Source organism: Diadema antillarum, unplaced genomic scaffold (genome assembly GCF_040938485.1).
Source record: "Diadema antillarum isolate AM-2024a unplaced genomic scaffold, OU_Dant_1.0 seq00002280_RagTag, whole genome shotgun sequence".
Lineage (NCBI taxonomy): Eukaryota > Metazoa > Echinodermata > Echinoidea > Diadematoida > Diadematidae > Diadema > Diadema antillarum.
Window position 1 is genome coordinate 1 of NW_027272904.1, and position 72,089 is coordinate 72,089.

Here is a 72,089-nt window from a genome sequence, read left to right on the forward strand (position 1 = left end):
ATGACGTGTTATCTCTATGGGAGGGATTTTTTTTAATGTGAAAATTGACATGGTTGTCTTTATCCAGCACTAGCTCACTTACCCTTCGGTGAATTTCTCCCAGATTTTAATATGTTGTAGCTGAGACTTTGCGTTATCGTTCAAGTTGCCCTTCGTTTTTTCATACGATGTCGAATCACGATGAAAAAACTTGGTTGAAATTAAAGCTTATCTTCTATGTATTGAGATATTTCTTTTTTCTGCAACTTTCTTTGCAATAACTCAAGAAAAACACGCCCTATCACCCCCATATTTTGCACATGTTTAGTCATGTCACGTACATTATTTCATAAAATAACAACTACTAGATCGGACAACATCTTGGGTATGCAAATTAGGGTCAAAGGTCATTTATGTTTCATCCTGTATCTTGGTGAATACATGTCCTATCTTTCTCATATTTTGCACACGTAAAGACCATGTTACAAGGATCACTTCATAAAATAATCACTTTTTGCTCAGATGCCATCTTGTCTGTGCAAAGTGGGGTCAAAGGTCATATGTACTTGTTTCTGTATCTTCGTTATGACGTGTTATCTCTATGGGAGAGAATTTTTCTAGATGTGAAAATTGACATGATTGTCTTTATCGAACACTAGCTCACTTACCCTTCAGTGAATTTCCCCCAGATTTGAATATGTTGTAGCTGAGACTTTGGGCTATCGATAATGCTCGCTCTGTTTTTTCATACGACGTCGTCATCACGTCAAAAAACTTGGTTGAAATTAATGCTTATCTTCGATGTATTGAGATATTTCTTTCTTTCTGCAACTTTCTTTGCAATAACTCAAGAAAAAACAGCCCCAGGTGTCAAAGGTCACATGTACTTCTTTGTGTGTCTTCGTTATGACGTGTTATCTCATGGGAGGGAATATTTCTAGATGTGAAAATTGACATGATTGTCTTTATCGAGCACTAGCTCACTTATGCTTCCGTGAATTTCTCCCAGATTTTAATATGTTATAGCTGAGACTTTGGGCTATCGTAATGTGCCCTTTGTTTTTTTATGCGATGTCAGGATCACGTCAAAATACTTGGTTGAAAATAAAGCTTATCTTAGACGTTTTGAGATATTTCTTTTTTTCTGCAACTTTCTTTGCAATAACTCAAGAAAAACAGCTCCTATCATCCCCATATTTTGCACATATTTAGTTCATGTCACGTACATTATTTCATAAAATAACAACTACTTGATCAGACACCATCTTGGGCATGTAAATTGGGTCAAAGGTCATCAATGTTTCATCCTGTGTCTTGGTGAATACTAGACAGAAAGATCCGTCTGTCCGGAGGACTCTTTTATGTTTTGCCATTAACGCTGTCGGAGGGGATCCGTGAAGCCAGACGCAGTCTCCGCGGAACATTCCCCGACGGACAGATACAGACCGATCTTTCGGTCAAGGTGAATACATGTCCTACCTCTTCCATATTTTGCACACGCAAAGACCATGTTACAGGGATCACTTCACAAAATAATCACTTTTTGCTTAGATGCCATCTTGTCTGTGCGAAGTGGGGTCAAAGGTCATATGTACTTCTTTGTGTATCTTCGTTGTGCCGTGTTATTTCTGTGGGAGGGAATTTTTCTAGATGTGAAAATTGACATGATTGTCTTAAATATCGAGCACTAGCTCACTTACCATTCGGAGATTTTCTCCTTGATTTTAATATGTTGTAATCGTATGTGTTCCCTTTGGTTTGTCATACGATGTCGGGATCACGTTAAAAAATTTGGCTGAAATTAAAGCTTATCTTCGATGTTTTGAGTTATTTCTTTCTTTCTGCAACTTTCTTTGCAATGACTCAAAACACCCTCATATTTTGCACATGTTTAATTCATGTCACGTACATCATTTCATAAAATAACAGCTATTTGATCGGACATCATCTTGGATATGCAAATTAGGGTCAAAGGTCATAAATGTTTCATCCTGTATCTTGGTGAATACCGGTCCTATCTTTCCCATATTTTGCACACGTATAGACGATGTCGCAAGAATCATTTCACAAAACAACCACTTTTTGCTCAGATGCCATCTAGGGAGTATGAAGGTGGGTCAAAGGTCATATGTGCTTGTTGCTGTATCTTCGTTATAGTGTATGCAGAATTTGGCACCAAAGATGACAGATATGACTCCATTTTTCTAAATGAGAATCCAAACATCACACGGCCAATGTCTCTAAACACAGATGAAGTCTGTATGGTCATGCCTATTACGATCAAGACTCGAATCACTGATTTGTTTTAAAAAAAAAAAAATGTTTTAATACTGTAGAAGAATTTTGCTCCACAAGCTAAGGTTCTGGACAATTGTGATTACCAAAGCAACATCTTTTGTGACAAACACACATACACACAGACACAGACACACACACAGACACACACACACACAGACACACACGTTTGAAAAAACCCCAAAAGCAACTTGCCTTGCATATCTACGCCTCTGAATAGCTTAGGAAGAAAGTAGATTCTTATCATATTTTGATTGTTGTGATATGTTTCTTTATTGCATTCTTAAAAGATTCACCAAGGGTCAGCTACTCTGGTTACTCTCATGGTCATGGTCATGGTTAATTCCATCTGCGTACACATAGGTGAACAACAGAAATATTCATATTCCATAAATAATGTTGCTTTCGTGTTACACAGTTTCTGTTGTGTGCATATTCTTTTAACACTTGCCTGTTAAACAATGTATAGCTCATACAACTGTACTTTGCTATTGCATATACAGTGTATTCCTTTTTATCCACCCACATACCTGTAGTTAGCACAATCACCATTGTGTGCTTAATGCATGCTCTTATGAATGATATTGAACCGGCTACTCTTATCATCTGAAAATTATCTTACTATTCCTATTTGATACACCAGATATTTGTTGTCACATGAAAAAAGCATAGTTTACTTTGTAACCACACATTCAACCTCTTATGTGCATACGTGTGTAAGCTTTTTTGCTCTTACTCTTGATGAATGCATGCTCTGACTCATTAAAATGATTGTGCAATAAAGTTTTATTCGAGACCTAATTTCAGGCTTTCTAACATTTTTTTTTTGGTAAGATAATGAGAAACCTTTTATGAAATATGAAAGAACATGTAAATCCATGAAAAATTCAAGTTTCAGTCATTCCAAACCTGATTTTCTTCAATTAAACTTTGAATTCCTCTTCAAATGGTATGCTACATACTACTTCATAAGTTACTAGGTATCCTGCGAAAAGTTAAAAGCACGATCCTCATCTCCACCAATACTGTGCCATCCCTTTACACTGTCACATACAATGGTTGGGGATTAACAGCCAATGCACTTTTTGTATGTATTGCTGTATCTCTACGTCAAAGTGGCACATGTACAGGTATATTTTACTCCGCTGTTATATCACTACCTGCCTTGCATGCAATGAACAAAATGAACTAATCAAGTATTTGATCTCAAGACTTAAAATATTGGTTACAGCTCGTTATTGTGTAGGTTCGTTATTTCGAAGGCTCTTTAGTCAAAAGATTTGGTATTTCGAAGGTTCATTGTTCCGAATTTCATTTCGGATTAATGAATCTTTGGAATAACAAACCTTAGGAATAACGCCACAAATGTTCGGATAATGAACCCTTTTTCATTTTCGGATTAACGAACCTTTCGGTGCAGGAAATTTCTGTGTTTCGGATTAACGACCCTTCAGAATAGCGAACCTTGGGAATAATTTTAACAAACAAGCACCCAAAATATCAACACTAAATACATAATTTATGCACTGTGTCTGTTCTCAAATCATGAAACTAATCCAATTTTTATTGAAATAAGGCTGCAAGTACACAATTACACTGTACGGTAGCTGCAACTTTTGCATACATGTGCCGGTATTAATAATTTTACCACATTCTGAAGTGCATGTCAGCTTCAAACTGATTCATAGTTTGTGTGTTACAGTTCCGTTGACATAACACCTTCAGTCTTGCTCCAAGGGAAATATCTATCCATAATTTTCACCACTGTATGAATAAGCGTAGAACTCTGAAATCTGAACTAAACTGACACAATACAGCTGCATCAACTACAACAGAGCTTTAAATTGATTTCTGCAATTATTCTCAACTCTCATCAACTCATTCATTATTTATGGCTGCATCACAGGAAGTCTCATTTTTTCCATTTCCATGTCTACAAAACATGCAATGTTCATGCCCTAATTTCTGTGCCATGTGACTTAACTTTCTTTCATGTCAGTTGCAAACTTGGTCAATTTGCTTCAACCCAACTTTGACATTTATGTTTACATGTGCAATTTCCAGCAATTATGGGTTTATACATGAGTCTTTATACCCTGTATGTAACATGAAATTGTACTTTAAATTGCAATTGCATGGCCAAATAAATAAATGAATAAATAAATAAGTAAATGAATGAAACAAATAAATATAACAAAAATAGTAACAATAACAATAATAATACCTGTGCAATTACAGTCTAAGCACATTCACTGACAGACATTTTTAGAATGGCATGTTTTGCTCACACAACATTCCATTGTTGCATACCTCATAATTCGCATCTGTGCAATTCTACATGTAACATTTACATACCAATATCAAACAAAAGACCCTTGATTTATCACTTCCATTTGCATATTTGGGGGATTTCCTTCTGTGACATGAACTTTCAACTGACACACATCCATCATACTCATCTGTTGAGAATGAGAAGGGCATTAAGTTGTCTTGAACATTATAGATTCAGTGGCACCTTAAAGCCCTTATCATTCTCAACTGACAATATGTGGCAGATTCCTGTAAAAAAAGGCTGAAAAAAAAAAATCAGCTTTCCCAGACAACAACACTCGATGTTTTCCAATGAGGTATACAATTTTGCCCAATTAACATTAACCTCTGTTGTATCTTTCAATATAAAGTGAAAAACACAGCAAATAGTAACAAGAAAATTATGACACCCTTCCAGTTTTGCTCAGCCAAGAAGCCTCAATTTCATGATGTATCCCTATTTCCATAAAGATTGCTTCAAAACTGTAAGAATTCTCTACGCAACATTTGCAACAGACAGTCCAACTGGTCACACACTGATTTCTACTGTATAATACCCTGTTAATACACTTCATGTGATCTTCTCATTACCAAAATAACTGTACGTGAAAATACTAGCTTAAATACGGATGTAGAGCTAGGCAAATTTGACTTTGACAAAAATGGTGACCATTATGAAAATGGCTATATATCTTTATTAGCAAGTTTTTGATATTAGAGATTAAATACATTGTTGGGTGCAAATGTTTTCCTGTGGTATTTTCAGTCAAACATCAGTAATTTTACTGTGTGCATAACATCTCAGATTTGACCTGTGACAAAAATAGCTACCTTTCAAGATGCTTGCCAGCACCCTTTTTTTTTTTGTGGGTTTGAAACTCAGGCCAATTCCCCCTGCACAAAAAAAAAAAAAAAAAAAAAATCAAAACAAAACAAAACAAAACAAAACAAACAACAAAACACAACAACAACAACAACAACAACAAATAAGGAGCTGCACACTGCAAAGTCACATTCTGGCATTGTCAACTTTAACACTCTGCATCTATTCTTTTCTTTCAGCGACACTCCAACAAACTACAAATTGCTCCATTGAGCTGCATCTACTCCTCAATAGTATGTAAGTCTGCATAGCATAGAAGGCGCTGAATACGGTTGTGATTTGTTCATAGGTAGTCCAGGTACCCACGCAATCTTTCTGCCTTGTTACAAAAACAAGACGCTAAGCCACAGCCACTAAAAACATGAAACATTGGCATGGCAACACATCAGCCAAGTTTTGGTGATCCCATAAAGAAGCTATGAACCTGAAGTTCTTCCCAGCTCCAAAGGCAATCCACTGTTCATGGATATTCCGGTGATGGCTGCTGCTAGGACAAGCTCAAAGGGTGCAACACTTGTATGAACAGTGCATATTGGCACGTTGCTAATCTGCGAATGTACGGCATCCTATAGGTGCACAAGTATATGATGTACCAGTGTCTGCCTCCTCACACGTGCACGGTGCTATCATCTGACATGTCCGGACAATCGCAGCAAAGAATGTCACTACCTTGTGTGGTGATGAGATCTTTGTTGGTGCTAATGTCTCTTCCATTAGAGACCAAGAAGTACAGCAGAGTCGTCTGGTTTTAATTATGTTATGCAAAAAATGTTGCCATTTTAGTAACCACAGTTGATAGCTCAAATTGTCTCCTGCTCAGTTTGCTCTCATGCTGCAAGAATCTGTCTGCAACCTATCTGCTTCTTCTTCTTCTTCTTCTCGAGTCACCACACAAGTCCTGCCCAGTGCAGAGTGCAGGATCCGGCTTTGGTGTTGAAAGTCTCCAGATCATTGACAGTGCATGGCTCTGGTAGGAGGGGGCAGACCAAAAGATGTTGCATTGTCTGATCCTGCCCACAGTTGCAAGCAGTTTCTCCATCCCTATTGTAGTCCCATTTCTGCATGAGGACTTTGCATCGTCCTGTTCTTGTCCGTAGGCGATTCAGGCATGACCAGGTGGGCCATGCCTCACTTGAACCCGGAGGGAGTGATTCACTTGGTCCATAGGAGAGCTTATTCGTCACAGACTGGAGGTGGTTGGACCATAGGGTAATCCTTCGACCGTGGGCGGTGCCATCAAGGGATTCGGTTGAATGGAGAAAACTGCGTCTGGATTTGAGTCTCTTTTTAGCAAGTTCGCGATTGTAGAGTGGGTGGCGAGGGTTAACTTCTTGCTTGGTTTTCTCCATCTGTGCTGAGACCTCTCGCCTGATGTGTGGTGGGGCAATACCACACAGTTAATAAAGGTCATCTACTCTTGTTGGTCGCAGACATCCAGAGATAGCTCTGCAAACTGCATTCAGGACTGGGTTGATCCTATCTGCTGCAATGTGTGTTTAGATCTGACACAATGTGATATGAGTCAGGATATCCTCAAAACGCATCGTCAACCAAAAATCACTATTGAATAATCCCTGGAATATAACTTCTAGGGCTGCTCCATTGGACCCCCTTTGCCATAGTGTAGAGTGCTTGATTACATGTAAGGACTGGAATCTGACCGGGGTTCAGGACATCAACTACAGTCTTCATGATGTCCATTACTTGGCGCATCATGGCTTTAAAAATTGACTTGTCACAATATTGACTCAATTATTTGCCACTTTAACTAAAACATGGACAATGAAATTCCTGATTTATACACACACACACACACACACACACACACACTCACACATACAAATAGTTCCAATCCTTAAATTGATTTGACAATGTCAAAGAATTTCAAATAAACAATGGCAATCATTATGACAATGGCAGCCTTTTTTGACACTAACCAATGCTCAGCTGAATATAAAAACAGTAGAAACTGCTGATCTGTGATTTATAATACAAAAGAGAAACATTTCTTCCCTTCAACTTTAAACCTTTATAAACAATATCAAAAAACATCAATTAACAATGGCCGCTTTCTTGAAGAAAGCAAGCAGCTACAAAAATGGCACCACTTTTGTCACAGGTCATATCTGATATGTAGGCAATAAATATCTATTAAAACATATAACTAAAACATCAATACTGCTGGAATTGATTACACTTACAATGAAACAAAATATTGAATAAGCAATGAGAGCTACTTTCAACATGGCCATCATTTTCTTTCAAGTCACATTGACAATATGTTATATGGACACTAAATTTCCTAATGCACAATTTATAACACAAAAGATTTTTCCATCATTTGATTCAATTCAAATGACAATATTCAACAATTCTAAATATGACAAAGCAACCTCTTCAAATATATTTTTCCCCAGAAAAATGCAGCATCTAGAATTACCACTGAAACATATTCTACACACAAATTCCATTCTTGTTTCATGAAAACCCTCAAATGGTTTAAAATTTTACTTTATCTGCACTTGGTGAATGTAAGGTATTATGGGTCAATTTTTGTTTTTCGCATGATGCATCAGAAATAACTGAGTGTCTTGCAGAAATTTGTGTCATGCCATTGCAATTAATCCTCTGGAAAAATTCGAGGTAGCTACATGTAGTGCTTACTTGCTACTCCCACACAGAGAAGCAGTGTAAGTTTTGAAACTCTCTTTAAAAAACATGTTTTTGTTTTTTGTTTTGTTTTTTACTATCCAACATAAATCAAATGGACTTCTTTTTTTTAGTTTCATATCTCAGAAGTATTTAAAAGTATGAAGTGATTACACGCATTATATTTAGTAAAATGTGCTAGACTTTATGGCATAAATTTATGAAGATGGTAAAATTGAAATCATGGACTATTTGAATAGAGCCTTAAATATTGCATGGCCTATTTCATTACAAAATCAGTCACTTTGTAATGTTTCAAAATGTTGAATGAAATGAACATTTTTTAAAGAAATGGTCATTACGTTGACAAATGACTAATTTCCTAACAAAATAGGCCACACCACGCCTAGTGCTCCATACAAATTGTCCATGGTCTCAACTATGTTTTCAATTGTACCATGGACATGAATGCAGGTCTTTAGGGCAAGTTGAGCCATAGCTCAATTTGCCACATAGACCCTGTTTACGATGCGAGGCTTGGCCGCAGTTCAACGATAGCCCAGCCAACCTCCATTTCAGTGTAAACGTGCAAAAGGCCAAATGCAAGGCCAAAGTTGGCCTTGCATTTGGCCTCGCTCTGGAGGTGGCTAAGCCGCGGCTGAGCCTGGCCTTTTTCTCTGTGTAAACGCAAATGGGGCCAAATGCGCTGCCAATTTTATTCTGGTTTCCAAACCCCGTACTTGTACTATTTCACTATTCAGGATATTAACCCCCTCAACATCGAAAACTAGCATAGTTTAATGTGATCTTGTCCTGCAAAGGATCTTTCCCTTCAGAAAAGGCCTTTGCCCGAACGGTGATTTCGTTGCCATGAAATTCAGTTGGCAAAGGGTCTGAAAACCAGACAACACCGAATTGTGTTTGTTTACAAGTAGAGCGCCACTATGACAAAATATTAAAAGGTTTGAAATAAAAGCGCGGCCGAGCCCAGTAGTGTAAAGGAACAAAATTGCGGGGCTTGGCCTCGCAATTGAGGTTATGCTCAACCACGGCTTGGCCGCAGCATGGTGCAGCCCCACACTGTAAACAGGGTCATAGAGTCTTCCTCAACTAACCCCACACCTAGAGCATTACTGAAGGTTTACATATATGTGCATACACAAAATATATGCATCAATTACAGACCAAGTCTCTCATTATGGTGAGACTCATGCATTTAGGGTCTGTCTCACGATTTCACACATAGTACCCATTTTTCTCAGACATCAAGTGAAATTGCAACTTGAACCAAAAATGAGGAGTGTAGCTAAAAGGATTGAAGTGATGCTTGCAATTGAAGGTGTATTTCCCTTCATCATGCCAAATTAGCAAACAATAGTCACTTAATTATGCACCAGATCCTTTATTAACAGCTACAAATTTAAAAAAGGCTCCTTACTGTGGGAGGGGGAATACCCTTCTCGTTTGCGCGAGCGCAAAGACACTAAGTCATGAAAATCTTGTTGTTAATTTTTTTTAAACTTTGCATCTTTGCAATTATTCAAAGGATAAAACAGAAAAAAAGACCCACACTTGCTTCTCACAATCATCATCTAATATCTAAGTCATAGCTTTGATCCATAATGGAAAAATGTAAAAATACTGCACATTTGCATTTCACATACTTCTACTTTTATGGTCTACATTTTGGTTTTGCCCTTAATCAAAGACGTTTCTGTGTCAATCACGAAAACAATATGGTGGTGTAAATGATTATGCTATGGGTCATTAACACGTTACCACTTGAGTGTCTCCAGGGACGGTGGCTTAACATGCCACTATGGCTAACTTACCGTACCTTCCAATACTACACATGATCTGATTACCACCACATAAACATAAAATTAATAATTATTGAGGTATTTTATGTTGCGTAAATCATTCCACAATACTTCAATTACATTTATACCCTTTGCTTTAGCATTTATCATGCATACTGTTCACTGTGCTTAGAATTATTGTAGATGGAAGAGAGTGGAAGTCCTGAGAAACTATTACGTTGCTCATCTGTTATCATCTGATATGAAGTGCTTGCATGTCAACCAAGTTTGATCCAAGATTGACAGCTGTCCACACAGTTGAAATAGATGCGATCCACACCTGGTCCAATTGACTGGTTTTGAGCCTTTAACCAGTAGAGTTCTACTCCCTGTGCTACACCAACGCTGCAAAGCAAAGCTGGTGTGTTCTCTCTGTTGGTCAAGACCCTGCTTTAAAATACATAAACAACATACTGTTACAAATGAAGTACACTGCTTATCTTTTAACATCGATAAAATGAAAGAACTGAAATATGTGTTGTTAGAATGGGAGAACATAAATATCATTATCACAAATGTTACGAAGAAAGTTACATTATGTTTTACATATTTTAGACAGATACAACCAATTTCTTGTAGTCATAACTTGCGAACACAACTGTACTGAAACATTCACAACTTCACATAACATCACATCACCTTTTATGTTAACCTTTCTTTTCATGAATACATACACCTATTTCTCTTACAGGAGTACAGCATATACATCATAGTTCTCTGGATGTATATCATGTTTAGCTACGATGTAAATTGGACAGAACAAAACTACACTTGTACAGTCACATTTATAAGAATAAGGAATATGTGAATAACATTTCATAAATGTAATATGGAATTAACAAACTGTTTCAGATCACAGACTTTAGATGATAGAACATATATTACAAACATTTCAGGGGAAAAAAAAATAATTCTGAAGAAACACCTGTGTATGCATAATTCTACAGGTTATGCTAATACAGCTTAAGAACACACCTGGAGAGATTATTGTGAGAATTTAATTTGAACACTGAGTATGATTGAGCCTGATTTTGTCAAAAAGTTGTGTGAAAAGTTAAATGCACACAAATCTGACAAAAAGTAGGGGGAAAAAAAAGCAAAAAAGAAATAAAACTCACCGGTGGAAACACTTGGGTACAAGGCTGGACATGATTGCGGCACAAGCACAGACCAGTTCATCATTCACCAGGCAAATGTAAAGACATAAAGATGTTAGCCATAAACACCTAGATGAAATACACCTAATTGATGCTTTTTTCATTTTGGCCAGTGCTTTATTCTCACTACCATGGGTGCTAAAGAGAAACAATGACATCAATCAATGAAAGCAAATGTTTGAGAAACAGGGGTTTGAAAACTCAAAACATTTTTCATAAATTTGCATGAAATCAATCAAAACTTGTGCTATGTAGCTCATAATGTTTACGTAATAAATACAATTCTTGCACCACATACATGATCACTCATGGATTTCACTCTATCTTCTCTGGTGAAATATTCATTTCTATCAATTACAACATATGCCTATTGATCAGGTTTTGCACATATAAATGCAACTCCTACTTTTTCCATTTATTTCAAAGCACTTTCATCAGCATTTACAATTTGATTTTCCTCAGCTCTAAACGCTCATCAAATAGTAACACAAACTTATCATTATCAGCATTTAATTCTCTGAAAAAAAATATTTTTCAAAATGATTATTATGCCAAAATCTACCTTTCTGCACTGTCATTTTCTGGGCTATGTTTTATTTCTGTTGTGCCTGTTCTATTTTTATTCTTTGTCTATTCTATTTCAATTCCATTTTCTGTCTTTTGTTTTATTTCTGTTCCATACTGAACTTGTATCTTCCTTTTATAGTTACATTTCCAACAATGATATTTAGAGAAGAGCAACTACCAGCTCAGCTACTGCTTTGTGAAAAGGGTTGATAATTCTCACCTAGATTCAGCATTACCACTTCATAAATTTTTAATATCACCACTATTGCTGACATACATGTAACATTATAATTACAGTCCTTTAAATCATTTTTGCAATTACACAATTTATGTGTTTTTCCTTCTTCTTGACATGCAAGCCCACATTTCTTTCAACAAGCAATCAAAGATCATTGTTTCTGTTGCATGCTCTTGTCGTTGTCTATTTATTTTTTCTTTATAATGTCAATGTGTTATGTAGTACTTTTATTGTTGCCCAAGTTTTGTTTCCTGTGCACAATCAAGGTCGCTTCAGTGGATCTCTCCACCCTTTGCACACTTTGCTCATGGCACACTGTTTTCCTCACTTCAATCACTTCAGTATTCATTACAATTTAATATTATCATAAGGTTTCACTACTGTTGAACATTCTGTTCATTTCATTCATCATATTTCATCTATTCTCCATAACATCATAAAAATATGTATGATGAAAGATGAAAATATATTTCATTTGATTTCAGCATTGTGAAAAAAACCTTGAATAAACATCTAATGTTATTAGTAAAAACAAGTTCAGTGAAACAGTATTCAAATAGCTTCATGGTAACTGTAGTAAAGGCGAATAACTTCAATGGTGAGATCATTAATACCTATACTACATACATGACCGATAAATGTGCCACCTTCTGTTGTAGCATCAACTTCATGTTGTTGATATTCATAAGAACACATCAAATTATGCCAAGCAAATCACTTGAACCTTGTCTGAGAATTTCATTAAATTCACCAATAACTATGCTTTTTGTGCTTATTTGGTGCAATTCAACAACTAATTTCCATAATTTCTCACATTATTTTTGGGTCATATTTAGGAAGTCTATAATCACTGAATTGTCACTTTCTGTCTCATAATGTCGCTGTTTTCTGTAGTACTAGTAGTCATACTTTTGTTGAAGTCTTGTTTCATATTCACAAGCATAATCTTCCCAGTGGAACCCTCCATACTTCACATGTTTTACTCATTGCAATTTTTTTTTTTAACTTCAAACACCTCAGTATTGATCATAAGTATCACTTCTACTCATTTGTTTTTGAATTGCTGTATGCTCTGTCCTATTCACACTTTTTTATTTTCCTCATTCTGTATTACAAAAGGAAATATGATGACAAAAGAAAATAAATATCAATTGATTTGAATATATGTGCCACATTACTTTGCGTAAACTCAAGACATCACTCATCAGAACTGTATTCTGATAGCCTCATGGTAACTGTAGTAAAGTGGAATAACTTCAACATGAAGTGAGTCTATACCTGTGCTATATACATGATCAATCAATGTATTACCTTCTGTTGTAGCATCAAGTACATGTTGTTGATATCCGTAAGAATACATCAATTTATGCACACATGAATCACTTGAACCTTGTCTGAGATTTTCATTGAAGTCACCAATAACTATGCGTTTCGTACTTCTCTGCTGCAATTCTACGAGTAGTCTCTTCAGTTTCTCACAAAATTGTTTCTTATCATATCTGGGAGGTCTATATATCACAGAAATGAGACATGAAGGACAAGTTACTGCAAATGTAATATATTCTAGATTATTGACATGTAAATCCAGCCTACTAATAGATTTGATTTTACTGTACACTGCAACTCCACCATGTGCTTGATTTTTCAGTGCCGAAAATAAGGGACTTTCATCTGAATAAGATTTTGACCGAGGTTGATTGTACATTTTAAAATGATCTAAATTCACGTCAAAAATGTCATCATTAAGCCAAGTTTCAGTTAAACAAATAATATCAGAATTTCTACATAGGAGGTTTGATTGGATATCTTTGAAATGTGCTTTAAGACCTTGAATGTTATGTAGCATTATATTCAGAGTCGCAACAGAAACATCATTATCAAAGCTCTTTTCATCAACAAATGTTGGCATGTTTTCTAAACTTTCTTTAACAGTTGGATTGCAATATATGACTTTGGGATCAAAATCTTCAATAGTTAGTCCACGTATTGATGTGACACGGCTCAGAGCAACATATGCTTGTCCGGGCAAAAATATATTTTTCAGAGAAACAACAGCTTTTTCCATTGTCATGCCCTGTACTTTATGTATTGTGCATGCATATGCTAATTTCAAGGGAAATTGTTTCCTCGTATATTTTTTCCCAATTGATTCCTGTTGCATTTCTATTGACTGTGTTCCTACTTTTTCATTGTCAAATTTCACAAGCACACTTGAGGGTCTGGCATTTTCATTTACTCTTACTAAGTCAGTTACAGTGCCAATGCAGCCATTTGATAAACCTTTGGTCACATTCACATTTTTGATCAGCATCACTCTAGAATTTTCAGCAACCCAAAGATATGCTGGCAAAGAAGCTTTAGTACATCTCCGTGGCTTGTCACATGCTTTGTTTTTACCCTTATCGCCAAGTTCAAAATCTTCTGCATCAAGACAGATGATATTTGTGCATTTCTTGTGAAGCATTATTTTATTCCAGTCATTTACTTGTTTGTTTGAAGAATATATATGCAGTGCATCCTCACATTGCTCTCCAGTTTGGCATGATTGAAGAACTGCAAAATCATCACTTGATAATTCATCTTTCTTTTCTTTTACCCTTAATTTGTTCAAAAGAACAGCAAAGTCTGCATCATCCTTTTGTCTCATTATTTCATCCAAGTTAATCATAGAGAAGTTGTCTGTCCATAAAGAACTTTGCAATGTATCTTTATACAAAGGAGTACCTTTTACTGGGGGTAACTGATAAAAATCTCCAACTGCAATAACTGAAACCTTTCCAAATGGAGCATCATCACGCGTCTGCTTTATTTGCCTTAAACGTCCATGTACATACCACAGTAGCTTCTGATCAACCATGGATATTTCATCAATTATTAGTATCTGTAATTGGCCCAGCTGAGTACGTAAATGACTTATCTTTTCTTCTCCAAGGGGTTGATAAGGTAATGAAGCAGAAATGGGTATGGACAGTGCATTATGAATAGTACTACCATCAATATTGTAGGCTGCAATTCCAGTTGGAGCTACTTTCATAATTGAAAGATCATCTGGATTATGCATCATTTTACCTAGAATTCTTGTCCCTTCATTACATATGCATTTCACCAGATGACTTTTTCCTGTTCCAGCACCACCTGTCACAAATATCTGAAACGGTGTGGCTTCTTTTCCATTAACTCTGTCAAGACACCATTGTCGTATTTTGTAGAACACTTTTTGCTGCTTGCTGTTTAAAGTTCTTAATAAGACATTACTGTCTTCTCTCGAAATGCTACATGATCGAAATTCTATGCCATATGACTCTTTCTCCTGAGATTTAGATTCAAGATCTGGGATTCTAAACTCATTGTCAGCATCTTCAACTTCTACATGGATTTTAGCTGTTTCATGTCTTTCAACTTCTGTTTCTGGACAGAGTAATCCCCATGCATCTTCTTGTGCACCAAATTTCTCAAGATATTCTTGTGCCTGATCAATTGTATCAGCGTTTTTTTCATACTGCCTGAGATTTTCATTGGCAATACTTTTGACACTTTCCAAATTCTTATTAAACATTCGAACAGATCCATTTTGATAAAATTCCTCATATGTCAAAAATTGGTCAGGTTTTAACTGTTTATCAGTACGATATGGCAAAAATAGTTGCAATATACTCTGATAATATTTTTCTGGGGTTACAGTCGGTGAAAAACGAGGGTATCTCACTACAGCATCATTGGTTCTTGTTCTTTTTTGTATATAGCCCAGCTGATCTCTCAATTTAAACACACTCTGTTTCTGTTTCTTACCCTTTATATCAGATTCACTGAGTAGTCTATACTTTGAACAAAATGTGGCTAAACACATATTTTCAAATTCAAAACCATCAGGTCGGGCTTTATATTTATCAATTCTGCTTGGCATCCATGGGCTCCTATCATCATCGTCTCGTCTGCTTTGAATAACACTCAGTGGTAGACTCATTCTCACAGGGTTTGGTCCAACAGGTATAAACTCTACTTTTCTTGAGCACTCTTTCAATCTCAGGCCACAAACACGATACACACTTTCTTGTGCTGAAACTTCACGGTTTTGCATATACACATGTCCTATTTCTTTCATACTCTTTCGAGCATCTTCATTGCCCTCTCTCATTTCACTTTCAGCATTTTTCAAGAGCAAACTCATTTCTCTTTCTGCTTTTGACATGTATGACACAACATAAACAATGCAGGCATACTCATTTGTTATATACTGCAAATCCATATTGGCATTCCAAGCTCTGAGTAAGAATGAATTATATTGATTAACCCATATATCTTTTGGATCTCTTTTCATGACTACATCTTCTTTTGTAGCTACAGCATTATAGGCATCTTCAAATTCCTTTTGAGACATCCCAAGAGCTTCAAAGAGCTGCCTAGCATTATCATATTTGCCTTCCACACATGATGAATTCTTTACTGCAGACAGAACATCTTGAGCCTCATCTGTAACTTCTGGATTATCATCAGGCTTCACAACAAATGTTTTCTCAGAAGGTGGTCTTGGAAAATTAAATCTACAGGAGGTTCCCTTTTTCTTGCATGATTTTGAATGTTTCTTTGAGTGAAGCTGAACATTCTTCACTATTTCATACAGTTCTTCATCTTCATCCTCACATGGAATGTTGCATGAAATATACTTATCAATAAAATCTATGACAGTTTCATCTTTCTCGACACCCAAATTAGGTGCATTTTCAACCCAGAATAAACAGTGTGTATGTGGAGATCCTCTCTGTTGAAATTCAATCCTGTAAAAATAGTCAATTATCTTGCCAATAGGTTCTGCCTCAGAAAGAATCACTCTGTTCAAAAATGCATGAAAGCGTTTATCAAACATACGAGCTACTGTCACTGGATTTGATTTTAATAAATTACACTTATCTGTCCAATCCAGATCACTTGCTTTTCTCCCATCACCTTGTTGATTTAGCAATGTGTTAATAACTTCAGGCCATCTCATTTCAGCTGATGAAAATGATGCAAACCATGTAGGCTTTCCAAGTTGTCTAACCATTGCTAATACATCTTTCTGTGTAGATTGCCAGTATGGAGGTGTTCCTCGTATTTGTTTCAGAAATTTATATCCTTTATTCGAATCCAGTATCTCATGAAGTTTTCTTGCATCCTTTAGATCTGAACATCGCATCAATGTGGAATTATCTATTTTCTCTGAGCTTTTTCTGACAGCTATAGAAACACTAGAAAGTATTTGTTGCAGTTCATAAATACACTGAGCATAGAAAATATATTCTGTATTTTTTGCAAATCTGTTGTCTACATGCATCAAACGATTATGCAAATAACGACCAAGTGTTACTTTAATGTACCTGGTATCATGAAATGTTGGCTGGCCTGTTGGAAACAGAGCAGGAAAACATTTTGCCTCATTACTCTCATCCATCAATAGTGACACAGGACTATTCTTTTCACAAGGAGCACAGCATATAATATCATCAAAAAACTGATCAAGCACTTCTTGTCTCATATCGACCTTCTGCAAACATGTGCCCAACTGAATGCCTTGTAATCGTCCATCTTGATCATCCTCTATATCATCATCATCATCATTAGTTTCACTTAAATCAAATAGTTTACCACAAGCTGTTTTACTATTTTTGTCTGATAAATCAGAGTCCCATTCGCTATCAATAGCAATATCAGAATACCACTTATTATTCTTTTTCAAATATTCCAATGCAGCTAGGACATTGTTTTTCTTGACAAACTGATATTCATAATGTCCTTTATATGACAGTTTCCTCTTTAGCTTTACGCGAATTAATTGATCATCAGTCTCCGGTCGAGGTAATATCTTTACAGTTTCATTTGTGCGTGAAGGTACACAAACTGTTGGGCCATGCACTCCATATTGTCCTCCTTTAGGCAAATTCAAAACTTTCATAAATGGAATGTTTAGTGCAATCAAATGTGTTTCCAACTGATTCAGATTTCCAAGTTCCGCAGGAATAGCACGTAATTCTAAATTATTTCTGCTAGCTTCAGCAGGCATATTACCAGCTAATAATTTCCTGTGGCAAGTGTAACAAACCCATAAAAAATTTCTTGATGACTTTACTATTTGACAGTCAATATCACAGTCATCGCTGCATGTATGTAAATACTCCTCCTTTAAGCACCTCAAATCGTTATATTTTGCTTTTGTACACTTCAATACTTGATTCTTGAATAATAATTTCAAACATACGCAACATACATATTCAGGGCCGTGTGAAACAATTTCCCTAAATTTTTTCAAAACATGGTCACAATTTCTCATATTCATTTTTTCTTGTTTTTTTCGTTTCATGTTTCTCATTGCAACCTGCTGTCTGTACAAAAAATTTGTCTTGTACTTAATGTTTGAAACTTTCCTCATAATTTTCTTACGCCTCTCTCTGAATAAAGCATTGTTTTGATATCTAGCTTTCCTCATTTTCTTAAGCCTTTCTCTATGTAGAACATTGCACCCATAGTTTACTTTCCTCATTGTCTTCAGCCTTTTTCTGAATGAAGCACTGTTTTGATATTTGGCTTTCATCTTTGTTCTCATCCTTTTCTTAATTTTTTCTCGAAATGAAGCATCATTTTGGTATCTAGCTTTCATCTTTGTCCTCATCATTTTCTTGATTTTTTCTCTTAATAAAGCATTGCGTTGATATCTAGCTCTCATCTTTCTGCTCATTGCTCTCTTGACATTTTCTCTGTAAGTAGGATCGAACAAGTACCTGTTTCTTTGTCTCTCCTTAATTTCTCTTCTCTTTTCGAACCGGTAAGGTTCATCTGTTTGATATTTTACTTTCTTTGCAGCTGCATTTTTTAGTTTGCGGAATAGAAAAGGCTGAACATCTGATAAACATTCTATTTCTAACTGTCTTTGCTCATTTTTTTTCTTTTCTCTCTGTGCTCTCATTCGATCTCTATTTTTTCGTCTGGTAATATTTGCATTACTTTTTTTTCTTTGTTTTTTCCTTTTTGTAGTTTGCCTTGTAGTTTCAACTTCTTCAGATTCTTCAGTATCCCTACTCATTTTAACAGCACGTTCAATGTCATCCTCTAAAACTTCATTGTTCAATACATTTATTTGACAATCACCGACTTGTTTCGTAACTTTTCTCTCAGTTGTGAGTCTTCTCTTTCTTGTCACAGGCGTTTCCATAGCGGTAATGTTTTGTGGTCTTGACAAGTTTTGGCATGAACTTAATGTTTGGATCCTTGGACATACAGACTCTACAACATCGTAATGATTGCCATTTGTGTGTTGCAAGTAAACACCTCTTTGTGATGTAACAATTCCAAACTGAAGTTTGCTTGCACCAAATAATTTCCATTTTGAACAGTTTTCTTCATATGTATAAATATCAGTATCTAGTAGATTTGATAAGGCCATTATTTCCAATTCTGTAGCCCATGTGCCATTGTTGAATACTCTTTCCTTTGCAATGTATTTTACAACATCTGTGTATCCTGATTTTAAAAGGCTTACATAATCTTGCTTGTTTTGTAAAATATGCATAACTGTTGCTTTTCGAACATCACGGTGTGAATCTTCCTTGCCACATGTGACATATGACATAGCTCTGTAAAAGCAATTTCCATCACCACTAATTTTATAGATAGTTAATGGTTGTGACAGGACAGTAATATTACCATTTTCCACCATATCTTTTGGCACATCATTACTGCTACATTTGTCATTAACCTTTATGCCTAATTTGCAACAAAACTTCTCTCTGTCAAATTTATTCACAGGTGTGTACATGAGATTAATCTTTTTAATTTCTCCCACTTGCTTCACCTCGGATGCATCAACATCGACTACTGTCTGTTGACATGTGTTTTGTAATGGAATTTGTGTCTCTTGCAAGTTTGACACCATTATTTGTTTGGACATCATTTTCTTCACTCTAACACTGCCTTTCTTCAATGTCAAGTTTTCGGTAGCCTTAGATGATTCATGATGACTTTCTTTTTTACTTTCCACATTTGCATCTGAATTCACATGAAACACACTTAATTTTTCATCCAAAGTACTAGACTGAACAGCAGTTACACTTTCAACTACATCAAAATGATTGCTTCCAGTGAACACAATATATATGCCTCTTTCAGTTGTTACCTTGTTATAGTACCCCGGTTTCCTTGCAGACAAAATTTGCCAATTTTTTGTACGATCATCATACACATATATATCACAATCTAGCATATGTGCCATTGAACTAATATCAGTGTGACCAGCCCATGTTCCTAAATCCATCAATTTCTCTTGAAGTACAAAGTCCCTGACATTCTGATATTTCACTGTGTTAATTAAATTTTTAAATAAATCACCCGTTTCCAGTAAATGTGCCACATTGGATTTCCTGAGCATGAAATGGTTTCCTTCACTGCCAGTAACTACATGAGAAATACTTCTGTAAAAGCAGTTGCCATCACCCATAACTCTCTTGATATTTACAGGTTTCCTCATACACAAATTTTCATTTGTATCTTCCACTGGTTCACTGGCTGCGCCACAGTAATTGACATTTAATCTATTGCACAAACACTGCTTGTCTACATATGTAATTGGTGCAAATTTGAAGTTTCTATCTCTTCTTTGTGTTGTCTTTTCAAGTGAAACAAATTCAACTTCATTCTCACTTCCATAGTCATCACTGCTTACATTAACTCTGGTTTCCTTTATTGTTACATTTTGAGTCTCATCACTATAACTCAGATTTCTTTCAATATGATGACAATGTTGCGAATAGTCGCTGTTTTGATCATTTATATTCCCACACGCAGTATTTAGGGTCTTTGATCTCTTAGAGCCACTAGTTGTCAATACATTTTTCTTAGAATTGAATTCTACTGCCAGACCGGTTAATTCAAACTGAGTAGTACGTAAATCACATGCCATAGATTTTGCCAAATTCAAACAGTGTACCTGTATACCTTGCCATGATGAAATGCTAAGCAAGACACTGCATCCATCTTGTACCAAGTATCCATCATGACTTCTGGAATGAGAATCAAACACATAATAACCACTGTGATGCCTAATGATTGCAAATGTACTCTCAGCAAAATTCATAAGACATGCATCATATCGGCACAGTTCTTGTTCTAATGCTTGACTCAATGGCAAAGCACCAAAATTTGACAAATTGTTTTGATCTCCTTCCAACACTCCATATTTCGATTCACCATAGGTTATTTGAAATTTTTCATCCAGAATATGAAGTTCCTTCGGTAATTCATCTATCATTACAAGCTCTTCATTCAGTTGTGAATCCTTCTTTATGTAATAATACAACTCATTCCCAAGGGTCAGAATCTGATCAAGATCACGAGGTCTCATTTCGATTCCATTCTTTGTTTGAATGTAGAGAACTGCCACAATAGAATTACATGCACATTGTTTGCCAGCAGTATAACCAAATCGTTGATCACCTTGATTAAAATTTCCTTGTGCGATTGTTTTAGTCAGAGGATATGATTGCCTTCTATCATATTCTGAATCTGAAAGAGAAACAGGCTTACAGACACGTTCTTCAGTCTCTAAATCATTTGCAGCTGGTTCACCATCTAATATAAGTACAGACGATTCTTGAACATCATATGAATTATGGTGGTCAACACTATTTGCAGAACCAGCATTCATTACTATGCAATCAGATGGATTAATAGTTTTTTCACGTTCAGGCAGGAATATTGATTCATTACAAACTTGAACACACATGTTTTGCATACCTGAAACAGGTTTGTGACACGGAGAGTGAACATTTACATTTGTAGTAGAATTCACAGAGAACAATTCATTCACTGATATTTGACTGTCACCTTCAACATCTTTTGTTTCGCTGTAACATGGGTTTAGTTCATGCATATCGTGGATTCTGTCACACTTCACTTTGGACATATCATTCGAGCCTGTGTTGTCTCTATTTGTGGAATTACTGTCCTCACGGTCAGATATTTCATTCTTACACAACTTTTCATTCTTTGCTGCATGTTCTCCTTCAAAAATGTAATGTTTCACCTTTTCATTGTTACGCACCTGTGAGTCAGCATTTTTAACCACTGGCACACTTTGTTTGTTGCGGATCTTCGTGAAACGACCTTTCTTTCTTGGTTGCCGTGCATTTCCACCTCCATAGAGCCTGTTTACATTCCAAACTTCTTTTTCAATGTCTGTGGAAAGGACAGAGACACATGTAGCCTGATCACCACTCAGTACGAAACATCCATTAGTCATATTCGGAGTGCTTTTAGCCACATCAGCCCAACTTCTCTGTGTTTTTGCATAGATTTGCTCAGAGTATTTTGCCATAACATGAGGTGACTGAACACACTTTGAATATACATTCAATACAGATTCAGTATACACCTGCAGACTATCATTTCGTTCTGTGTCCAAGTTTCGATTCATATTTCGCTTCACGAGTTCACCATGTTCTTCTTGCCTTGTTTCTACTTTTGATTTTTTGCCTTTGCTGGTCTTGGCTCTTCTCTGTTTTTCAAGATAGTAGCCTTTCATTGCTTTGCCAATGTAGGTCACGCCAGGTTGGAGAATCACACCATTTACTGATCTCACTGTGCTCTTGTTATTGGTCTTGGTCTTAGGATTGTTAGTCATTGTTTGGGATGTTGTCAGTTTGGCCTTCTCAATCACTTTTGTCTTCCTTGATTTCACAGTTGTCCAACCATCATCAACTGCAGTTTCTAATGGTTCAAATTGCCTCCTAGTGAGATTTGAGATGAATGTCGGATCTGATTCATCTCTGTCACAATTTGCTCTTTCCTCCACACACACATTTGTCATTTCTAGAACACCACGTTTGTTCTTTCTTCTCACATACCTCTTTTTCAGTCTCATCTTCGTTGGTTTCTTTCTCTGGTTGCTCTTGCGTGATGTAAGTGAAACATCAACATGAAAATCTTCATCACCAAGGTCTTCGAGAAGTTCGTATCTATTGAAATGACAAGGAATGCCAATTTTGTCAAAGATGCGATGGGCAATATTATTGCTTCCACATGCTGAACATATCCAAATCAACCTTGCATCACACATTCTAGCCTCATGAGAAATAGTTCCTGTACACATCACATGAAACTGCTTGCCACAATCCTCACATGGTACTCTGCTTTCATTTTCATTGATCACACTGCAACATGCATCACATTCACTGACCTCTACATTTCTCATCAAGTCACAACTATGGAGGATATCTAGGATATCACCAATAACAATCTTGAATTCACTTGCTTCCATTGTCAAACTACAGGGCTTTCGAATCTTTGAAAGTATAATGGTACCTATTACTAAATAAATGTATATCAATCAACTGTCAATCAACACAGTTATATTCCTTGAATCACTATACTTTTATGAATCACACCTACTCCACTAGTACTGCGATTGGTAACAAAATTGTCGGATTGAATAGCTTTGAAAGTTGCACTAATACATGTGTACAGTACATGTACTATATTTCACTGCAATACAAATTCCAGCAGAAGGCTGCAACACCGATCCATATAATGTTTCTACCAACAGGTGGGGATATTTCTACAATGTTTGCTTGTTTCTAGCAACAGGTGGCACTCTTTGTCTGTTACGTGCTTCAATTCCTACTTTATAGAAAAGCTATGCCAATTTCCTTTTACGATATCTGCCAACAGAAATTTCAGCTTCAATTCTCTAACATTTGATTTGACTAAATTATGCCTTTATCTCGAGATTATGCTCTTTGTAAAGAAGGTTACAATTTTACCAATTATGCTTTTGCCTTAACTGCACAATAATCGGTCTCCCTTATATGTTTTTCTCTTAGGGTAGGGTCTTTCGCAACAAAAATTTCAATTTCACCAATTATTCTTTGTCTTCACTGACAATTAAAGAAACAGTAATGTTTCTGTTTTGAGATGACTCCTTTTGCAATAAAGGTATGTCTTTTACTAATTGTGCTTTTGTTTTCACAGCCCAATATTTATAAATAGCCCTTTAAGGTGCAATATTAACGTCTCTCCCTTCATTTACTATGACTAAAATGCTTTTATCTGAAGATGGCGCTCTTCAATTATTCTTTTATCCTATTAACAATTAACGAAAATTCAAGACTCAAGATACCAAAAAATATTTTTACATAAAATTTTTAGTATACTTCTCGCCTCACCTCATAAATTGTTTCTCACACTTTTAACAATTCCTTCAAAATTTCAACTCCTAGCTATTAGCTCTTGCCAACTGTAGTTGATTTATTTGCAGCAACTTTCAATGCAGAATATATCAAATATCAAATAATCCTTGAAGGTGCAAATTTTGTCTACCCCAATTAGTTTACAACACTATAATGCTTTCGTCTTATGACGGCACTCTTTAATAATCTTTCAGTGTAATCTGGACTCTTAAACACCTTTTCTCAAATTAACTGTTTCTATTTTCAAGTTTCCAGCAAACTTCTCGCCTTCTCTAGGACAATTCTCTTTCCAGTTTTTAACTATCCTTTTAAAGAATGCACTCTTTCATTCAAACACTCTTTAAAACTCTGTTATTCTGCTTAATTTTTACTCCTTTTTCGTCAACTCTCACTCTTCCTCTCTTTGATTTCACTCTTTTTCTCTTTGACTCTAACCCTTTCTGCCTCTGATTCTGAAACTTTCTCTCCTTCTGATACTGTCTTATTCTCATGCACTCAGAAGTTCTCTGTTCTCAGCTTTCTTCAAGTTCAAGTTAAGGTATTTCAGGTAAAGTTCAAGTTAAGGTATTTCAGGTAAAGTTCAGGTATTTCAGGTATATTTCAGATATTTCAGGGATGAGTTCGTGAATTCCAGGATGAATTTCCAGATGTAATCTCAGTGAATATTCACTGAATATTCAAGGATGAAGGTGAAATGGTATGAGATGAAATGTAGGATGAAGATGATTCAACAAATAACAAACACAAACACAAACGTACTTTCAACAAAGACCAACATAAATCTCCTTCCAAAGCAACCAGTACCTGCAGAAAGAAAAGAAAGGAAAAATACAAACGTTACAACAATACCTGTATAGGCTATACAGTGAACTCTCTACAATTATCACTGATACGACGAAGTTCACTATAACAAGGTAATTTTTTTGTGGTCCTAGATTGTAATTTCAATTTGTATTGTATTATTTTTGTAACCCTGATATAACAAGGTTTCATTATAACAAGCACATTTTTCTGGTCCTGAGGACCTTGTGTTAAGGACAGACCACTAATAATGTGAGGTACACACATTCTGAAAATACATACCGGTACTTGAGAGGAATATGAGGCACAACACCCAAATTTTTTATACAAATCTTTGTAAAATTATTTTACTGTTCCTGCAATCTAAACAATTCTTATAACAAAGGAAAACCATCTTTTAAACTTATAATCTTGCTTAAAAACACATTTTTCACTGTGCACACATCTGCACAGGGAAACCCTATTGTTATAACACGGTCAGCATAACTCAGTGAAATTAGGTCAAAGTCAAGCTTGTGATGTGTAATTGTGGGACTACATATTGGAAAATAAATGACTTCTCTTCAGTTACATTTCATGATTAAACAGGAATGATACTTCTGTATGACAAAACAAGGTCCAGGCTAAGTAACGTTATATTTCTTCCCCTGCATGCCCCCTATAAAAAAAGGTGAAATGAAAGGGTTGTTGTTGTTGGTGGTGCTTAAAGGCGCATCATTCAATATTGAATATTTACGGGACAGGAAAGGGGGACAGGGAATATTTACGGGACAGGAAAGGGGGACAGGAATCACCGCTATATAGCACTGTAAAATACGCCCTCTACTGGTCGTGGTGTTAGCTACGCATTAAAGTATGGCGCCCGCATCTCGCCCAGATTTGGCAGAAGCAAATCACCAGAGTAACGCTAAGCCCTCTTAGTCAACGTCAACTCTTAAAGTAGGTTCTTTGGAACTTAGCCTTCCTAGTAATTACATAGCAAATCATGATATGGCTCACACCTTGTCCATTCAGGAAACGCGGTCTAACGTTAAAAACTTCGCAACTTCCTTCCTGATACTCCTGACATTTAAACGTACGGTCTACGCACTACAACAGCTTCGTACACGTATAGGGCCTGAGCTGTGGTGATACGATGGGCATGTCCCCAGACACTACTGAACACATAAGAGTGATACTACTGATAGACCCTAACGTTTATTATAGTCACTAACACTAACAGCACCACGACCACACACATGAAATTTTGTTCTAAAAACCCAAACATCTGTGTTTAGGCATGCCTGCGTTTACAGACTAATACCCACCTGGTACTCGAACTCCAAACTAATCAAACCGTCAGTCTCACGCAAAGGTCTTCAGAAGTCGTATTTGTGAGCCTGTCGCTGCGCTGCCACGCCAATGCAGTAGGTTACGAATTGACAAACACGTACACCACCTCCGTATTGTATATGTGGGTAAGGTACTACGCATAAAGCATGGAGCTACTAACAGAGTAGAGCCATGGTATAAGCGTACGAGCACGCGTGCGCTTCTATACTCTTTGGTACGTACGTACACTCCACGCAGGCATGCACTGTGTGGATCACGGAGGGAGCACTGCGAGAGACGCGATACTACCATGGAAAGCCCGTCGCACACGCCCGAGAATTCGTGGGTGTTTCAAAAAAGTTGCTTAAAAACATTTCACTATATACAATTGCAAAATCACAATAAACACCCACAATGACACAGACACAGACACACAGACACACACACACACACACACACACACACACACACGGACACACGCTCACACAAACGCTCACTCAACAACACAAACACAAACACACATGCGCACAAACACAGACAGTAACAAACATTGCATGCCACAATAACATTATCTATACATGAGACATTTCATTCTTTTCTTGACCCATAAAAACAAACAGGCCTTCAAAGCACAACTGTACGTGTTGCTACTTGTTTATTCACAGTTTTCATTTCTCAAAAGTTACCCAACATGTTTCGATTCTCACCTTTTCAAATATTTTTACTTATTTGTTATATATGTTCCATAGCGCACAACTTTTGTTCAAAATTTTGTTTCTTTCTTCCCCGATGAAAATTGTCTCTGAACATATTTTAAAATTACGAACCCCAAATCAAGTAACCAAAGTCATCGCAATTAAAAAAAAAATCTAACAACACTCCTCCCCTTAGCATTCACACAAAATTGGCAATATTTACTCAATTTTAAGCTCAAATGCATCTATAAGCATTACAAGGCAAACTGGCTGCGTCATGATAAGAGTAGACACAACAAATTTAGTTTGTGACCTTTGACCTTCAAACAACTTTAAAGTTCACAACATGTAAAACTTAACATAAAACAATTCCCTCAAACTTCAACCATTCAAAAAAAGTTGTTCGAGCATAACAGTTGCTGACAAAGTTAAACAAACAAAAGACTAACACAAGCCCATGCACCCCCTTATGTTGGCACAACAACAAATATAAAGGATCCTAACATCTACTCAATCAAAGCATATTGACAAACCATAAATTCTTTCATAATCTTTTAACACATCTCAAACACTATCAAAGAATTTAAACAACACGCAAAAAACCCTTCCTCACAAACTAACACAAACGCCCACTGATTTTGAAAACATACAGTTCTAAAATTTAAAAAAAAAACTTTTTCTCACACTGTTCTCTCATTACTTACTAAAAAAAAAAAAAAAAACACCGTAAGTAGAAACACAAAAACTACTTCAAAACTGGCCACTTCTTCCTACAAAAACCACCACACGCAGTAAACATATGTCCCCATATGTTGCGTACATGCCTTACTTTTCAAACTAGGCCTTTTTTTTCCAAAAACAATATCATACAACTTCAAACTAAAACGAAAACAACTACTTCACAAACTACTCATCACAAAAACAAAGATCACAAAACACATAATCTCCTAATAATAATATTCACTACATGAACTCACTGTTTTCCGCACAAAAAACAAAACCAACGACATAAGCACATCCGAAAGTTAAAAAAAACTTTATCATGCTTCAAACTTTATTGACAGAGCCCACAATATGTCATCCCCCACAGTTAGTTAACCCATACTACCCAACAAATTTCATTTTTTTATTCTTCTTTTTCTGTTAAAACACGTAAACCCACATCCCTGAACAAAAACATTTATCTAAGCCACATTTCCCATTTATTTTATGTCAATAGAGGGAACGCTTTACTGCCCATATCGCTCAAAAATGACATTTGGTCACTTCTGTAAATGAAATGGGCACAAAATTGAGAAGAACAACCGCAAAAAACAACAACAATAACAACAGACACAGCTTAGACCCATATGGGGAACCAGTGAACAGCAAATTAAAAACGGTTAACTTCAAATCAATCAAAAAACATTGACTTATAAAAAGGGCTTTGATAACATTTTAACACACCACAAAACAGATTTAAAATAACAGAAAAACAAACAAAAACCTCTTCCTCACACACTCAAATAAACTCCTGAGTTTGAAATCACACAATTTTTAAAACTAATGTTCTTTTCGTCATACAGTTCTCTTACCACAACTTTTAAAAACAAAAACAAACCAACAACAGCACCATAAGCAGAAACCCATTAACTATTTTAACACACTTCACTTTTCATCCACAAACATCATCACACATGCCTATGACACGCATGAACAAATGAACAGGTGCTCTGCTTTCAAAACAAGGTAACACTTTTCTTCAAAAACAATACAACATCACACCTAAAGTAAAACACCCGCAACTAAACTGCTCGTCACACAAATGCAGAAAACACTAGAACATAGTCAAATAATAATATTCACGACATGAACTTACTATTTCACTTAAAAAAAAAACAAAACCAACAACAGAAAGCTTCATATCAAAAATTAAATAAATAACATCATCGTTCAAAGCTTACTAACCGGCATAAAACGACAGAACATGAATGATAAAGGAAAAAACACGAAAAGAAACAATCAAAAAAATGAAAAAAAAATAAACACAAACCCAGACGACCGTGTGACAAAGAGTAAAACCAGCAGCGCATGAAACAAAACAAGCCACTGTGATAAGTTCTAAGCGCTTGCATGAATAACTAGTGATGACTAGTATAAAAAAAAGGAACATCAAACACAACAAAAGCAAACAAACACACTCCGCACACTCACACACACAGATTTTGGCACAACAACAAATATAAAGGATCCTAACATCTACTCAATCAAAGCATATTGACAGACCATAAATTCTTTCATAATCTTTTAACACATCACAAACACTATCAAAGAATTTAAACAACACGCAAAAAACCCTTCCTCACAAACTAACACAAACGCCCACTGATTTTGAAAACATACAGTTCTAAAATTTTAAAAAAAAACTTTTTCTCACACTGTTCTCTCATTACTTACTAAAAAAAAAAAAAAAAAAAAAAACATCGTAAGCAGAAACACAAAAACTACTTCAAAACTGGCCACTTCTTCCTACAAAAACCACCACACGCAGTAAACATATGTCCCCATATGTTGTGTACATGCCTTACTTTTCAAACTAGGCCTTTTTTTCCCAAAAACAATATCATACAACTTCAAACTAAAACGAAAACAACTACTTCACAAACTACTCATCACAAAAACAAAGATCACAAAACATATAATCTAATAATAATATTCACTACATGAACTCACTGCTTTCTGCACAAAAAACAAAACCAACGACATAAGCACATCAGAAAGTTAAAAAAAAAACTTTATCATGATTCAAACTTTATTGACAGAGCCCATAATATGTCATCCCCCACACTTAGTTAACCCATACCACCCAACAAATTTCATTTTTTTTATTCTTCTTTTTGTGTTAAAACACGTAAACCCACATCCCTGAACAAAAACATAAGCCACATTACCCATTTATTTTATGTCAATAGAGGGAACGCTTTACTGCCCATATCGCTCAAAAATGACATTTGGTCACTTCTGTAAATGAAATGGGCACAAAATTGAGAAGAACAACCGCAAAAAAAAACAAAAACAACAACAACAGACACAGCTTGGACCCAAATGGGGAACCAGTGAACAGCAAATTAAAAACGGTTAACTTCAAATCAATCAAAAACATTGACTTACGAAAAGGGCTTTGATAACATTTTAACACACCACAAAACAGATTTAAAGTAACAGAAAAATAAACAAAAACCTCTTCCTCACACACTCAAATAAACTCCTGAGTTTGAAATCACACAATTTTTAAAACTAATGTTCTTTTCGTCATACAGTTCTCTTACCACAACTTTTAAAAACAAAAACAAACCAACAACAGCACCATAAGTAGAAACCCAATAACTATTTTAACACACTTCACTTTTCATCTACAAACATCATCACACATGCCTATGACACGCATGAACAAATGAACAGGTGCTCTGCTTTCAAAACAAGGTAACACTTTTCTTCAAAAACAATACAACATCAAACCAAAAGTATAACACCCGCAACCAAACTGCTCATCACACAAATGCAGAGAACACTAGAACATAGTCAAATAATAATATTCACGACATGAACTTACTATTTCACTTAAAAAAAACAAAACCAATAACAACAGAAAGCTTCATATCAAAACTTAAACAAATAACATCATCATTCAAAGCTTACTAACCGGCATAAAACGACAGAACATGAATGACAAAGGAAAAAACACGAAAAGAAACAATCAGAAAAATGAAAAAAAAATAAACACAAACCCAGACGACCGTGGTAGCTGCATTTACACTTACTAACATCGCGATTTTTAAAATCGCGATATTTTGGTCCACCGTTTACACTTGCGCAAAAGCATGCGAAGTTTGAGCTTCACACGAAACATCGCGATATTTTGGTCGGTAGTGCGTATGCGTAATTTACCTCTTTTCAACACGGCAGCTGAGTGGAAGCGCGCGCTATTCTGTTCGTTTTCACTGCAGTGCTTATACAGTATACACGTATTTTGATCACAGCCAGCTGGTTGGAATGTTGAGCAGGGCTTTTTATCAGTACAATGCACACATAAATTTGTGCTTCTCGCGACTGTTTACTTACGGTAAAACTATAGAGCTTGCTATATTAGATCACATACGTAGTAGGTGTGTAAAACTTCATCTACAGCAGCATTCAGGAGGATCATGAAATTTTGCCGATATGACGAAAGTGAGAAGTAGGACTTGGAAGTTAGGACTGGTATTTTATCAGGCGACAGCAAGAACTCACACTTGTTACGTACTCCTGTATTCCACAAACAATGTATATCGAGAGCAGTACGGGCACTCCCACAATCTGAATCAACGCATTTTCTGGGAGAACATAATTTTGTTAACTTGTCATGGGGTGATGATACGTGGTTGGAGAACTTCAAGTTTGCTATGTAGTAGTTTTCACGTACTAGTTTCATCAGGGAGAGGAAGGTGAGAGACCACGAGCCGATCGAGGATCGGCCGTTTATACCGTGTGTGTAGTACTCTGGCCAGTGACCGACGTATTCTACACACGTTCCAAAGAGGGGAGTGCGCGTAAACTCCCGGTGCAATCCGATACCGAAAGTCACGTGATGAAAAATCGCGATATTTCTGCGGCTTGGGTTTACACTCGCTAACTTCGCCTCAAACTTCGCGAAGTTTCAAAAAATCGCACTCCGGCTGGCGATTTTTCTGGCGATGTTTCGAGGGCGTTTGGGTGTAGTTGCTTAGCAACTTACACCCAAATGTCGCGATTTTAGAAAAATCGCGATTTTTCCAAGCAAGTGTAAATGGGCCTCGTGTGACAAAGAGTAAAAACAGCAGCGCATGAAACAAAACAAGCCACTGTGATAAGTTCTAAGCGCTTGCATGAATAACTAGTGATGACTAGAATAAAAACAAAGGAACATCAGATGTACAAAAGGACAGCCCAGCACAAGAAGAAGAAGGCTGTTATCAACAAGGAGAGGAAGAGGAAGCCAGCCATGGTGGAGAAGCAGATCAGCGGTGAGAAGAACGGAGGGACATCAGATGTACAAAAGGACAGCCCAGCACATGAAGAAGAAGGCTGTTATCAACAAGGAGAGGAAGAGGAAGCCAGCCAAGGTGGAGAAGCAGATCAGCGGTGAGAAGAACGGAGGGAAGCGTGTGGTGCGCGTCAACAGGCTGCCCCGCTACTACCCAACTGAGGACCTTCCATGCAAGCTGAACAATCGCAAGAAGCCCTACAGCCAGCACAGGTCCAAGCTGAGGCCGTCCATCACACCGGGCACAGTCCTCATTTTCCTGGCTGGACGTTACAAGGGCAAGAGGGTGGTGTTCCTGAAACAGCGCCCCTCTAGGATGTCACTGAAGAAGTTCCAACTGCGTGATTTCCCTGTTCAAGTCGCTCTCATACGAAACTCTGCACGGTAACACCATTTCCTCCAAAACTTCCCTCCAAAACTCTGTAGCCAGCAGCACTGAAGAACTCTCCAGCACAACCACTTCAAGAGGAAATCTGAGAAAAAAACAAAACATCGAATAAACTTTGGACACAAATCAACCAAATATCGAACACCACCAGGAAAATAAACTTTTGACTATGTCTAAAAACGTATTTCTAATAACATCTGGGCATATCAATATCACGACATCTCACACCATCATCCACAACGGCCCTGTAACTTACAACACGCACACCATAGGGCCCCCCCCCTAAAATAAAACAAAAACCAAAAACAAACAGGTACTAAAACTACAACCACACTTACAAGCATACAATTATTCCACCCCAGTGTTGCTATGTGATCACCATGCACAGCGACACAGACCCCAATATAAACACAAAGCAAACTGCCCTTAAAGACCATCAAACAAACGAACCAAGTTTTACCTTCATAAATCAAATGGATCATTTTGATACAAAATGACTGGTAACCACACCAACACATTTCCCTTACACTTGCTCACTGACATTTTACACAACTACACCTCTAGATTGTCACACATACTAAATTTCATTTTGAATACTTGAAGACATACAAGTTATTTGACCCACAAGGTTTTGGTACCATTGTGGTTACCATAGTAACGCTTATCTGACATAAACAAAAGACAAATCTGGCACATATATGACCCAAAATCATTGCTTACCTATAAAGTTTTGGTAAAATTGAGTCTGCACAGACAGTTCATGACATAAAATGGTCTGGCAACAAACCCACCAAAGGACCAATCACCCGCCCAACCACCTAAGAGGCATTTCATAAAAGAACTTCTCAGATAAAACATCCAACAAAATATCCAACAACTCAATAACATTTTGACAAGTTTTAAGAAAATCTTTACTCTGATTGGCTGATTTCTCTGCACTTATTGAATATAATTTGCTTGCCACACGTTACATCCGCCAAGTTCCTTCACAGAAAGCCCCCCCCCCCCCCTCCCGACCACCCAACCATTCAGCCAACCACCCGACCAACGTCAAAGGAATCCTCCGCACTGCATGAAGTCACAACTCAGGGCCGCATTTCATCAATACTTCTCGACGCTGACAACTTGAAGCACCACATACACAACACTGACCAGAGCATCTCAGCCAATCAAAACCAGAAATTTCCCTCAAATTGGTCAGCACCATCAATTGTCGACACTGACGACCACTGATGAGCACCCTCAGATAATGGATATCGGTCAACATGACCACTTACCTAACTCCTCAATACTGCCACACAGCGCACATCACTATGAATGCACCCATAACAATATCTTCAGTTCCCTTCATCCTGCGAAATAGTTACTAATCTATTAACAACTAAACATCAAAACTGCAACTAAACAGAAACAAACTAATAAAGAGCTCGCCTTTCCTTCTTGTGTTCAACAAGCACAGAGAAATCAGCCAATCAGAGCAAACATTTTCTCAAAACTTGTCAAAATGTTATTGAGTTGTTCGATATTTTGTTGGATGTTTCATGTGGGAAGCTCTTTTATGAATGGGCTAAAACAGAACGCTCATCGCACATATTCACACTTACCCATCCGCAGCATCAGAGATGGCAATGATCGTGCCTTCTCTTCTCACAGAACCGTGCGCCTGAAATTGCAAAGACACAATTGACATTAGAATGATATAAAAAAAACAATAAAAAAATCAATAGCAAACTGACAAACACACCCCTCACTGACAAACCCCAATCCTCCAAATATAGCCTTAAACCATAATGTTCAGTCCTCTACTCTCATCTTTAATTTTGCAACTAACAGTCTCACCCAAATTATGAAAACAACAAATAATATTTGTCTTAAACACTCAAGATAACACACACTACAATACGCCACCTCATTGTTGAACTATTATGTTTCCACATAGTCCTGCAAAAAGAAAAGGTACTGAACCCTACGCTTGTGGCAATAACAGAGACTCCAACACACCCGTTTTGACAGGAAATCACCCGCCGAAAAACCATTTTCGCAAAATCTCCCATTCTCCCCCTTGAGATCTAATTTCTCCCACCCTGGCTCTGTGTCTCACATTGGAAAGGATTTCTCGCTCATTGCTGTTGAATGTTGAACAAAAAAAAGCCTTAGATAACACCAAAGAGCACCCAGCACCCTACAAACTACGCACTTCGCACACATCAAGTTGGACCCTCCCGTTTGCTAAAGGTTTCAGACGAGAAAGTCCCCAGATCAGAAGGTGCTTTGGGTTGGAATCTCTGCAATTAGGCAACACATCTTCTACTGCCATTCAAAATTTCACTAATCATTCAACAACAACAAAGACATCACACCCTTTTCAACTTACATGAACAAAACATTTGGGCATAACACAGCATACACTGCTGATAAGAGGAAAATGGGACCCTCAATTTTCAGATGAACACCAAAAACAAAAACTTGAATAGATAAAGCACCATTCCAAAATGGTTACAACGTAAGTGGAAAATCAAGTTTACTTATTCATTTGTCTTTCTTCCAACAATAACCAATATAACAATAACATAACAATAACATTGACACTTTCTTTCTGCAGCATATTCGAACAACAACAACCAACACTAAAAATTTCGGCAAACACATGAACATATTAGAATTACAAGAATATGTGAAATGATAAGAAAGGGTATAGCAGCATTTTGAGAAAGGCAAACGAATAGACCCTATTGAGGCATAGCTTGTGACCCAAGGTCCCTCAACAACAAAAGAAAAAAACGCATGTATTTTCATATGGGCGCATAGTGGAAAAAAATAACAAAAGAACACACAATCTCAAACGAAAACAGGGAATACACAAGGGAAACTACTAGTATGTGCAATGGGGGGAAGGGAAACTATTACATAAAACAAGGGCAGAAATGAAGGGAGAAGCGGAAAGGAAAAATAAAGAAAGGGTTATGTGAAACAATAAAACACACACACAAACACACACACCCAACAAACACAAAAACAAAACAATAAATCATAACAAAACACAACAAAACATGACAAGAACACAACTGGACTTCAATATCACACATTGATACTTTCTTTCTTTTTTAAAAGGAAGTCAGACACAAAAGCATAAAATCTACAATGTAACATAGAGGACTCACCAATTGTTAACATCGTTCTAACGACACCACAAATCAACACAATAACTATTTAAAAGATGTCACTTAAGCCTACACTTGAAGGCTAAATTGCGTGATAATGAATAAAGTTTCTCTCCCCACAAGTCAAACACATGTATTGACAGATTAAAGTTCATTGAGGGCAGCAGACAATGTGGCACTAACCGTAGACATTATAATAGCTCAAATCGCAGTGCCCCATCAGCCAACCCCCTCCCCCTCTTCTCTCCGACCCCCAGACAACACGGTCACTGCGCACTTGTAACAAAAGATCACGCACACAGAAAGCACTCACACTCTCATTACTATACTCCTGTTGGCTGAAAAACCATGCATCAATTTTTCATTCTCCGCACACGCTAATATAGGGAAAAAGGTGAGATGTCCTCAGTGGGAGGGTCACTTCAGACCCGCAGTAATAGCACTGCCCATGCTAATAACACACATAGCGCATCACAAAAACCCTCAAAACTTTTATTGATAACCCAATATCCAGTATTCACAATTCAAGCACCCAAAACACCATCACTCGCACCGTCGACTGATGAGCCCAAACAGTGAAAACTTCTTCTTCCTACAACCCAACAAGTCTTATTAACAATTTTTAAACTGCATCAGATTGCCAGCCTACATCCTTATTTTGGCTAAAGGACAAACCCAGACCAAAATCGCCATTACTCCATAAACGAGAGGCACAACACATAGCGCAAAAAGAAAAGAAAAGAAAAATGAACCTTATTGCCAATAGCCACACACAAAAGACAATGACAGGGAAAAAGGAACAAGAAAAACCTACTAATATTGTCTGAATGCGACCAAGCCACATATTAGCAGCCAAAGCATCGGGCGTAATGCGCACAGCACTGAGCACATACAGCACATTATCACGATCGCGTCGATCGTATTCAACCTTCTAGTTCTACTTTCTTCAACAAACACACCCCCTCACATTCGCCTTGCGAAAACACTGACCACTCTAATTATTATTTGAGATGTAATACTAAGTAGTTGGGCTAAATTTGACATACATGACTGCAATAATGACCGAGTGTATCCTGGCAGGCACAAACCATTCATGTTTTTTTAAAACAGCTTTGTTACACAAAGAGGCATAACACCATTGTTATGAACATAGTGAATGTACTGGTCGTGACCATAGAGAACGACTGTGATGAGTGAATGTGTATGACAACTAATCATAGTGTGCATGAGACCACCGAAACTATTCTACAACAGTTAGACCCTATATTATATTAATATATAATTTGATTACTCTGCTTCACACGGATATTTCTATTACTTTTTGACATCCCCTTCTTCTTCTTCTTTTTGTGCAGAGTTTGCACATCAAGAAAACAAAACCCGGTTTTGCATCAAATATGGAACACAATGGAAATAGATAACTCAACAACCGAAAGAAGATCACAAACTGCTTTTAAAAAAAAAAAACAATTACTCCTATTCAACAAAACAAAACCACACAATTAATTAAGACTTTAAGGTTACAATGATCTCGCACACACGTAGATAATCAATCGCACACACACACATCACCCAAACACCAACAAACAAACAGACAAAAACTCACCCCATACTCTGAAAACAGAAAAGATCATAAAACAACACAACAGCAAAAGACAGACAAAATCGCCCATTACCCGAACCCTATTTACAAAACCCACCTTAATCAACAGTGACCTAAAATTTTGCAATCCCCTTCAGATAAACATAAAAGATTCTCTTAGTTTGAAAACATTCTCTAGTAACTTAGAGAATTTGATAACTGATATGTCCCCCATGATTATTTTGTCTGCTTGAATAATGTTCTTTTCTCTTCACACTACATCGACAATGCTGACCACCTAGTCATGGCGCTACTTCCTGTAGCAGGCTTAATTAAAGAGTTCGTTCAACCCACCCCACACAAAAAGTTTGACCAGAAAGGTGGTAGATGGGACCACCATGAACACCCCCAGGTAGCATGTGGTTCCAAATTGTGGTGGCAGTAGAATTTCGCTCGCCATTATTCATCATTATTTGTTGGAACAAACGCAAAGGGGTCTGCGCAAGCCAAGACTATCACACTCACCACTACCCATGCTACATGTGCCAGTGCAGTGGTGCGTGTGGTAGTCTTAGCGCACGCACACTTTTTCTTCGACAAACAAGGATTTCGCCTCCAAACTAACTTTTCACACCAAGCCGGGAGGCTGCATATTGTAGTTTCTAGACGTTTTTATTTCGTGTTTATTTCTCCGACTTGAAGTAAGCAGAGTGACAGCGCACAACCAGTGATTGCGACGCCCGAATCGCAATCACAGGGTATGAGCCCCCACCCGGCTTACCGCAACACAGCGGGCTTCTGCCCAACACACAAGTTGCAACTCGGAGAAATAAAGACGAAAAAAAATGACTAGAAATAAACACTAAGGTCAATGACACTTGTCACTATTTGGGCACTGAAAAAACCCAACTTATCACAGTTTTCACATTTATTTCATGAAATAATCACCAAACCGGCATAAAACTTCATAAACACACGTTGCTTGAGATGTCGGCAACACATTAGGGTTCATTGTAAGTTATAATATTGACCATGGTTACCATCGTAACCGGATTCCCACAGCTGATTGGTAACCCCCAAAACACCTAATGCTGCAACAAACTTTGATTTTTTAATATCACAGATGCAATTAAAAAAAAACCTTTTATTGACTATTGTAGAAAAAAAAATCTTCTACAGCCAACGCAACTAATAATATCCAATTATGATTCAGCTATCAATAACTCAGAAACTAAAGCCCATAATTTCAAAAAACTCAATGAGCATGTCCTTCCTTTCGCACATTTTTCGCACAACTTGTGCACAGAATATACTGAAGCATTCTCAAGTTACAGCAATATTTGTAAACAAAGGCATAATAAACGGCCATTGAAAGAAAGATATCATTTTCGAATAGTAAAATACATGAAAAAGTTGCACCCGTCGCACTTTCAGCACAAAATTGATTTCAGAGAACACACACACATGTAGTTTTTAGTAATCTATGCACACAAATTTCCCTTTGAAAAAAAGGGAACACAGAGAGCAAAGCCAATAATATTCTAATGTTAGCCCTTTTGAGCATTAACAGAGCGATGGTTAAGCAAAACAATCCCGAAAGAGAGCAGAGAAAAGCAATAATTGTTCATGTTCATAAAGGAAGTTTATTCAAAAACGCAGATAAATTTCTCTGTAAAGATGAAACACAAACATGCGCTGGAGTAACCACCAATGAATTAAACACACTCTTGTGTTCCTTAGCTTTCGTAAAAACATATGAAAAGTTAGTTTGCAAAAACCGATAAGCCCATTTCTGAAGATTTTGAAGCGCGATCACTGTCATAAAGAACAAAATAAAACCTTTTAAATGATACATTGCTCACTATAAAGGCATATTTTTGAAGTTATGGTCAAAACAAGCAAAAATTTGCCTATCATTCTCTTTATTTTTCTTGACCTTTACTCGCAAATATCTCCATTTGGCAAACATGCACCTATCGGTTTTGGCAAACAAACTCTTCATATATAAACACATATATGAAGCAAAAAAACGTCCTATTATTCTCTTCATTTTCCTAAACATCCGCGTGCATTTTAATTTCGCGAATCTTCGCACCCGCGAAATTCGCAAATTAAAATGCACGCGAACATTTCTCGTTTTACAATAACTGGCCTGTAGAATTTTATTGATACCACGATTTGGAGTCACAAACAACCTAAATCTCTTGTAGGGGTGTTTCAGAGGATCCAACCGACCACCCCATGCAGTCAAACCTTTTCTGCGGGGTGGATTGAACGAAGTCATTTTTTCTGGGACCCTGCGCCCTGAGTAAACTCTCCACTCTCTCCCCAAAACACCACCCTCTCCCCCCCCCCCCCCTTTCTCTCCCTATGCTCTCTTCTGTGTGTGCAAACTCTACGTCGCTGCACACGTGTGTGCATACATGCATGTGTGTGCGAATGTGAACATCTGTGTGTGTGTCTGCTTGAGCATGTGTATATGCATATGTGTATCTGTCGGCATATGTGTATGTGTGTGTGTGTGTGAGTGCATGTGTGTGTGTTTGTATGTGCATATGTGCATATATGCGCATCTGTATGTGTATGTGCATAAGCATACGTATAGGCATGAGCATATGTGTGTGTGTGACTGTGTTTGTCTCTTTGTGTGTGTGAGTGTGTGTGTGTGTGTGTGTATGTGTATGTGAACACTAGGAGAGAAACACTTCGTGTAGCCATCCGATTCGATAGAATGAAAACTGCATACTTTCAATGTTTAGCTCGTCAGCACACATATCGTGAATGGTGTTATAAATTCAAATATAATTAATGTATAGTAATAACGCAACGTGAGTGAGGGGACTGCAATCCACAAGTTCGCTTTTTAACGGCCTCACAATTTTCATTCCCATGAAGTTCTTTTACGAACCAACATGTATTACTGCAAAAATTATGTTCCAACATATGTAATCATGACAAAGCATATAACCTGTTTGATTGAAAATGAAAATGAAAAAAAATATGCATGTCAAAACGCATGAATGTGAAATGAAATCAAATGAAAAAAAAAAAAAAGCAAAGACACGGACAGGAAACCGCGCACGAAACCTAGGAAACTCCCCACATTTTCTAGCACTAACATAATTCGACATACTCGAACGCACACGTCACACTGCGCACTCACCAACACCTAAAAATCACAGCATTTGCTGGCGAACCAAACATCAAGCTCCCAACAAACATAAACATAATTTCCCTGCGGGATTGAACCACCGCCTTGAAACTTCAACACTCTGGAACACCAAAAGAAAAAAAAAACAACAACAACAACAAAACAAAACAAAACAAAACAATAACAAAAACAAACACCCACAACAAAAACAAACACACACAAAAAAACATGCTCAAACCTTCTCACACAAAAAATATTAACACTTCCAAAAAACCTTCATCAACTCACCTCTACCTTCGTTGATGGGCAAGAGGTCACCACCGTCTCACTCAGCACTTCGGCTGCTACAACCTTCACAGGGTCATCTACACACACGGACGTACCGGCACACGCCCCCCACAAATTCACCGTCACAATCTTTCCGGTCGCCTCCTCTAATTTCAACGTCTTCTTCGCCCTATCTCCACCAACCTAAAAAACAAAATTCAAAGCAAACAAAATTAAACCACACCAATTCCTCCCAACTGGGGCAAACCACATTCAATTAAGAGTTTCATCGCAAAAACTCATAAGCCCATTTTCACAAATTTCGTCGAACAGGCACGGCCACAAAGAAAACAACACCTATCAAGTAAAACACAATGGTCATCACAGGTAAAGCCACAAATTTGAAGTCGTAATTAAAAGGAGCAACATTTTTTCATCGCTCTCTTTACTTTTCTTGACCTTCAACCACAAATATTACCTGTCCATTTGGCACAAATCGAATCATCAATTTTTTTGTGAACAAACTCCACACACACCACCACCACCATCATCATTACTCCATTTACTAACATGCTCTATCACCACGTTTCAGTGACAATTCACAAATTGACATACTATTTTTACACCAACGCACCTGTCACTAAAATGTGGTTACAAATCACAACACCCTGTTTTCACACAGTTAGCACCGTCTTCATCGATCCCATTCAAAGCACCTCAACATGAACATTCAAAACAAAGACTCACTCTATAAAACAAATCCACCACACACGCACACACACGCACACTCGACACACACACACGAACGCACATGCACACACACCACCCCCCACACACACAAAAACACACACGCACATCAGACACACCAACAACACATACACCCAACACCCTCACATGTTACAAAACCACCATTCTTCCACATAGAAATAAATGACCTATCCACACTCCACGCATAGACTTAGGTTCCCCACATACCCGCACACGCCGACATACAACACCCTAAATGACCCCAACAAGGGACAACAAAAAATAGCACTTTCACACCCCCACCCTTTGCTTCCCCCACACACACAAAAAAAACCAACAAAACTGAACAACTCACGTGCCCAACAAATAACACAAGCTTTACCTCAAATAACTTTTTCTTCATACAATAAAGTGTAACACCTACAAAAAAAGATTATTGCCCCTCATACAATCCACCAAAATAAAAACACAGACTAAACATAACAAATAATAATTAAAGAATCACAAACATAACTCACATCCTTCACCACGCCGACCAAAGATACCCTCCTCTTCTTTGGACTGTTCTTGAGATCTTTAAAGTCGACGACATCAGGGCACGTAAAGCCCCGGACAGCCGCCTCATTCACATGAAAGGCAGCCACTTTGCCATCAATCTAAAAAAAGAAAACACACAATAACATCACAGCATAACATGACAAAGCTTGACATCATGCACTCGTCAAAAAATGAACACAACCCATCTTCCCTTCATTCCAAACTTCACATTTATTACCACACCCAACCATGCCCGGCCTAAATTCTGACATAACAGCTATACGCACCCAAATAGCACACACTGCAACACCACATTGAAGCGAACAACACCATTTTTAAAACACCCATCCTTTAGAACACAACCAATACACCCGATATGGATAACTTAGCACATTTGATATTCACTCCCAAGTCAAATATTCACTTTCCGAACAAAAAACACGAGATCAACCACAACATAAGGCATCACCTCCAAATCTCATTTACCAATGTGACCAAATGTAATATTCCCTTTTCTTCCCATGTCATAAAACGTTCAACTTCCACCCATAATCTTCCTAACCAAACACCTACATCGCATTTTGAACACATACTCCCCAGTCTTTGAATCAAACAACCAGATAATCAAAAATGGTTTGACACAAGACTACTTTCACTGTCTTGTAAACACATACTAAAACCTAACATAAAACATCTCAATGTCCAACACCCACAACATGCCCTTATTGATTGAATAATTACTAAATAAAAACTAGAGATTGTAATTTGTCATCACTGACAAATTAAGGTGATCCGATTTTTTTTTATCAATGATTCGAGTCCTGATCGCAATAGGCATGACCATACAAGTTTCATCTGTGTTTAGAGACATTGGCCGTGTGATGTTTGCATTCTCATTTAGCAAAGGGAGTCATATCTGCCATGTTAGGTACGAAATTCTGTATACACTATAACGAAAAAACAGCAACAAGTACATATGACCTTTGACCCACCTTTGCACTCCCAAGATTGCATCTGATGAAATAGTGGTTATTTTGTGAAATGAATCTCGCGACATCGTCTATACGTGTGAAAAATATGGGAAACATAGGACAGGTATTCACTAAGATACAGGATGAAACATTTATGACCTTTGACCCTAATTTACACACCCAAGATGTTGTCCGATCTAGTAGTTGTTATTTTATGAAATAATGTACGAGACATGAACTAAACATGGGCAAAATATGGGGGTGATAGGGCGTGTTTTTCTTGAGTTATTGCAAAGAAAGTTGCAGAAAGAAAGAAATATCTCAATACATAGAAGATAAGCTTTATACCCACCAGACTCGTCTTGTCCGTCAACCGGTAGTACCCCGGCCCTTCCTGGACGTTAGTTGCTGTCACCAACGCCCCAGCCTCCAGCCCCATCATTTTGGTTACAACCTTTTCATGTTTCACGTCGGAAAACACCTCCACCACTTCGTCGCACCCTTCGGCGATTGCCGCTAGCCGGCAGAACATTAGCCCCCCCTGCTTACGCCGCATTTCCCCCTTCTCTACAATCTTCATGCGTTTTATAACGCGGGCGCTCATCTGCACAAAAAAGAAAAAAAAAATCACAAACATAATCAATAGCAAACCCCAACACCACCACCGATCAGAGCGAAACTTCTATTTTACAACATACAGTTATGACTTCGTTAAGATCTTCAAACATTAACAACATCATTCAACGTAAAACGACCCCACCCCCTATCCCTCCCGCCCCAAAATAACCCCTTTTTTCTTTTAATATCCCACACCTCTAACACGGAGACCATCCCGTTCCCACACACAATCACATCATATTGACGTAAAAATTACAAACAAGACCACAATACTACCACACCTAACCCCAATTGCCCTACAAACCCACTTAAATACAACCTATGCGTCACGCAAATTTCATATTTACACCAAAATCCGTTGCCATAATAACAAAACTTCCTATAAGGGGCCACTTAACCTAAATCATGAGAACCCTCGCCATGTTCGCTGTAAGAACTTCGCACCATAACAACATTGACAACTAACTTCAAAACTTTCATCATACTATTGCGAACAAGCTCCATTTCTGCCCCGCAAACAAACAACCGCATGAGGCCTAATAACCAAGAAGACCACATAAACAACTGTTTATCAAAAACAAAAAATAATAATAACGCAAGAACTCACTTTCTCACTTGCTGCACGAAGACTTCAACCAACAAAAACAGCCTAACACACGCTCGACTCTACGAACCATACGCACAATGGACTGAACCTGAAAAACCAACTTCACCCTTCCCCACACGAAAACATAAGAACAGCGCCAAGAATGAAAAATGGAACACATTATGTCAGCACAACGTTTGGTCTCCATCAACACTGCAGCAGTGAACAACATACTTCACCCATTTCATTGTCATCCATCTCACCACCACCCTTCCACTGTCAAATTCTCATCGTTCACTGCTTTCTCTCACTCATCACAACCTTCTGATACACCGACAGCCACTTTCGGTTCCCACTCCCTCCCCACTCCCCTAGCGGATCATTTTCCCCTCATCACATGATATCAACGACGAAAATGTAAACAACACCGCAAACTCATCGGCACAATTATTTTGGAAATGTGATCCACAATGATACACCAGTGATGAATTGATATTCTGCCCTAAGAAAACAATCAATTAGCCACACTAGCGTTTCAACTTTAGACCCACACAACAATGCCTACATCATCCCCCACTGATTCCAACAGTAAAATATCATCCTTCCCCACACAAAACATAAAACGGTCCGAATTTCAAAATCAACTGCGCAGAGTTTCCACATTCTGACATCACGACAGCCTTGGTAATGACCATCTCCACCCGCACAAGATCCTGATCCCTCGCTACCGCTCCCACAGCCTTATTAAATGTTCTTTCACATAAATGAAAGAAATTTTTTATGATCGGATGAGTGCATCAGCACATAAAAATGGATATAACTTAAACTTTTCAGATTTCACCACTTTTTAACACTTGTTATCCCTATTAAAAAGCAGTTTTTCTGGAAATGAAAATTGAAATGGCTGTCTTTTGCAAGCACTGGCTCACTAATGCTTCGATGAATTTCACCTAAATTTTAAAATATTTCTGCTGAAACTTGGGCTATCATAAATACACCCCTTCTATTTTTTTATTCAGTATCAGGATCACATCCAAAAGCTTGGTTAAAATTATTCTCTTATTCTCCTCTTTTTGCAACATTTTAGGCAACAATTAAAAACACGCCCTATCGGCCTAAAATTTCGCACATGCTTACATAACTCAGACCACCAACATTACCCTCATAAGACAACAACTACATGATCGGACACCATCTTGGCTATGTAAATTAAGGTCGCTTTGATGGATCTTTGGGGTTTGCCCATGTGGGGAAAATCTTTTGCTCTCATGGTGAAAACGATAACATAAAATCGGGCAGTTGAGGCGTGTTTTGTAGCCGCTCCTCTCACACAAGCAACAGCCATATTCCCCAACATAAACCCATTCGATTTCTATTATTTTCCACGTAAGGATGTGCACATATTATTGTTCAATGGCAAGTTATATTCCTAATCTTCCTGCGATATGTTCTATTTCTCTCTCTTGCAAAAAGCCCCCACGTCACCATTCCCCTCTTCACACCCCATCTCCTTTCACACTATTCTCAATTTCCACTTTCCCCCTTCTCGCTTCCCTCTTCCTTCTTGTTTATCTCACACCTTGACAACATCGTAAACAATCAATCGGTCCACACACAATACTTGTACAAAGTAATAATGTAAGAGTAAAGTTAAGGTTATACTTCATGAGGTGGAAGAATACCATAAAGTGGTCCTGAGCCGTACGGACCTAAAACCAATATCCGGTGTCCTCTTTGTTAGTATGATAGTTGTTCACGTATGCAAATCATTCCATCAGACAGAAAATCGTCGGTTAACAATAAGGCCAAGGGCATTACGCTGCCACTAACGATAGCGTTCAAGACAACATAACGCCCTCTCCACTCTCAACAGACGCTTTGATTAGAGCATAGTAACGTCATTGCACATAGATACATTCTAATAAGAATCAAGTGAAAATTTTCACTTTTAAACGAGTAAACACACACACACACACAAGTGAATTTGGGTGAAATAGCAGTGAATCATGAGTGAAAATGTTCACCCCCACTCATTTTGGAGTGACCTCAGACATCACTCGAAGATTTTGGAATCATCCCTGATATCACACTAAAAAACGAAAACGGACATTCTCACTCGAGAATCACTCCAATTTCACATTAAACGCACTCTTTTCTGTATTCACTCCTATGAGAGTGCAAATGTCCACTCATTTTTTTTTGAAACAACAGTTACAATCACAACTCTTACATTGACTGATTTCAACAGTTCTATCTGATTGCCATTATAAGACACCAACCCTGATAGCACGAGAACCGTCATTTTCCAGTGCATCATAAAATTCTTATGACTTCAATAGATTTCACTTTAGAGCAAATGCTCGAGACGGCAATCAGATTGGCGTAAAATCCGCCAGTCACTTCTTGAACAGATCACATCCGCACAGATGCTGCATAGCTTTACAATAATCATTGTGCATCTGAAGCGCATCGGGTCTTTAACTTCCACACCTCGTAATCGGTGGTCAGTCACTGCGCCCCCAACCCCCCCCCCCCCCCAACTCTCTATCTCTCTCTCTCTCTCTCTCTGTCTCCCTCTCTCTCTCTCCCTCCATCTCCAACTTTCGCTATCGCACCCCGGCCTGCTCAAGGTTAAGACTCCTCTTTTTCTGCTCTCCTCCCTTGGTAGCAGCAGGAAGGTGACACCACCCTGGCAGCAGGCACCCAACCCTCTGTTAAAAACTCACAAAAGGGCTTTTCACACTTGTAAAATTTTGCTTAGCCCCGGACCAACGGTGGGGCTAAGGGGGGGGGGGGGGGGCCTTAGCCCCACCGTTGGTACGGGACTGTCCTTAGCCCACTTTCTGTTTACACTCGTTTTTGCCAAAGTGGGCTAGCCCCACCGATAGTACGGTACTATCTGGCCCTGCAAAATAGCAGGGGTTAGCACCGCAATTGCGGTGCTAGCACCGCAATTGCGGTGCCAAGCAAGTGAGTGTAAACAGAACGAAAAAATAATCCTGGGCTAAGCGACGGAGACGAAGTCCGACCCTCACTGACCAATCAGAAACGAGGTAATCAAGTGCTGCCGGTGCGTGCGTGTATGTGTAGGCCTACAGTACACAGCGTAATTATGAATATTCATGTGGTTTGGAAAGTCCGGGGCTAAGAAATACGAGTGTAAAAAGGTCAGTTTTCTCCTTAGCCCCGGACAAGAGATAGTACGGGACTAATTGGCGAGTGTAAAAAGCTGAAAAAATTGGTACGGGACTAACGATAGTCCTGGGTCAGAGAAAGTCCGGGGTTAAGAAACACAAGTGTGAAAAGCCCTCAATACCTCCATTACGCACATACATGGGGCCCCCATTCATCCTGTGTGATCCTGTCGAAACAGTGTTGCGACTAAACATTGATTTATTTGGTATCAGTTTTCAAGGTCTTGCCCAGCTCCGATTGAGCTAGAGCAAAGACTGGCAGATAGAACACACTTCAAATATTCTGCTCACCAAATTTCTATATAGATGGCGCTAATCAAGAATCCTCCTAGGCCTTTGAAAAAGAGGCCTGTGACAATGTGCAAATTCCACTGGTGCTCTGTGAGCCTTCTTTATCTTACAGTGCTGCTTGCTGGTGTGTGCTCACAGCGTGTGTGAATTGCGATCTGAAACCCGTCTGAACACCACCAAAATCACTTCGAAGGATCTTTCTAATAGTGAAATATATTCAGAAAGTAAATTTTCTACGGATTCAAGTGATTCTGTTGATGCATTTTCACAAAGTTTGTCAGAACCCGATACTGATCTCTCCAGTGACAACGATCTGGCTGATACTAGCCCCACTCATAGTGATTCAAATGAGTGGGAACCATCATCTCAAAAGAAGACCAAAAGGTGAGTCAACATTGGAATTTAGTGCTTCCTGTTGTGACTTTCACTTCATTTATGTGGAAGAAGTGTAAGAATTCCAGTCCTTTTCACTGACTGGGTGCTAATAACGCAGCACTCTAACCCTATCCTGTATAATACGCCTAGCCATCAATGATAGTCATAGCCATGAATAGGTGAGGTAAATGTATGAAATTCAACTAAGATCTAGAGCTTGTTCAAAAGTAGGTCTAACGGACGCCAGAACAAAAAAAAAAAAAAACAAAAAAAAAACACACATAACAGGCCGTTCGTGTTTCTCGTCTCCCTAAACTCTGGTCCCGGAACCCTATTTACAATTTTCCTTTCCCACGATCTGTCTCGCCCCTCAAAACGTTCAAAGCCATCAGTGCTTTCCAACATATTGTAGACCCCTACACTGAGGGCGACAAGAAAAATAGATTACGAAAAGTTGACGTTCTCGTCAGTCATTTTTAAACTTTACATAGAGAATCTTATGTTCCTTCCCAAAATGTGTGTTTACATGATCGAATGGTGAAGCCAAAGGGAAAATCAGGAATCCGACAACACATAAAGAATAAACCAGTTAAATTTGAAATTAAAGTTTGCAAGCTGGCAGAGTCATCAACTGGATGTACAATTGACTTTGATATTTACACTGGGGGGAAGGGGAGAAAGACAAAGACAGAGCATGGAAGGGGATTGGGTTATCAAGTTGTTATGAAACTTTGTGAATCACTAAGGAATGACGGATACCAAGCATATTTTGACAATTTCTTATACATCAAGCCCTCTTATTGATCATTTGTTTCAAAAAGGATACTCAGCATGTGGCACCACACAAAAGGGAAGGCTTGGCTATCCAGAACAGTTCAAAACAACAAACCAACAATGGAACAAAATATCTAAAACGCGGGATATGCAGTGGTTTCGGGATGGAAATAAGCTAATAGTACAATGAAAAAATAAGAGACTTGCACACAATGACATCAATTCATAATGCTAATGATTTTGACTTTGTTAACAGAAAAGTAATAATTAATAGAAAATTCAAAACTCTAGATATTAAACGACCTGTAGCTGTTAAAGATCATAATAAACATATGGGAGGTGTTGATCCATCCGATCAACTTATAGGTAAACATAATGTTCTCCGCAAAGTAAACAGGTGGTGGAAGACAATTTTTTTTTCATCTCATTGATATTACTGTAATAAATTCCTAGATATAATGTTTACAACCTGTGCAAAACAACAAACTGCTCAAGGCTCACAACTAAAAGAACATATGGTCACTTAGATTTTCAAAAAGAATTGGTTTCACAGCTGGCACAGTTTGGAAAGGACAATAAATGTAAATCAGGTTTGGAAGAGGAAGAGCAACGGGAAGGGCATAATATCTTAAATAACAAGAGTGAAGCAAAAAACTGTGCATGGTGTTACCACACAGAGCAATCAATAAAAGGGCGGGGGAAGGAGAGGAAAGTTAGGACATTTCGTAGCATATGTGACAAACATTTTTGTCATAATTTCAATAGGGACTGCACCACTATGGCACATGAAAAGAAAAATTTTCCAATACTGCAAGTTATTTGGTCAAAGAGGAAAGATAAATAATTCCCTTGATTTTTGTTGGGTATGGGGAGGGGATGGGGACGGAGAACAGGGAATAACACATGTCTTCAAAACCATAGGAAGATTATGCCATATGAGTCTTATGCCTGACCCAAGTTGATGTTCGCCAGCTCCCGTTCTGAACTCACTCTTCATTCACCAACATGTACTGAGTAATGTTTCATCTTGCCATTTCAATGTCTGTGAACTCTGATGCCACATTCTGTCTAATCTAACATAAACTGCATCACGGCTACATGTACTTCCTAACATGCATGCTAACAAGTCATTTATTTCACACATATTATACAGATTCGCCATGACTGCGTGCAATGTGAACCATCGAATGCCTGCACCAATCCCTCCTGTGCAATCAACCTGTATCCTTAGCCATTACTTGATATGACAGATACTTAAATAGCTCACACATTTGTATGATTCAATGTGGATTCTCTTTGAAACCATTTAGTAGTCAAACCGCCAAGACTTCAGCTCATCACACAGTTGTGAGAAATAGAATTTGTGATGCTCGGAACTGACAGGCAGTTTCAAATTATGTTCTGTGGCTTTACTGTACTATGTTAGAAATAGATTTGTATTTCCTCTTGAGAAATGGATTGTGTTTCAAATTTATTGTGACAAATATGAAAGTAGCACAGAGTTTGTTATAGTCCACGTTTGTTTTCAAAGGATTAATGCTATTCCCTGTGAGATATCCACTCCGTATTGCCCAACTCACATGACATCTATCACAATATTTTATGTAATTTTTATCCTACTTTTTGAACTTTCTTTCTAAATTTGACATTGAAGAACACATTGAAATATAGCGTTACAAATAAAACTTATTCAGTCTATGATGAAACACACAATTCACTCTCAAGATTGCCTTATTCGTGCCTAATGCTGAACTGAATTGTTAAGGGATATGGCTGAGAATGTGCTGCACTGTGGAATTGCTGTCTGAAAGTGTACTAACTTTGAAAATATGTTAAAAATATAAGATGTACACATATCCCCTTCATATTATCATTACATATTTCTCATATAGTGCTAAAAAGAATAAAAAATAATTCAGTGCTATATCACCAAGTTTTCAACAAGCCTTTACAAAAATTCTGAAATTTTTACTGTTTTTTATTGTTTTCCTCATGAACATTAATGAGGTTCGTGACGTCATCTGAGCTTGAGTTGACCTCTTGACCTTTTTCACATAAAGGACAATTATTGTCCTTCACAATGATGCATACAACATGGGGGTATGCTGTTCCAAATTGATATGAATTTGCATTACATTTGAACATGTCAAAAACACATGAAAACACAGCAGCAAATAAGGGTTTTAACCTGCACTTCATTTGAAATAAACCACTCTTCCCCCAGCATTGCAGACTTGGAGGGGGGAAGGGGGGGGGGGGGGATAAGAACATCATAGTCCTCGTTATACAACTCAGTTCCAGACATGGCAGATATGACACCCTTTGCTAAATGACATCAAAACATCACACAGCCAACGCCTCTAAACGCAGATGAAACTTCTATGGTCATACCTATTGCGATCAGCACTCGAATCATTGATAAAAAAAAATCGGATCACCTTAATTTGTCAGTGATGACAAATTACAATCTCTAGTTTAGATGTGAAAATTGACATGACTCTCTTTATCGAGCACTATCTTACTTATGCTTCGGTGAATTTCTCTCAGATTTTGATATGTTGTAGCTGAGACTTTGCAGTATCAGGACTCGAATCATTGATAAAAAAAATCGGATCACCTTAATTTGTCAGTGATGACAAATTACAATCTCTAGTTAGGTGATCCGAGTATCCTCTCGGATCACCTTCTGTATCTGTACTGATTCTTTATTAGGTGATCCGAGTATCCTCTCGGATCACCTATTGTTTCTGTACGGATTCTTTCTTTATTTCTATCTCCTCAAAAGTTGTGCAGAGGTTAGCTCAGAAAGTGCATTGCCTCTCAATGTCAGACTTATACCATATATGTATCATGTCGCAAAGACGACAGCGCAAGTAAAATCATAGTGATCAGTCGACCGTGACGTCACTATGACGTCATTATATGAAAACACATTTTCATGCATATCTCATTAATGGAATGGAATATTTCAATGAAATTTACGTCACATATATTTCAAGTCAAGCGCATTCTACTCATATTCTCAAAATTCATTTTTATCTCAAAACGCGCGCGTACGCGCGCGTTGAAATATTTGTATGCTCAAATCCAGCTCAAATTTTTTTTGCACACGTTTCAGACCATTTGGAGCATTTTTTGAAAAATTGTAAAAATTGGACGGACGCGTACGCGCGCGCACATATACGCACGCACAGCTAATATGAAATAGAAATTTTCAATTTTTTCACACGGATCGGATGTCCGAAATTTCAAGGAATATTTCTACCAAGTTTCAAGTCGATCCGATTCAATATGACGTCATACGGGCCCGTCAAATTCAAAATTCCGCGCGTGCGTCAATGGGGATACACAGTGCAACTATGCCAAAAAACCGCCAATTTTAAATCGGATTTTACTCGTCAGGATGGACGGTGACCCCCCATTTTCTTTACATATTCTGAAAGGTGATGAGTTGTACATGTCATTTCATGGGCTGGCTATGCTGATAAAATGATTAAAAGATATCAAATTTCTTAATAAAGTAAAAAAAGTAGATTTTCAAAATGACGTCATCAAATTTCAAGTTTACTCGAGCGTATCTCACTAATCCTTTGCCAATTTTCACCCAAATTTCAATATGTTGTAGCTTATGAAATGTTCTTTCATAAATGTAATTAAACAATTTTGATTTGATGACGACATCACCTCGAAAAAATGGATTGAAGGTAACCTTGTCAAATTTGACCAGTTTACGTGTAATCTCTATGGGAGTGCAATTTTTATGGAAATGAAAATTGACATGACTATCTTTATCGAGCACTAGCTCACTTATGCTTCGGTGAATTTCTCTAAGATTTTAATATGTTGTAGCTGAGATGTAGGGCTATCGTAAGTGTGCCCTTCGTTTTTTCATACGTTGTCGGGATCACGTGAAAAAACTTGGTTGAAATTAAAATTTATCTTCGATGTATTGAAATATTTCTTTCTTTTTGCAACTTTCTTTGCAATAACTCAAGAAAAACAGCCCCTATCACCTTCATATTTTGCACATGTTTAGTTCATGTCACGAAAATTATTTCATAAAATTACAACTACTTGATCAGACGCCATCTTGGGTATGTAAATTAGGGTCAAAGGTCATAGATGTTTCATCCTGTATCTTGGTGAATACATGTCCTATCTTTCCCATATTTTGCACACGTAAAGACCATGTTACAGGGATCATTTCATAAAATAACCACTTTTTGCTCAGATGCCATCTTGTCTGTGCAAAGTGGGGTCAAAGGTCATATGTACTTCTTTTTCTATCTTTGCTATGACGTGTTATCTCTATAGGAGGGAATTTTTTAGATGTGAAAATTGACATGACTCTCTTTATCGAGCACTATCTTACTTATGCTTCGGTGAATTTCTCTCAGATTTTAATATGTTGTAGCTGAGACTTTGCAGTATCAGGACTCGAATCATTGATTAAAATAAAGATCGGATCACCTTAATTTGTCAGTGATGACAAATTACAATCTCTAGTTCTTCTTTCTTTGTTTCTTTCTTTATTTCTCCTCAAAAGTTGTGCAGAGGTTAGCTCAGAAAGTGCTATGCCTATCAAGTTCAAACTTATACCATGTATGTATCGTGTCCCAAAGACGACAGATCAAGTAAAATCATTGTGATCAGTTGACCGTGACGTCACTATGACGTCATTATATGAAAACACATTCTCAATCATATCTCATTAATGGGATGGAATTTTTAAATGAAATTTACGTCACATATATTTCAAGTCAAGCGAATTCTATTCATATTGTCAAAATTTATATTTTCTCTTAAAACGTGCGCGTACGCGCGCGTTGAAATATTTGTATGCTCCAATCAAGCCCAAAATTTTTTTGCACACGTTTCAGACCATTTAGAGCATTTTTTGAAAAAATGAAAAAATCGGACGGACGCGTACGCGCGCGCGCATATACGCACGCACAGCTCATATGCAATCGAAATTTCCCATTTTTTTCACTGTGATCAGATGTCTGAAATGTGAAGGAATATTTCTACCAAGTTTCAAGTCAATCCGACTCAATATGACGTCATACGGGCCCGTCAAAGTTGAAATTCCGCGCGCGCGTCAATGGCGATAGACAGTGCAACTATGCCAAAAAACCGCAAATCTTAAATCCGATTTTACTCGTCAGGATGGACGGTGACCCCCCATTTCCTTTACATATTCTGAAAGCTGATGAGTTGTATATGTCATTTCATGGGTTGGCGATGCTGAAAAAATGATTAAAAGATATCAAATTTCTTAATAAAGTAAAAAAAGTAAATTTTCAAAATGACGTCATCAAATTTCAAGTTTACTCGAGCGTATCTCACTTATCCTTTGCCAATTTTCACCCAAATTTCAATATGTTGTAGCTTATGAAATGCTCTTTCATAAATTAAATACACAATTTTCATTAGATGACGACATCACCTCGAAAAAATGGATTGAAGGTAACCTTGTCAAATTTGACCAGTTTACGTGTAATCTCTATGGGAGTGCAATTTTTATGGAAATGAAAATTGACATGACTATCTTTATCGAGCACTAGCTCACTTATGCTTTAGTGAATTTCTCTAAGGTTTTAATATGTTGTAGCTGAGACGTAGGGCTATCGTAAGTGTGCCCTTTGTTTTTTCATACGTTGTCGGGATCACGTGAAAAAACTTGGTTGAAATTAAAGTTTATCTTCGATGTATTGAGATATTCCTTTCTTTTTGCAACTTTATGTGCAATAACTCAAGAAAAACATACCCTATCACCACCATATTTTGCACATGTTTAGTTCATGTCACGAACATTATTTCATAAAATAACAACTACTTGATCAGACGCCATCTTGGGTATGTAAATTAGGGTCAAAGGTCATAAATGTTTCATCCTGTATCTTGGTGAATACATGACCTATCTTTCCCATATTTTGCACACGTAAAATCCATGTTACAGGGATCATTTCATAAAATAACCACTTTTTGCTCAGATGCCATCTTGTCTGTGCAAAGTGGGGTCAAAGGTCATATGTACTTCTTTTTCTATGTTCGCTATGACGTGTTATCTCTATGGGAGGGAATTTTTTAGATGTGAAAATTGACATGACTCTCTTTATCGAGCACTATCTTACTTATGCTTCGGTGAATTTCTCTCAGATTTTGATATGTTGTAGCTGAGACTTTGCAGTATCAGGACTCGAATCATTGATAAAAAAAATCGGATCACCTTAATTTGTCAGTGATGACAAATTACAATCTCTAGTTAGGTGATCCGAGTATCCTCTCGGATCACCTTCTGTATCTGTACGGATTCTTTGTTTTTCTTCTTCTTCTTTATTTCTCCTCAAAAGTTGTGCAGAGGTTAGCTCAGAAAGTCCTCTGCCTGTCAATTTCAAAATTATATCATGTATGCATCATGTCCCAAAGACGGCAAATCTAATGTATCATTGTGATCAGTCGACCGTGACGTCACTATGACGTCATTATATGAAAAGACATTCTCAATCATATCTCATTAATGAAATAGAATTTTTCAATGAAATTTACGTCACATATATTTAAAGTTATGCGCATTCTACTCATGTTCTCAAAATTCATATTTTCTCTTAAAACGTGCGCGTACGCGCGCGTTGAAATATTTGTATGCTCCAATCGAGCTCAAAATTTTTTTGCACACGTTTCAGACCATTTGGAGCATTTTTTGAAAAATTGAAAAAATCGGACGGACGCGTACGCGCGCGCGCATATACGCACGCACAGCTCATATGCAATTGAAATTTCCAGTTTTTTCACTTTGATCGCATGTCTGAAATGTCAAGGAATATTTATACCACGTTTCAAGTCAATCCGACTCAATATGACGTCATACGGGGCCGTCAAAGTTGAAATTCCGCGCGCGCGTCAATGGCGATATACAGTGCAACTATGCCAAAAAACTGCCAATTTTAAATCCGATTTTACTCGTCAGGATGGACGGTGACCCCCCATTTTCTTTACATATATTGAAAGCTGATGAGTTGTACATGTCATTTCATGGGTAGGCAATGCTGACAAAATGATTAAAAGATATCAAATTTCTTAATAAAGTAAAAAAAGTAAATTTTCAAAATGACGTCATCAAATTACAAGTTTACTCGAGCGTATCTCACTTATCCTCTGCCAATTTTCTCCCATATTTCAGTATGTTGTAGCTTATGAAATGTTCTTTCATTAATGTAAAAACAACATTTTGATTGGATGACGTCATCGCCTCGTAAAAATGGATTGGATGTATCCTTGTAGAATTTGACCAGTTTACGTGTTATCTCTATGGGAGAGCAGTTTTTCTGGCAGTGAAAATTGACATGACTCTCTTTTTCGAGCACTAGCTCACTTTTGCTTCGGTGAATTTTTCCCAGATTTTAGTATGTTGTAGCTGAGACTTTGGGCTATCGTAAGTGTGCCCTTCATTTTTTCATACGACGTCGGCATCACGTCGAAAAACTTGGTTGAAAATGGCACGTGGCTTCGATGCAGCGTCATTTTGCTTAATACACAGGGCCTATGGAGCATGAAATAGGTCATTGCATAGCGCATCCGACTCGTAATCCTAAGGTCCCTGGTTCGAGGCTCACCCCTGCCAATATTTTTTTTTCATTTTTTTAAACACTTTTTTTCTTCTTTTTCTTTAGTTAGTCTTAATCTCCCTTCCTAACTTTATCTTTTTCTGATTTTTTTATGCTTCTCCTTCAAATTTCTATAAAATAACATATTTTTTTCTTTATTTTTCTTTCTTTCTACTACTTTCTGTGCAATAGATGAACAACAACAATGGCTATCAATCCCATATTTTGCACATGTTTAGTTCATGTCACGTACATTATTTCATAAAATAACAACTACTTGATCAGACACCATCTTGGGTATGTAAATTAGGGTCAAAGGTCATAAATGTTTCATCCTGTATCTTGGTGAATACATGTCCTATCTTTCCCATATTTTGCACACACAAAGACCATGTAACAAGGATCATTTCACAAAATAATCACTTTTTGCTCAGACGCCATCTTGGGTGTGCAAAGTGAGGTCAAAGGTCATATGTACTTCTTTCTGTATTTTCGTTATGACGTGTTATCTCTATGGGAGGGATTTTTTTTTTATGTGAAAATCGACATGCTTTTCTTTATCGAGCACTAGCTCTCACTTACCCTTCGGTGAATTTCTCCCAGATTTTATGTTGTACCTAAGACTTTGCATTTTGCATCTTGGTGAATACCTGTCCTATCTTTGCCATATTTTGCACACGAATATAGACGATGTCGCAAGAATCATTTCACAAAATAACCACTTTTTCCTCAGATGCCATCTTGGGAGTGTAAAGGTGGGTCAAAGGTCATATGTATTCGTTGCTGTATCTTCGTTATTCAGTGTATACAGAATTGGTACCAAAGATGGCAGATATGACTCCCTTTTCTAAATGAGAATCCAAACCTCACACGGCCAATGTCTCTAAACACAGATGAAACTTGTATTGTCATGCCTATTACGATCAGGACTCGAATCATTGATTAAAAAAAAAATCGGATCACCTTAATTTGTCAGTGATGACAAATTACAATCTCTAGTTAGGTGATCCGAGTATCCTTCGGATCACCTTCTGTATCTGTACGGATTCTTTCTTCTTCTTTGTTTCTTTATTTCTCCGCAAAAGTTGTGCAGAGGTTAGCTCAGAAAGTCCGCTGCCTATCAATTTCAAAATTATACCATGTATGCATCATGTCCCAAAGACGACAAATCTAATGTATCATTGTGATCAGTCGACCGTGACGTCACTATGACGTCATTATATGAAAACACATTCTCAATCATATCTCATTAATGGAATGAAATTTTTCAATGAAATTTACGTCACATATATTTCAAATTATACGCATTCTACTCATGTTCTCAAAATTCATATTTTCTCTTAAAACGTGCGCGTACGCGCGCGTTGAAATATTTGTATGCTCCAATCGAGCTCAAAATTTTTTTGCACACGTTTCAGACCATTTGGAGCATTTTTTGAAAAATTGAAAAAATCGGACGGACGCGTACGCGCGCGCGCATATACACACGCACAGCTCATGTGCAATTGAAATTTCCAGTTTTTTCACTTTGATCGGATGTCTGAAATGTTAAGGAATATTTATACCAAGTTTCAAATCAATGCGACTCAATATGACGTCATACGGGCCCGTCAAAGTTGAAATTCCGCGCGCGCGTCAATGGCGATATACAGTGCAACTATGCCAAAAAACTGCTAATTTTAAATTCGATTTTACTCGTCAGGATGGACGGTGACCCCCCATTTTCTTTACATATTTTAAAACCTGATGAGTTGTACATGTCATTTCATGGGGTGGCAATGCTGACAAAATGATTAAAAGATAGCAAATTTCTTAATAAAGTAAAAAAAGTAAATTTTCAAAATGACGTCATCAAATTCAAGTTCATTCGAGTGTATCTCACTAGTCCTTTGTCAATTTTCACCCAAATTTCAGTATGATGTAGCTTATTTAATGTTCTTTCAAACATAAAATTACAAAATTTTGATTGGATAACGGTATCATTTCGTAAAAATGGATTGAAAGTAACCTTGTCAAATTTGACCAGTTTACGTGTTATCTCTATGGGAGTGCAGTTTTTCTGGAAATGAAAATTGACATGACTATCTTTATCGAGCACTAGCTCACTTACCCTTCGGTAAATTTCTCCCAGATTTTGATATGTTGTAGCTGAGACTTTACGCTACCGTAAGTGTGCCCTTCGTTTTTTCATACGATGTCGGGATCACGTCAAAAATTTTGGTTGAAATTCAGGCTTATCTTCGATGTATTGAGATAGTTCTTTCTTTCTGCAACTTTCTTTGCAATAACTCAAGAAAAACACGCTCTATCACTTCTATATTTCGCACATGTTTAGTTCATGTCACGTACATTATTTCATAAAATAACAACTACTTGATCGGACACCATCTTGGGTATGTAAATTAGGGTCAAAGGTCATAAGTGTTTCATCCTGTATCTTAGTGAATACATGTTCTATCTTTCCCATATTTTGCAAACGCAAAGACCATGTTACAAGGATCATTTCACAAAATAACCACTTTTTACTCAGATGCCATCTTGTCTGTGCAAATTGAGGTCAAAGGTCATATGTACTTCTTTTTGTATCTTCGTTATGACGTGTTATCTCTATGGGAGGGAATTTTTTTTAATGTGAAAATTGACATGATTGTCTTTATCGAGCACTAGCTCACTTACCCTTCGGTGAATTTCTCCCAGATTTTAATATGTTGTAGCTGAGACTTTGCGCTATTGTTAAATTTGATTTTGTTTTTTCATACGATGTCGGGATCACGATAAAAAACTTGGTTGAAATTAAAGCTTATCTTCTATGTATTGAGATATTTCTTTCTTTCTGCAACTTTCTTTGCAATAACTCAAGAAAAACACGCCCTATCACACCCATATTCTGCACATGTTTAGTTCATGTCACGTACATTATTTCATAAAATAACAACTACTTGATCGGAAAACATCTTGGGTATGTAAATTAGGGTCAAAGGTCATAAATGTTTCATCTTGTATCTTGGCGAATACCTGTCCTATCTTTCCCATATTTTGCACACGTATAGACGATGTCGCAAGAATCGTTTCACAAAATAACCACTTTTTCCTCAGATGCCATCTTGGGAGTGTAAAGGTGGGTCAAAGGTCATATGTATTTGTTGTTGTATCTTCGTTATCTAGTGTATACGGAATTTGGTACCAAAGATGGCAGATATGAATCCCTTTTATAAACGAGAATTCAAACATCACACGGCCAACGTTTTTAACAACAGACGAAACCTGTATGGTCATGCCTATTGCGATCAGGACTCGAATCATTGATGAAAAAAAAAAATCGGATCACCTTAATTTGTCAGTAATGACAAATTACAATCTCTAGTTAGGTGATCCGAGTATCCTCTCGGATCACCTTCTGTATCTGTACTGATTCTTTGTTCTTCTTTTTCTTCTTCTTTATTTCTCCTCAAAAGTTGTGCAGAGGTTAGCTCAGAAAGTCCGCTGCCTGTCAATTTCAAAATTATATCATGTATGCATCATGTCCCAAAGACGGCAAATCTAATGTATCATTGTGATCAGTCGACCGTGACGTCACTATGACGTCATTATATGAAAACACATTCTCAATCATATCTCATTAATGAAATAGAATTTTTCAATGAAATTTACGTCACATATATTTAAAGTTATGCGCATTCTACTCATGTTCTCAAAATTCATATTTTCTCTTAAAACGTGCGCGTACGCGCGCGTTGAAATATTTGTATGCTCCAATCGAGCTCAAAATTTTTTTGCACACGTTTCAGACCATTTGGAGCATTTTTTGAAAAATTGAAAAAATCGGACGGACGCGTACGCGCGCGCGCATATACGCACGCACAGCTCATATGCAATTGAAATTTCCAGTTTTTTCACTTTGATCGCATGTCTGAAATGTCAAGGAATATTTATACCACATTTCAAGTCAATCCGACTCAATATGACGTCATACGGGGCCGTCAAAGTTGAAATTCCGCGCGCGCGTCAATGGCGATATACAGTGCAACTATGCCAAAAAACTGCCAATTTTAAATCCGATTTTACTCGTCAGGATGGACGGTGACCCCCCATTTTCTTTACATATATTGAAAGCTGATGAGTTGTACATGTCATTTCATGGGTAGGCAATGCTAACAAAATGATTAAAAGATATCAAATTTCTTAATAAAGTAAAAAAAGTAAATTTTCAAAATGACGTCATCAAATTACAAGTTTACTCGAGCGTATCTCACTTATCCTCTGCCAATTTTCTCCCATATTTCAGTATGTTGTAGCTTATGAAATGTTCTTTCATTAATGTAAAAACAACATTTTGATTGGATGACGTCATCGCCTCGTAAAAATGGATTGAATGTATCCTTGTAGAATTTGACCAGTTTACGTGTTATCTCTATGGGAGAGCAGTTTTTCTGGCAGTGAAAATTGACATGACTCTCTTTTTCGAGCACTAGCTCACTTTTGCTTCGGTGAATTTTTCCCAGATTTTAGTATGTTGTAGCTGAGACTTTGGGCTATCGTAAGTGTGCCCTTCATTTTTTCATACGACGTCGGCATCACGTCGAAAAACTTGGTTGAAAATGGCACGTGGCTTCGATGCAGCGTCATTTTGCTTAATACACAGGGCCTATGGAGCATGAAATAGGTCATTGCATAGCGCATCCGACTCGTAATCCTAAGGTCCCTGGTTCGAGGCTCACCCCTGCCAATATTTTTTTTTTCATTTTTTTAAACACTTTTTTTCTTCTTTTTCTTTAGTTAGTCTTAATCTCCCTTCCTAACTTTATCTTTTTCTGATTTTTTTATGCTTCTCCTTCAAATTTCTATAAAATAACATATTTTTTTCTTTATTTTTCTTTCTTTCTACTACTTTCTGTGCAATAGATGAACAACAACAATGGCTATCAATCCCATATTTTGCACATGTTTAGTTCATGTCACGTACATTATTTCATAAAATAACAACTACTTGATCAGACACCATCTTGGGTATGTAAATTAGGGTCAAAGGTCATAAATGTTTCATCCTGTATCTTGGTGAATACATGTCCTATCTTTCCCATATTTTGCACACACAAAGACCATGTAACAAGGATCATTTCACAAAATAACCACTTTTTGCTCAGACGCCATCTTGGGTGTGCAAAGTGAGGTCAAAGGTCATATGTACTTCTTTCTGTATTTTCGTTATGACGTGTTATCTCTATGGGAGGGATTTTTTTTAATGTGAAAATCGACATGCTTTTCTTTATCGAGCACTAGCTCTCACTTACCCTTCGGTGAATTTCTCCCAGATTTTATGTTGTACCTAAGACTTTGCATTTTGCATCTTGGTGAATACCTGTCCTATCTTTGCCATATTTTGCACACGAATATAGACGATGTCGCAAGAATCATTTCACAAAATAACCACTTTTTCCTCAGATGCCATCTTGGGAGTGTAAAGGTGGGTCAAAGGTCATATGTATTCGTTGCTGTATCTTCGTTATTCAGTGTATACAGAATTGGTACCAAAGATGGCAGATATGACTCCCTTTTCTAAATGAGAATCCAAACCTCACACGGCCAATGTCTCTAAACACAGATGAAACTTGTATTGTCATGCCTATTACGATCAGGACTCGAATCATTGATTAAAAAAAAAATCGGATCACCTTAATTTGTCAGTGATGACAAATTACAATCTCTAGTTTGTTCTTCTTTTTATTTTCCTTTATTTCTAACCAAAATTTGTGCAGCGGTTAGCTCAGAAAGTGCACTGCCTTTCAATGTCAAACTCATACCATATATGTATCATGTCCCAAAGACGACAGATCAAGTAAAATCATAGTGATCAGTCGACCGTGACGTCACTATGACGTCATTATATGAAAACACATTTTCATTCATATCTCATTAATGGAATAGAATTTTGCAATAAAATTTACGTCACATACATTTCAAGTTATGCGCATTTTACTCATATTCTCAAAATTCATATTTTCTCTTAAAACGTGCGCGTACGCGCGCGTTGAAATATTTGTATGCTCAAATCGAGCTCACATTTTTTTTGCACACGTTTCAGACCATTTGGAGCATTTTTTGAAAAATTGAAAAAATTGGACGGACGCGTACGCGCGCGCACATATTCGCACACACAGCTCATATGCAATGAAAATTTCCCGTTTTTTTACACTTCTCGGATGCCTAAAATGTCAAAGAATATTTCTACCAAGTTTCAAGTCAATCCGACTCAATATGACGTCATACGGGCCCGTCAAAGTTGAAATTCCGCGCGCGCGTCAATGGCGATATACAGTGCAACTATGCCAAAAAAACGCCAATTTTAAATCTGATTTTACTCGTCAGGATAGACGGTGACCCCCCATTTTTCTTACATATTCTAAAAGCTGGTGAGTTGTACATGTTATTTCATGGGTTGACGATGCTGGCAAAATGATTAAAAGATATCAAATTTCTTGATAAAGTAAAAAAAGTACATTTTCAAAATGACGTCATCAAATTTCAAGTTCACTCGAGCGTATCTCACTTATCCTTTGCCAATTTACACCCAGATTGCAGTATGTTGTAGCTTATTAAATGATCTTTCATCAATATAATTACAACATTTTGATTGGAGGACGGCATCACCTCGTAAAAATGGATTGAAAGTCATCTTGTCAAATTTGACCAGTTTACGTGTTATCTCTATGGGAGAGCAGTTTTTCTGGCAGTGAAAATTGACATGACTCTCTTTTTCGAGCACTAGCTCACTTATGCTTCGGTGAATTTCTCCCAGATTTTAGTATGTTGTAGCTGAGACTTTGGGCTATCGTAAGTGTGCCCTCCATTTTTTCATACGATGTCGGCATCACGTCGAAAAACTTGGTTGAAAATGGCACGAGGCTTCGATGCAGCGTCATTTTGCTTAATACACAGGGCCTATGGAGAATGAAATAGGTCATTGCGTAGCGCATCCGACTCGTAATCCTAAGGTCCCTGGTTCGAGGCTCACTCCTGCCAATATATTTTTTTAAATTTTTTTAACACTTTTTTTCTTCTTTTTCTTTAGTTAATCTTAATCTCCCTTTCCTTACTTTATCTTTTTCTGCTTTTTTTATGCTTCTCCTTCAAATTTCTATAAAATAACATAATTTTTTCTTTATTTTTCTTTCTTTCTACTACTTTCTGTGCAATAGATGAACAACAACAATGGCTATCAATCCCATATTTTGCACATGTTTAGTACATGTCACGTACATTATTTCATAAAATAACAACTACTTGATCGGACACCATCTTGGTTATGTAAATTAGGGTCAAAGGTCATAAATGTTTCATCCTGTATCTTGGTGAATACATGTCCTATCTTTCCCATATTTTGCACACGCAAAGACCATGTTACAAGAATCATTTCATGAAATAATCACTTTTTGCTTAGACGCCATCTTGGGTGTGCAAAGTGCGGTCAAAGGTCAAATATACTGCATTCTGTATTTCCATTAGTGTATACGGAATTCGGTACCAAAGATGGCAGGTCTCACTCCCTTTTCTAAATGAGAATCCAAACATCACACGGCCAATGTTCCGTCAACACAGATGAAACCTGTATGGTCATGAATATTTGGATCAGGACTCAAATCATTGATTTTCGAAGAGATCGGATCACCTAATTTGTCAGTGTTGACAAATTCCGGTTCTAGTTAGGTGATCCGAGTATCCTTCGGATCACCTTCTGTATCTGTACGGATTCTTTCTTCTTCTTTGTTTCTTTATTTCTCCGCAAAAGTTGTGCAGAGGTTAGCTCAGAAAGTCCGCTGCCTATCAATTTCAAAATTATACCATGTATGCATCATGTCCCAAAGACGACAAATCTAATGTATCATTGTGATCAGTGGACCGTGACGTCACTATGACGTCATTATATGAAAACACATTCTCAATCATATCTCATTAATGGAATGAAATTTTTCAATGAAATTTACGGCACATATATTTCAAATTATGCGCATTCTACTCATGTTCTCAAAATTCATATTTTCTCTTAAAACGTGCGCGTACGCGCGCGTTGAAATATTTGTATGCTCCAATCGAGCTCAAATTTTTTTTGCACACGTTTCAGACCATTTGGAGCATTTTTTGAAAAATTGAAAAAATCGGACGGACGCGTACGCGCGCGCGCATATACGCACGCACAGCTCATGTGCAATTGAAATTTCCAGTTTTTTCACTTTGATCGGATGTCTGAAATGTTAAGGAATATTTATACCAAGTTTCAAATCAATCCGACTTAATATGACGTCATACGGGCCCGTCAAAGTTGAAATTCCGCGCGCGCGTCAATGGCGATATACAGTGCAACTATGCCAAAAAACTGCCAATTTTAAATCCGATTTTACTCGTCAGGATGGACGGTGACCCCCCATTTTCTGTACATATTTTGAAAGCTGATGAGTTGTACATGTCATTTCATGGGGTGGCAATTCTGACAAAATGATTAAAAGATATCAAATTTCTTAATAAAGTAAAAAAAGTAAATTTTCAAAATGACGTCATCAAATTTCAAGTTCATTCGAGCATATCTCACTAGTCCTTTGTCAATTTTCACCCAGATTTCAGTATGATGTAGCTTATTTAATGTTCTTTCAAACATAAAATTACAATATTTTGATTGGATAACGGTATCACCTCGTAAAAATGGATTAAAAGTAATCTTGTCAAATTTGACCAGTTTACGTGTTATCTCTATGGGAGTGCAGTTTTTCTGGAAATGAAAATTGACATGACTATCTTTATCGAGCACTAGCTCACTTAAGCTTCGGTAAATTTCTCCCAGATTTTAATATGTTGTAGCTGAGAGTTTACGCTACCGTAAGTGTGCCCTTTGTTTTTTCATACGATGTCAGAATCACGTCAAAAAATTGGGTTGAAATTCAGGCTTATCTTCGATGTATTGAGATATTTCTTTCTTTCTGCAACTTTCTTTGCAATAACTCAAGAAAAACGGCCTCTATCACTTCTATATTTTGCACATGTTTAGTTCATGTCACGTGAATTATTTCATAAAATAACAACTACTTGATCGGACACCATCTTGGGTATGTAAATTAGGGTCAAAGGTCATAAGTGTTTCACCCTGTATCTTATTGAATACATGTCCTATCTTTCCCATATTTTGCATACGCAAATACCATGTTACAAGGATCATTTCACAAAATAACCACTTTTTACTCAGATGCCATATTGTCTGTACAAATTGAGGTCAAAGGTCATATGTACTTCTTTTTGTATCTTCGTTATGACGTGTTATCGTTATGGGAGGGAATTTTCTTTAATGTGAAAATTGACATGATTGTCTTTATCGAGCACTAGCTCACTTACCCTTCGGTGAATTTCTCCCAGATTTTAATATGTTGTAGCTGAGACTTTGCGCTATCGTTTTGTTTCCTTTGTTTTTTCATACGATGTCGGGATGACGATAAAAAATTGGTTGAAATTAAAGCTTATCTTCTATGTATTGAGATATTTCTTTCTTTCTGCAACTTTCTTTGCAATAACTCAAGAAAAACACGCCCTATCACCCCCATATTTTGCACATGTTTAGTTCATGTCTCGTACATTATTTCATAAAATAACAACTACTAGATCGGACAACATCTTGGGTATGTAAATTAGGGTCAAAGGTCATAAATGTTTCATCTTGTATCTTAGTGAATACCTGTCCTATCTTTCCCATATTTTTCACACGTATAGACGATGTCGCGAGAATCATTTCACAAAATAACCACTATTTCATCAGATGCAATCTTGGGAGTGCAAAGGTGGGTCAAAGGTCATATGTATTCATTGCTGTATCTTCGTTATTCAGTGTATACAGAATTTGGTACCAAAGATGGCAGATATGACTCCCTTTTCTAAATGAGAATGCAAACATCACACGGCCAATGTCTCTAAACAGAGATGAAACTTGTATGGTCATGCCTATTGCGATCAGGACTCGAATCATTGATAAAAAAAATCGGATCACCTTAATTTGTCAGTGATGACAAATTACAATCTCTAGTTCTTTGTTTCTTTCTTTATTAGGTGATCCGAGAATCCTCTCGGATCACCTTCTGTATCTGTACGGATTCTTTATTCTTCTTCTTTATTTCTGGACAAAAGTTGTGCAGAGGTTAGCTCAGAAAGTCCACTTCCTATCAATGTCAAAATTATACCATATATGTATCATGTCCCAAAAACGACGGGTCAAGTAAAATCGTAGTGATCAGTCGACCGTGACGTCACTATGACGTCATTATATGAAAACACATTTTCAATCATATCTCATTAATGGAATGGAATTTTTCAATAAAATTTACGTCACATTAATTTCACTTCAAGGGAATTCTACTCATATTTTCAAAATTCATCGCATTGTTAAAACGTGCGCGTACGCGCGCGTTGAAATATTTGTATGCTCAAATCGAGCTCAAAATTTTTTTGCACACGTTTCAGACCATTTGGAGCATTTTTTGAAAAATTGAAAAAATCGGACGGACGCGTACGCGCGCGCGCATATACGCACGCACAGCTCATATGCAATAGAAATTTCCCGTTTTTTCACTTTGATCGGATGTCTAAAATGTCAAGAAATATTTCTACCAAGTTTCAAGTCAATCCGACTCAAAATGACGTCATACGGGCCCGTCAAAGTTGAAATTCCGCGCGCGCGTCAATGGCGATATACAGTGCAACAATACCAAAAAACTGCCAATTTTAAATCCGATTTTACTCGTCAGGATGGACGGTGACCCCCCATTTTCTTTACATATTCTGAAAGCTGATGAGTTGTACATGTCATTTCATGGGTTGGCGATGCTGAAAAAATGATTAAAAGGTATCAAATTTCTTAATAAAGTAAAAAAAGTAAATTTTCAAAATGACGTCATCAAATTTCAAGTTCACTCAGGCATATCTCACTTAATCTTTTGTTGATTTCGTCCAAATTTCAATATGTTGCAGCCTAATAAATGGTCTTTCAGTCATATGATAACAACGTTTTGATTGGATGACGGCATCACCTCGTAAAAGGGGATTAAAAGTAACATTGTTAAATTTGACCAGTTTACGTGTTATGTCTATGGGAGTGCAGTTTTTCTGGAAATGAAAATTGACATGACTATCTTTATCGAGCACTAGCTCACTTATGCTTCGGTGAATTTCTCCCAGATTTGAATATGTTGTAGCTGAGACTTTGGGCTATCGTTATGTGCCCTTCATTTTTTCATACAATGTCAGCATTACGTCGAAAAACTTGGTTGAAATTAAAACTTATCTTCGATGTATTGAGATATTTCTTTCTTATTGCAACTTTCTTTGCAATAACTCAAGAAAAACAGCCTCTATCACCCCCATATTTTGCACATGTTTAGTTCGTGTCACGTACATTATTTCATAAAATAACAGCTACTTGATCGGGCACCATCTTGGGTATGTAAATTAGGGTCAAAGTTCATATATGTTTAATCCTGTATCTTGGTGAATACATGTCTTATCTTTACCATATTTTGCACACGCAAAGGCCATGTTACAAGAATCATTTCACAAAATGATCACTTTTTGCTCAGATGCCATCTTGTCTGTGCAAAGTGGGGTCAAAGGTCATATGTACTTTTTTTCCGTATCTTCGTTATGACGTGTTATCTATATGGGAGGGAATTTTTCTAGATGTGAAAATTGACACGATTGTCTTTATCGAGCACTAGCTTACCCTTTGGTGAATTTCTCCCAGATTTTAATATGTTGTAGCTTATTATTTGCTCTTTCTGTTTTGTTCAATCATAATTTTGATTGGGTGACGTCATTACCTCGTAAAAATGGATTGAAAGTAACCTTGTCAAATTTGACCAATTTACGTGTTATCTCTATTGGAGTGGAGTTTATCTGGAAATGAAAATTGACATGACTGTCTGTATCGAGCACTAGCTCACTTACCCTTCGGTAAATTTCTCCCAGATTTTAATAGGTTGTAGCTGAGACTTTGGGCTATCGTCATGTACCCTTAGTTCTTTCATACAATGTCGGGATCATGTTAAAAAACTTGGTTGAAATTAAAGCTTATCTACGATGTATTGAGATATTTCTTTCTTTCTGCAACTTTCTTTGCAATAACTCAAGAAAAACAGCCTCTATCACCCCCATATTTTGCACATGTTTAGTTCGTGTCACGTACATTATTTCATAAAATAACAGCTACTTGATCGGGCACCATCTTGGGTATGTAAATTAGGGTCAAAGTTCATATATGTTTAATCCTGTATCTTGGTGAATACATGTCTTATCTTTACCATATTTTGCACACGCAAAGGCCATGTTACAAGAATCATTTCACAAAATGATCACTTTTTGCTCAGATGCCATCTTGTCTGTGCAAAGTGGGGTCAAAGGTCATATGTACTTTTTTTCTGTATCTTCGTTATGACGTGTTATCTATATGGGAGGGAATTTTTCTAGATGTGAAAATTGACACGATTGTCTTTATCGAGCACTAGCTTACTTACCCTTCGGTGAATTTCTCCCAGATTTTAATATGTTGTAGCTTATTATTTGCTCTTTCTGTTTTGTTCAATCATAATTTTGATTGGGTGACGTCATTACCTCGTAAAAATGGATTGAAAGTAACCTTGTCAAATTTGACCAATTTACGTGTTATCTCTATTGGAGTGGAGTTTATCTGGAAATGAAAATTGACATGACTGTCTGTATCGAGCACTAGCTCACTTACCCTTCGGTAAATTTCTCCCAGATTTTAATAGGTTGTAGCTGAGACTTTGGGCTATCGTCATGTACCCTTAGTTCTTTCATACAATGTCGGGATCATGTTAAAAAACTTGGTTGAAATTAAAGCTTATCTACGATGTATTGAGATATTTCTTTCTTTCTGCAACTTTCTTTGCAATAACTCAAGAAAAACAGCCTCTATCACCCCCATATTTTGCACATGTTTAGTTTGTGTTACGTACATTATTTCATAAAATAACAGCTACTTGATCAGACACCATCTTGGGTATGTAAATTAGGGTCAAAGGTCATAAATGTTTAATCCTGTATCTTGGTGAATACATGTCCTATCTTTCCCATATTTTGCACACGCAAAGACCATGTTATAAGAATCATTTCAAAAAATAACCAATTTTTGCTCAGATGCCATCTTGTCTGTGCAAAGTGGGGTCAAAGGTCAAATATACTTCATTCTGTATCTTCGTTAGTGTATACGGAATTCGGTACCAAAGATGGCAGGTCTTACTCCCTTTTCTAAATGAGAATCCAAACATCACACGGCCAATGTCCCCTAAACGCAGATGAAACATTTATGGTCATGCCTATTGGGATCAGGACGTAAATCATTGATTTCCGAATAGATCGGATCACCTAATTTGTCAGTGTTGACAAATTCCAAGTCTAGTTAGGTGATCCGAGTATCCTTCGGATCACCTATTGTATCTGTACTGATTCTTTATTTCTGGACAAAAGTTGTGCAGAGATTAACTCAGAAAGTCCTCTGCCTATCAATTTCAAAATTATACCATATATGTATCATGTCACAAAGACGACAGATTTTGTAAAATCATTGTGATCAATGGACCGTGACGTCACTATGACGTCATTATATGAAAACACATTTTCATTAATATCTCATTAATGGAATGGAATTTTTCCATGAAATTTACGTCACATATAGTTCAAATCAAGCGTATTCTACACATTTTCTCACATTTCAGTTTACACTCAAACCGTGCGCGTACGCGCGCGTTAAAATGTTGACATGCTCCAATCGAGCTCAAATTTTTTTTGCACACGTTTCAGGTCATTTGGAGCATTTTTTGAAAAATTGAAAAAATTGGACGGACGCGTACGCGCGCGCACATATACGCACGCACCGCTCATATGCAATAGAAATTTCTCGTTTTTTCACACTTATCGGCTGTCTGAAATGTCAAGGAATATTTCTACCAAGTTTCAAGTCAATCCGACTCAATATGACGTCATACGGGCCCGTCAAAGTTGAAATTCCGCGCGCGCGTCAATGGCGATATACAGTGCAACTATGCCAAAAAACCGCCAATTTTAAATCCGATTTTACTCGTCAGGATGGACGGTGACCCCCCATTTTCTGTACATATTTTGAAAGCTCATGAGTTGTACATGTCATTTCATGGGGTGGCAATGCTGACAAAATGATCAAAAGATATCAAATTTCTTAATAAAGTAAAAAAAGTAAATTTTCAAAATGACGTCCTCAAATTTCAAGTTTATTCGAGCGTATCTCACTAGTCCTTTGTCAATTTTAACCCAGATTTCAGTATGTTGTAGCTTATTTAATGTTCTTTCAAACATAATGTTACAACGTTTTGATTGGATAACGGTATCACCTCGTAAAAATGGATTGAAAGTAACCTTGTCAAATTTGACCAGTTTACGTGTTATCTCTATGGGAGTGCAGTTTTTCTGGAAATGAAAATTGACATGACTATCTTTATCGAGCACTAGCTCACTTACCCTTCGGTAAATTTCTCCCAGATTTTGATATGTTGTAGCTGAGACTTTACGCTACCGTAAGTGTGCCCTTTGTTTTTTCATACGATGTCGGAATCACGTCAAAAATTTTGGTTGAAATTCAGGCTTATCTTCGATGTATTGAGATATTTCTTTCTTTCTGCAACTTTCTTTGCAATAACTCAAGAAAAACACGCCCTATCACTTCTATATTTTGCACATGTTTAGTTCATATCACGTGAATTATTTCATAAAATAACAACTACTTGATTGGACACCATCTTGGGTATGTAAATTAGGGTCAAAGGTCATAAGTGTTTCATCCTCTATCTTAGTGAATACATGTCCCATCTTTCCCATTTTTTTGCAAACGCAAAGACCATGTTACAAGGATCATTTCACAAAATAACCACTTTTTACTCAGATGCCATCTTGTCTGTGCAAATTGAGGTCAAAGGTCATATGTACTTCTTTTTGTATCTTCGTTATGACGTGTTATCTCTATGGGAGGGAATTTTTTTAAATGTGAAAATTGACATGATTGTCTTTATCGAGCACTAGCTCACTTACCCTTCAGTGAATTTCTCCCAGATTTTAATATGTTGTAGCTGAGACTTTGCGCTATCGTTAAATTTCATTTTGTTTTTTCATACGATGTCGGGATCACGATAAAAAGCTTGGTTGAAATTAAAGCTTATCTTCTATGTATTGAGATATTTCTTTCTTTCTGCAACTTTCTTTGCAATAACTCAAGAAAAACACGCCCTATCACCCCCATATTTTGCACATGTTTAGTTCATGTCACGTGCATTATTTCATAAAATAACAACTACTTGATCAGACACCATCTTGGGTATGTAAATTAGGGTCAAAAGTCATAAATGTTTCATCTTGTATCTTGGCGAATACCTGTCCTATCTTTCCCATATTTTGCACACGTATAGACGATGTCGCAAGAATCATTTCACAAAATAACCACTTTTTCCTCAGATGCCATCTTGGGAGTGTAAAGGTGGGTCAAAGGTCATATGTATTTGTTGTTGTATCTTCGTTATCTAGTGTATACGGAATTTGGTACCAAAGATGGCAGATATGACTCCCTTTTCTAAACGAGAATTCAAACATCACACGGCCAACGTTTTTAACAACAGACGGAACCTGTATGGTCATGCCTATTGCGATCAGGACTCGAATCATTGATGAAAAAAAAAAATCGGATCACCTTAATTTGTCAGTAATGACAAATTACAATCTCTAGTTCTTCTTCTTCTTCTTCTTCTTCTTCTTTATTTCTCCGCAAAAGTTGTGTAG

General features: G+C 37.3%; 1 protein-coding gene and 1 long non-coding RNA gene across 5 annotated transcripts; one reads left to right on the forward strand and one right to left on the reverse strand.

Annotated features, from left to right (window-relative positions):
* Positions 1-7,572: 7,572 nt before the first annotated feature.
* LOC139714466 (uncharacterized) lies at positions 7,573-26,409 on the reverse strand. 4 transcript variants are annotated; one of them, XR_011709699.1, is made up of 7 exons: positions 26,255-26,409; positions 24,906-24,950; positions 22,806-22,916; positions 22,004-22,137; positions 20,891-20,963; positions 11,094-11,117; positions 7,573-10,362 (listed from the first exon to the last, which is right to left on the reverse strand). It is a non-coding gene; the product is annotated as an uncharacterized lncRNA (long non-coding RNA). The 4 variants fall into 4 exon arrangements; XR_011709700.1 differs by having other exon boundaries at positions 7,573-10,365; XR_011709698.1 differs by having other exon boundaries at positions 20,899-20,963; positions 26,255-26,407.
* Positions 26,410-31,998: 5,589 nt separating this feature from the next.
* On the forward strand, positions 31,999-32,382 carry LOC139714460 (large ribosomal subunit protein eL6-like). The gene has a single exon (XM_071626170.1). It carries the CDS (start codon positions 31,999-32,001, stop codon positions 32,380-32,382), a length of 384 nt encoding a protein of 127 aa, XP_071482271.1.
* Positions 32,383-72,089: the final 39,707 nt, after the last annotated feature.

Bases quoted from the DNA above. Each gene is read 5' to 3' on its own strand.
- LOC139714460 (XM_071626170.1), top strand. From the start codon at position 31,999: ATGTACAAAAGGACAGCCCAGCACATGAAGAAGAAGGCTGTTATCAAC.